At 51.0% G+C, this 72089-nt stretch overlaps 1 long non-coding RNA gene across 1 annotated transcript; it reads right to left on the bottom strand.

The window, feature by feature from the left end:
• Positions 1–36224: 36224 nt before the first annotated feature.
• On the bottom strand, positions 36225–71047 carry LOC138552142 (uncharacterized). Its single transcript, XR_011295838.1, has 2 exons — positions 70636–71047; positions 36225–40116 (listed from the first exon to the last, which is right to left on the bottom strand). It is a non-coding gene; the product is annotated as an uncharacterized lncRNA (long non-coding RNA).
• Positions 71048–72089: the final 1042 nt, after the last annotated feature.

The raw sequence follows: 72089 nt of genomic DNA, 5'->3' as shown, positions 1-72089 counted from the left end.
TGTCCTCCGGTAGCGGCCCCACGGCGCCGGCTGGGAGGTGCCTCCTAGGCTTGTCCTCCGGTGCCAGATCTGGAGCTGGGGTGCGATTCTCATGCGCGGCACCGCCGGGCCGCAATCCATTGGTGGGCGGCCTGCTGTGTTGTCCTCCCTCGCTGCTGGTGCTGCCCTGGCGTCCCGGAGCTGGATAAGGGTCCTCCGAGCCGGTAGTGTGGGCGGCGCCGCAGTTGAGACCAGTGTCTCGCAGTTTCTCGGCGGCGGGACGACCGCAGTCCCACTCTCTGGCACCCTGGTTGTGCTGTTTGTGCCCTTTTCACAGTGGGCCAGTACCTGGGGTGTAGTTGTCTGGCGTTCAGTGATCTATTTCTCCGTCCCTGTTTCTCTGATCGGCCTCAAACTTTCTGCGCTTGCAGTCGAGTGGTTGATTGTGGTATTCCCTTCTTTACGACACTGACATGTGCAATTTTAGAGGCAGAGAGCAGTGCATTGGTCTCCGCCCGTGGGAGCTCTCTCAGGCAGCTGCCATCTTGTCCGGGCTCTCTAGCGCACCCCCCCCCCCCCGCCCAAAAGGGCCTTTTGAATGATATTCTACACTACGGGGCAACATCAAAGAATTTCTTCAGATTTACTCTGCATTGCGCGTGGCCACCAGATACAATGACCTGACTTTACTAGGCCTAGTAAGTTCAGCCTTGCCCCCCTTTGTAACCCCTCCCTAATCTGGTTCGCCTGTTACACTTCATGCACTTGTAGGTGAAATGCCATCAGGCCTAGTACGCTATTTACTTTTTGTTAGATTATTCAGAAACTTCAAGGCCTAAGAATGACTACTGTTTTTCCCTTGCTCCCTTCCCTCCTTGAAGTGCTTTGAACCACTTCACTTGTGTATAAGCGATGTATAAATAAACAATTACAATTTACCTGCTCTGTGTGCTACATCTATACTACAGCCCCTACACCAGTCTTGTACCTGCTCTTATTAGACTGGGTCCGGTGTGTATGCTGTGGTCGATGTACCTGTTCTGTGTTCTATATCCATGTAGGATAGGAGGGGGTGAGGGGGGGCGGGGGGTGGGGGGGTTCAGGGGACTCGCAGGGAGATGGTTCTGATTTGATGTTACCAAGTAACAAGCTATGGGTTGTGAGAGAAGTGCAGGGGTGGGGGGATAGGAACAAAGATCATTGGGGTCAGCATATCAAGCTATGGGTTGTGATGGGAGAAAGGGGCGAGGAGCACAGATCCATGTGGCCAGCATATCTAGCTACGGGTGGTTATGGGTAAGGGGGGGGGGGCAGAGATTCTTGAGGTCAACATATCAAGGTACGGTTAGTGATGAGAAAGGGCGAAGGGGAACAGAGATTCTTGGGGCCAGCAGATCAAGCAATGGCATGTCACAGGGGCGGCGGAGGGATACGTAGATTCTAGGCTCTCTACCTTTCTTTTGTTGGGTGGATAGAAATGTGCCTGCAGGGCTACTTTTGATTCCTAATCCACCCACAGGGCATGATGGTTGGGTGGGGAGGTTAAGGGGGTGGTGAGGTGTGGTTACTGTACAGAAAGGGGAGAGGAGATGGGGGGGGGGCGGGCGCACGAGTACGCAGGCCAGGAGACAGGCCACACAGCCACAAAGCACACCCTGTGCAGAGGCACACACACCTCACAGCAGGTACTTACCCTGGAGGCTGGGGGGCATACACACCTCACAGCAGGTACTTACCCTGGAGGCTGGGGGGCATACACACCTCACAGCAGGTACTTACCCTGGAGGCTGGGGGGCATACACACCTCACAGCAGGTACTTACCCTGGAGGCTGGGGGGCATACGCACCTCACAGCAGGTACTTACCCTGGAGGCTGGGGGGCATACGCACCTCACAGCAGGTACTTATCCTGGAGGCTGGTGGGGAGGGCAGACACACCTCACAGCAAGTACTTACCCTGGAGGCCGGGGGGGGGTGGGGCGGGCAGACACACCTCACAGCAGGTACTTACCCTGGAGGCTGGGGGGCATACACACCTCACAGCAGGTACTTATCCTGGAGGCTGGTGGGGAGGGCAGACACACCTCACAGCAGGTACTTACCCTGGAGGCTGGGGGGCAGACACACCTCACAGCAGGTACTTACCCTGGAGGCTGGGGGGCAGACACACCTCACAGCAGGTACTTATCCTGGAGGCTGGTGGGGAGTGCAGACACACCTCACAGCAAGTACTTACCCTGGAGGCTGGGGGGGGTGGGGCGGGCAGACGCACCTCACAGCAGGTACTTACCCTGGAGGCTTGGGGGCATACACACCTCACAGCAGGTACTTATCCTGGAGGCTGGTGGGGAGGGCAGACACACCTCACAGCAAGTACTTACCCTGGAGGCTGGGAGGGGCGGGGGGGGTGGGGCGGGCAGACACACCTCACAGCAGGTACTTACCCTGGAGGCTAGGGGGCATACACACCTCACAGCAGGTACTTATCCTGGAGGCTGGTGGGGAGGGCAGACACACCTCACAGCAAGTACTTACCCTGGAGGCTGGGGGGGTGGGGGGGTGGGTGGGGCGGGCAGACACACCTCACAGCAGGTACTTACCCTGGAGGCTGGGGGGCATACACACCTCACAGCAGGTACTTACCCTGGAGGCTGGGGGGCATACACACCTCACAGCAAGTACTTACCCTGGAGGCTGGGGAGCAGACACACCTCACAGCAGGTACTTACCCTGGAGGCTGGGGGGCATACACACCTCACAGCAGGTACTTATCCTGGAGGCTGGTGGGGAGAGCAGACACACCTCACAGCAGGTACTTACCCTGGAGGCTGGGGGGCATACACACCTCACAGCAGGTACTTACCCTGGAGGCTGGGGGGCATACACACCTCACAGCAGGTACTTATCCTGGAGGCTGGGGGGCATACACACCTCACAGCAGGTACTTACCCTGGAGGCTGGGGGGCATACACACCTCACAGCAGGTACTTACCCTGGAGGCTGGGGGGCATACACACCTCACAGCAGGTACTTATCCTGGAGGCTGAGGGGCATACACACCTCACAGCAGGTACTTATCCTGGAGGCTGGTGGGGAGGGCAGACACACCTCACAGCAAGTACTTACCCTGGAGGCTGGGGGGCATACACACCTCACAGCAGGTACTTATCCTGGAGGCTGGTGGGGAGTGCAGACACACCTCACAGCAAGTACTTACCCTGGAGGCTGGGGGGGGGGGCGGGCAGACACCTCACAGCAGGTACTTACCCTGGAGGCTGGGGGGCATACACACCTCACAGCAGGTACTTACCCTGGAGGCTGGTGGGGAGGGCAGACACACCTCACAGCAAGTACTTACCCTGGAGGCTGGGGGGGGGGGCAGACACACCTCACAGCAGGTACTTACCCTGGAGGCTGGGGGGCATACACACCTCACAGCAGGTACTTATCCTGGAGGCTGGTGGGGAGGGCAGACACACCTCACAGCAAGTACTTACCCTGGAGGCTGGGGGGCATACACACCTCACAGCAGGTACTTACCCTGGAGGCTGGGGATGGCGCCTCTGATCCTGATTTTCTGATGATCACGAGGACACGCCAATAAAGTATCCGGGTCTGGAGAAAGCAAAGGTTATCATGTGATTAATTAATGCAAAATAAGAAGGTTCTAAATTAAACACTCCAAGCACTGACATGATATCCAGAGGAAATATATGCTGGCAATGTGCATTGAAAGACCCCCCCCCCATCACATGATGCACAGGGGAAAGGCCTGGCACTCCCTCCCCCATCACATGATGCACAGGGGAAAGGCCTGGCACCCCCTCCCCATCACATGATGCACAGGGGAATGGCCTGGCACCCCCTCACATGATGCACAGGGGAAAGGCTTGGCACCCCCCCCCAATCACATGATGCACAGGGGAAAGGCCTGGCACCCCCTCCCATGATGCACAGGGGAATGGCCTGGCACCCCACCCCCATCACATGATGCACAGGGGAATGGCCTGGCACCCCCTCACATGATGCACAGGGGAAAGGCTTGGCACCCCCCCCCCCAATCACATGATGCACAGGGGAAAGGCCCCCCATCTCTTGATGCACAGGGGAAAGCCCCCCCAATCACATGCACAGGGGAAAGGCCTCCTCATCACATGATGCACTGGGGAAGGCCCCGTCCCCCATCACATGATGCACAGGGGAAAGTCCTGGCACCCCCATTCCCCCATCACATGATGCACAGGGGAAAGGCCTGGCACCCCCTCCCCCCATCACATGATGCACAGGGGAAAGGCCGGACACCCCCCTCCCACCATCACGATGCACAGGGGAAAGGTCCCCCCATCACATGCACAGGGGAAAGGCCCCCCCCCATCACATGATGCACAGGGGAAAGGCCTGACACCCCCTCCCATCACATGATGCACAGGGGAAAGGCCTGACACCCCCCTCCCCCCATCACAAGATGCACAGGGGAAAGGCCTGACACCCCCCTCCCTCCATCACGATGCACAGGGGAAAGCCCCCCCCCAATCACGATGCACAGGGGAAAGGCCTGACACCCCCTCCCCCCCCATCACATGATGCACAGGGGAAAGGCCTGACACCCCCCTCCCCCCATCACGATGCACAGGGGAAAGCCTCCCCCCATCACATGCACAGGGGAAAGCCCCCCCCCATCACATGATGCACAGGGGAAAGGCCTAACACCCCCTCCCCCCATCACGATGCACTGGGGAAAGGGCCCGCCCCCATCACATGATGCACAGGGGAAAGGCCTGGCAACCCCCCTCCCCATCACAAGATGCACAGGGGAAAGCCCCCCCCTCATCACATGATGCACAGGGGAAAGGCCTGACACCCCCTCCCCCCCATCACATGATGCACAGGGGAAAGGCCTGACACCCCCCTCCCACCATCACGATGCACAGGGGAAAGCCCCCCCCCCATCACATGCACAGGGGAAAGCCCCCCCCCCATCACATGATGCACAGGGGAAAGGCCTGACACCCCCTCCCCCCATCACATGATGCGCAGGGGAATGGCCTGGCACCCCCCCCAATCACATGATGCACAGGGGAAAGGCCCCCCATCTCTTGAAGCACAGGGGAAAGCCCCCCCAATCACATGCACAGGGGAAAGGCCTCCTCATCACATGATGCACTGGGGAAAGGCCCCGCCCCCATCACATGATGCACTGGGGAAAGGGCCCGCCCCCCATCACATGATGCACTGGGGAAAGGGCCCGCCCCCCATCACATGATGCACAGGGGAAAGGCCTGGCACCCTCCCTCCCCATCACATGATGCACAGGGGAAAGCCCCCCCACCCCCCATCACATGATGTACAGGGGAAAGGCCTGGCAGGTGTTTGTGAAGGAAAATCAGAGAGGGGGCCACATTTCACGGGTAACGCCTCCTTTCTCACCACAGGAGCGGGGAAGGGCAGTGACTCACGCCACCATCACTGTGCCCAGTCACTGCCCACCCAACCCCGCAGCGCCCCCCGCTGAGAAGCTGCCAGAGCGGCTGCAGACTCCCGGGCACCGCCCACCATGCACGAGCCCGGCCGAGGAGAGGGCTGAACAGACATGCGCAGTGCGAACAGACGGGTCAACTGAGCATGCGCAGAAGGGGGGTTCCGCATATAGCTGGCCATCATCCACCATAGACAAGGAGACGGCTGAACAAACATGCGCAGTGCCAACAGACGGGTCAACTGAGCATGCGCAGAAGGGGGGTTCCGCATATAGCTGGCCATCATCCACCATAGACAAGGAGACGGCTGAACAGACATGCGCAGTGCCAACAGACGGGTCAACTGAGCATGCGCAGAAGGGGGGGGTTCTGCGGAGACCTGGCCATCATCCACCATAGACAAGGAGACGGGTGAACAGACATGCGCAGTGCGTGCGATCGCTCATGCGAGCATGCGCAGAAGGAGCATAAGGGGAATACCCACTGATGCTCTGTTTACAAGAGAAGAGACACGAATACAATAGCTCATAATTATCATTTTAATTGTGTTCATTCGAGTAAAGGTTCCTATATGGATTTTGAGGTTTTAGATTGTGACAAATACTAGATATTGCACCACTTTGACAGATTGAATCATTCCCCCTTTATTCGTTTGGACTATTAGGTGTCGCTTGTGACACCTATGAGCCCAAACTATTGTATTCCAGCCCAGATTTTAAGTGCACATAGGGACCGGTCTCACTGAATGGGGACTTACTGGGTCATTCCAACCTTGGAGGACCCGGTAAGTCCCCATTCAGTAAACCATTCCCATTTGACCCCTGGGGAAGGCGCTAAAAAACGGGCCCGTTATTTGCTCCAAGGTCCCTTAACAGGTCCCGCTAAGAACGGCTGGTCAGACCAGCCATCCCTGCTGGGACCCGCTAAGGGACCTCAGAATAGGGCGGTAAGGGTTTACCGGCACCAGCATCCTTAACGGTGCCGGTAAACCCTTACAGCCCAACACGGAATGCCTCCCATAGTATATTAGGTGTGTTTGGCTATGAGCCCACCCATTCCCTCCCCACGGCAAAGATAATCCCTATGGCCAATCCCACCCATTCCTGCCTTTTCCCGGTCAAAACTCCTCATGGGAACCCTTTGAGCTCTGACCTCGCTTCAATCAAGCCTTTTGATTTGTTGATAGTTGTTCATACAGCGTGCAGACGTAAGACGCAGGCTGATGAACTTGTTTCTTTATTCGTCACCGCCCCATGCAAGATGGTCATGCAGCCACCATGTTATGGGATTTGCCTAATTAAGCAGCCGCCTCAGTGCTCTGTTTCGCCGGTCTCATGTTCATATCCAGGCTTTGTTGCAGGCAGCACTGAAAAAACAAGCGCTTAACAGGCATTTAATGGGTAAATCAGCGAGTGGTGTAACTGCAAGGTTTAGCACGATGCATGCCCTCTCGCTTTTTCGTCTCGTTTGGTGCCATGAAGCGAGGTTGGTGCGTTAATAAGCACTAGTTTGAAACAGTCCTTGGCCCTGATTCATGGAAAACAGGGATGCGTGCCATTCCGCCAGCAAATCCAGGCGAATCCCTGTTTCACATGTACATAATTCCATGATTCAGGGCCCTTGTATTGCTTCCCGCACCCGTCTCCACGGAACACGGCATCTTCAGCATTCCACCCCACACATATACAATACCTGACTAAAGGCAGGTGCACTCTGATATGGTGCATGCACACAGCAAGGTTAATCAGTTGACCTCATTTCATATTAATTGCCATCCAACCTCACTGCCCCCGCCCCATCCTTGCCACTAGTGCACACCATCTCCGCCTGACCTACGTAGTTCTCCCATAGTGCTTTGAAGCAGCTTCAGGGAACTACAATATTTGGTTTCATCCAGGCAGTGTCAGTTTTTTTAGAGGAAACTTGAAGCCATCCTATTTAGACCAGACACATCAAATCTATTCTGTCCTTCCCACATCAGCTCAAATGGAATTTCAAAAGGACTTGTTGAAAGCCAAAATACCTAGATATGAAGTGATGTGCACACTAGGGGTTAGGCCCCAATATTGCATCCAACCCTGATTGCCGTTATGATATAGTATTTGTAACGCGCCTTTACACAAGTGTTTCAAGGCACGACGAGGCAGGGAGGGGGAACAAAGGGAAGACAAACAAACGATCCTACTAGGCCTGGTGTCATTCAGATCACGCAAGTGCATGGGTAGAGGGGAAGGGAAAAGTGCAAGGGGAAAGGGAAGAGGGGAAAGTGCAGTACAGGGGTAGTAGAATAACAAGATGAATAAGGGCCAGCTGGTGGCAAGTGCAAGGTAAGTGCAGACAGGTGCTGGGAAGGGGGGCTGTAGGGATACAGAGACAGTCCCGCAGTGCAGGGGTTGTCAGGGAGGCAGTGCAAGGGGAGAGTGGCAGGGCCAGGGACCGAGAACGGTGAGTGTGGCCCAGTTGCAGATTCAGTCCAATTTCAGTCAGGAATTTAGCAGGGGAGAGGGGGAGAGAAAGCAGAAGCAAAGAGAAAGGTTTTGAGGTGCTTCCGGAACCGGAGATGGTTCTCCTCAAGTTTCAGGGAGGCAGGAAGGCTGTTCCAGAGGGAGGCTCCTGCCGCGGAGAGAGATCTACCCCCAACTTGTTGCTTGGAGAAGCGGCTGACCCTGAGGGAGTTGGAGGCGGATGAGCGAAGAGCTCGAGAAGGAAGATATCTAGGAAGAGAGAGTTGAAGGTATTTTGGCCCCAGGCCCCAGAAGGCCTTGTGTACAATGCAGAGGGTTTTGAACTTAATCCTCACAGCCACTGGGAGCCAGTGTAGAGATTTCAGTCCTGGAGAGATACGGTCACTGGGCTTGAGGCCAAGGACAAGTCTCGCAGTCCTGTTCTGGATGAGTTGCAGAGGGCGGAGAGTAGAGGCAGGAAGATTTAGATAAAGGCTGTTCCAGTAGTCCAGCTTAGAGAGAACCAGGGCTCTGGAGACAGTGAGCTTCTTGGGGGAGGAGAGGAAAGGAAAAATACCTCTGAGGAGGTGCAGCTGGTAGTGTGACTTCTTAGAGACGTCAGAAATGTGAGGAGAGAAGGAGAGTGTGGAGTTGAAGATGACCCCGAGGTTTTTTGCCTTGCAGGTAGGAGCAGGAAGAGGGCCAAGAGCGGCCGGCTAGAGAGCTGCAGGGAAGGAGGGAATGGGTGTGCCGATGAGTAGAATCTCAGTCTTGCTGGCATGAAGGCAGAGGTCATTGGCGGCACACCATTCCTGGATAGCAGACAGACAGTCAGAGATGAGGGAGGGAGAGGAGGAGGCCGAGGGTAGCCTGAAAATGAGCTGGGTATCATCCGCATAGCACTGAAAGTTGGGGCAGAGAGCGGCGATGCGGTGGGCAAGGAGTGCCAGATACTGGTTGAACAGCCAGGGAGAGAGGTTAGATCCCTGGTGGACACCACAGGTGGAGAAAAAGATGTCAGAGAGGAAGGACCCCGGTTGGACCTGGGAGGGTTGATTGGAGAGGAAAGAGGTCAGCCACGCCAGGGCCTGACCAGTGTAACCCAGGTTATCACGGAGACGGTTGAGCAGGATGGCATGGTTGACAGTATCAAAGGCAGAAGAGAGATCGAGCAAAATGAGAACACACAGAGTGTTGGAGTCAAGGTTGGAGAGCAAGTCTTCACGGATGTTCAGGAGAGCAGTTTCGTGCTTCTGGCAGCTCTGAAGCCAGACTGATGGTCATGAAGACTACCAACAGATTCAGCATGGAGATTAAGCTGGGAGATGGCCAGTTTCTCCAGGAGCTTGCCCAGGAAGGGAGTGATGGAGATTGGGTGATAGTTAGCCGGGCAGGAGGGGTCAGAAGAGGGTTTCTTAAGAAGAGGGTGCACAAGGGAGTGCTTAAGGGGGGAGGGGAAGACTCCAGAGGCGAAGGAGTGATTGCAGAAGTCGGCCAGGGCAGGAGCCAGGGAGTCGATGCGGTCCTTGATAGTTTTGGAGGAACAGTGGTGAACCTGTTTTGACAAGACTTTCATAGATCGGACTTGTCTGGAAACCTCGTCAGCAGAAAAAAGGGGAAAGGCAGAGAAGGAGGGAGGAGTGGCTGCAGAAGGGCCAGAGGAAGAACAGGGAATAGAGGGAGGGAGGTGATAGGAGGAGAGAGAGGACAGGATGTCCTGAGTTTTTTTAAATGAAGTGAGAGGCCAGTGCCGTGCAGAGGGCCTGGGAGGGGACAGGCGAGGTAGAGACTGCAGCAGGGTTGGCCAGTTCCTTGCAGATTTTAAAGAGTTCAGTTGTTAGATGCCGCAGAGATGCGGGCTTGGGTAAGGGCTCTCTTCTTGGTGAGAACGGAGAGCCGGTATTGCCTATGGAGCAGGCGGTAGGCCAGTTTGTCAGAGGATGAACATGAAGCACACCATTTCCTCTCAGCCACCCTGCACTTGCGTTTTAGGGTGACAAGATCCGAGCCATACCATGAGTTACATTTGGCTTTGGGCTTCAGGCGGATTCTCATGACAGGGGCAAGGATATCAAGAGTATCAGATATAGCAGAGTGGAGAGGGCAGTGTCAGGGTGGGAGTCAGCCAAAGGGGGGGGGGGTGAGAAGGTAGCGGCGAAAGTCTCAACTGACACACGCTTCATAGGTCGGATGACCGAGAAGGAGGGTGGCAGTGATGAAGGTGGCTTTGCCTGAGGGGTAGGGAAGGTGAGGTGGGAGGAGAGAAGAAAGTGATCACTCCAGGAGAGAGGAGTGGAGAGAGGGGAAGGTCTGAATAGATCAGAACATCGTGAGTGTGCCCTGCAGAATGAGTCGGGCCAGAGGGGTGAATGGTGAGTGAGAGAGAGTCGCAGAGGTCACGAAAGAGTTCAGAGGGGGGACAGGAGGCATCCAGGTGGATGTTGAAGTCTCCAAGAAGGAGTAGTTGAGTGGTTGAGGCCAGGAGTGAGAAGGAATGAATAAGAGTGGAGGCTATAGGGCAGGACAGGGATGTCGCCAAGCATGAATAAGAGTGGAGTCTATAGGGCAGGACAGGGATGCAGCAAAACATGAATAAGTGTGGGGCCTATAGGATGGCTCATGGATGTAGCAAAGCATAAATAAGAGTGTGGTCTATGGGACAGAACAGGGACGGTATTCGTTGATCCTAGTGATTAACTTTTTTAAAGCCAAAGTAACTCCGAGCATGACATATGGGACGGACGCAATGCCTCTGCTACCAGCAACTCTCTGCTTAAAAATTGAGAGCTATTTTTGGAGAAAAGTTCTAGGTCTGTCTCAAGCGACGTCCATGACTCTGATCAGAAGAGAAACCTGCCTACCATTGTTGGCAGCAACGGCCACAAGAAATGCATTGATGCTTTATAGGAAAGTTATTACAGAACCTAGACCGAAGACTCTGAATATCATCAATACAGAAATTGAAAGCGGTAAGAACAACTTAATGACTAAATGGGCTTCAACTAACGAAAAAACTTTGGCCGAATTGGATATCAATGCATCAGAGCTTTCAGCTAACCCCACCAAAGTCATTAAGCGACTAATAGAGACAGATTGGATTACAACCCTTACTTTGGCCAATAAGTATAAAATAACAAAGGACATCTCAACAATGCCAATGAAAGTAAACACAGTGTGAGGTTATCTGGAAAAATTCCCAGACAAAACCTTGGCCAGATTATGTCTGAGATTCAGATTGAACCAGATTAAGACCAACAAAGTGAAGGCTGCAAGGAAGCAATCATCTTCTAACAAACGTCAATACTGCGAGGACAACGAGAAGATGGAAACAGTCGACATTTGTTACTGTCCTGTCCAGGAACTCAACTTGTTAGAACACGGAACCTGACTAAAATACTAGCAAGTTGGGGAAACCTTAGATGAAGAAACTTGGTGGAATGCTCCGGCAAGCGGGCAAAATACAAGCTGGGCGGCGGGGTAGCTTTATTCTTTAGAGCTCTAGACATAGAGCAGTGCAAGGAACATTTGGAGTGACAGAATCTAGGAGCAACGTCATTTGGACTTTCCTCCTTTCTTCCTGCCGGATTACATGGAATTCTTTTGTAAAAATTGTAATACAATTAACACAAAAAGAAAAAAACAAAAAAGAAAAAAAAATACTGTTTAAAATAGAGTTGCTCTCTATACCCGAGTACACCACACATTCCCTGTCACTAATGATCCACTAGGAGCAACATGCCTTCTACACAGTGTCCTTAGAGAGCCAGTCTGTTATTAAAGGTACTCTAGTGCCTTCTACACGGTGTCCTTAGAGAGCCAGTCTGTTATTAAAGGGACTCTATTGCCTTCTACACAGTGTCCTTATGGAGACACTCTATATTAAAGGTACTCTGGTGCCTTCTATGCAGTGTCCTTAGAGAGCCAGCCTGTTAGTAAAGTTACTCTGGTGCCTTCTACACAGTGTCCTTAGAGAGCCAGTCTGTTATTAAAGGGACTCTAGTGCCTTCTACACAGTGTCCTTATGGAGACACTCTATATTAAAGGTACTCTGGTGCCTTCTATGCAGTGTCCTTAGAGAGTCACAGGCCGATTCATGGAATAATTAGCGCGGCGCAAGTGGCCAAAAACGTGCGAATCGCAGTGGAATAGCGAAAATCGCAGTGCAAGTGCGAAAATCGCACGAAAAGCAGCGCACATCGATTCATGGAAGGCCGTGCGCGAGAAAACCATCGGATGTGCGATAAAAAAGTGCGCGGCGCACGTTGGCGCACAGGCCATCTAACGGCGTGCGCCAGGTTACAGCGAAAATCGCACAGGCCACAGCGAAAATCGCACATAGCGTGGCGCACGCAACAAAAGTAGGCGGAACACGGGGCGTAACACTCGGAATGGGGAACAACTTTCCAAAATGTGGGCATCACGGGGGAAGCACAGGGTACAAGTGCGCGGAACGCCCACACGCTCGCCTACAACACGTATTCATGGAATAGAATAGGGCAAAAAAGCGCACGCTCAAACCAGCGCACAGGCACAAACACGACCGCCACAAGAAAGCAGGCCGTAGCGTCTCTGCGCCTGTAAGAAATGTGCCCCAAAAGGTGCGCCAACAAATAGCACCTATATACAGCCATGATGAATGCCCAATACTGTGGCCCTCCAGGACAAATGACGTGCAAAGGGGTACCCACAAACACAGACACCCGCTGACAGAAAAAAAACGTGTGCGTGTATACCGGGGTGCGCGGGAAGTCTCACACGCGAATTGGCCGGGTACGTGGATTACAGGGGTGCGCGGAAAGTACCACACGCGATTTGTCAGGGTACGTGGATTTCAGGGGTGCGCGGGAAGTTCCACACGCGATTTGGCCGGGTACGTGGATTTCAGGGGTGCGCGGAAATTTCCACACGCGATTAGGCAGGGTACGTGGATTGCAGGGGTGCGCGGGAAGTTCCACACGCGATTTGGCCGGGTACGTGGATTTCAGGGGTGCGCGGGAAGTACCACACACGATTTGTCAGGGTACGTGGATTTCAGGGGTGCGCGGGAAGTTCCACACGCGATTTGGCCGGGTACGTGGATTTCAGGGGTGCGCGGGAAGTTCCACACGCGATTTGGCCGGGTACGTGGATTTCAGGGGTGCGCGGGAAGTTCCACACGCGATTAGTCAGGGTACGTGGATTGCAGGGGTGCGCGGGAAGTTCCACACGCGATTTGGCTGGGTACGTGGATTGCAGGGGTGCGCGGGAAGTTCCACACGCGATTAGTCAGGGTACGTGGATTGCAGGGGTGCGCGGGAAGTTCCACACGCGATTTGGCCGGGTATGTGGATTGCAGGGGTGCGCGGTAAGTTCCACACGCGATTAGTCAGGGTACGTAGATTTCAGGGGTGCGCGGGAAGTTCCACACGCGATTAGTCAGGGTACATGGATTTCAGGGGTGCGCGGGAAGTTCCACACGCGATTTGGCTGTGTGCTCCCAGGTATTACCTGTACACCCTCCACGGCCCCTGCAGGCAGCACACACCACAGGGGACTACCCTGCACACCTGTTCATGTCACCCACCACCCCCACCCCACAGCCACCAGGGACACCCTCCACCAGGCCCCCACCCATGTCTCCCACCACCCCCACCCCCCAGCAGTGCAGGGGCAGCCTCCACCAGGCCCCCACCCATGTCTCCCACCACCCCCACCCCCTAGCAGTGCAGGGGCAGCCTCCACCAGGCCCCCACCCATGTCTCCCACCACCCCCCCCCCAGCACTGTGGGGCACCCTCCACCAGGCCCCCACCCATGTCTCCCACCCCCCCCACCCCCCAGCACTGTGGGGCACCTGCCAGCAGGCCCCCACCCATGTCCAACCCATGTCTCCCACCACCCCCACCCCCCAGCAGTGCAGGGGCACCCTCCACCAGGCCCCCACCCATGTCTCCCACCACCCCCACCCCCCAGCACTGTGGGGCACCTGCCAGCAGGCCCCCACCCATGTCCAACCCATGTCTCCCACCACCCCCACCCCCCAGCAGTGCAGGGGCACCCTCCACCAGGCCCCCACCCATGTCTCCCACCACCCCCAGCCACCAGGGGCACCCTCCACCAGGCCCCCACCCATGTCTCCCACCACCCCCACCCCCCAGCACTGTGGGGCACCTGCCAGCAGGCCCCCACCCATGTCTCCCACCACCCCCACCCCCCAGCAGTGCAGGGGCACCCTCCACCAGGCCCCCACCCATGTCTCCCACCACCCCCACCCCCCAGCACTGTGGGGCACCTGCCAACAGGCCCCCACCCATGTCTCCCACCACCCCCACCCCCCAGCAGTGCAGGGGCACCCTCCACCAGGCCCCCACCCATGTCTACCACCACCCCCAGCCACCAGGGGCACCCTCCACCAGGCCCCCACCCATGTCTCCCACCACCCCCACCCCCCAGCAGTGCAGGGGCACCCTCCACCAGGCCCCCACCCATGTCTCCCACCACCCCCACCCCCCAGCCACCAGGGGCACCCTCCACCAGGCCCCCACCCATGTCTCCCACCACCCCCACCCCCCAGCACTGTGGGGCACCTGCCAGCAGGCCCCCACCCATGTCCAACCCATGTCTCCCACCACCCCCACCCCCCAGCAGTGCAGGGGCACCCTCCACCAGGCCCCCACACATGTCCCCCTGCCCCCAGGTCCTGACGATACTCAATCATGGCAGTAATGGGCAGCATACCCAGCACAAACACCCAGCCAAGGATTGCATCCACCCACATAGTAAATGCAATCACATGATACAACCCCAATGGCAAGTATGTAAATGAACACATGTCCGTCACACACACATACACAATGGGTGCAAGTGAATGTCAAAACCCATATCATGGCATGAATGAAACCAATGAGAAAATACCACAAGTGAAAGTAAAAAAAAAATGTATTAAAGATGAAAAATAAGTAAACAAATCAAACATACAACAATGGGGATAACAAAATAAATGGTCCATGTCCGAGAACAAATGTAAAAATCAAAAAAACAAAGGAATCCAAAAATAAATGTTGTCCAAAGCAATATCATGTGGAAGGAAAATAATGAAAAACCATTGCCTCATGGTGAACACAAATATTAATCAAAAAAATCTTTCTTCAAAAAGCCAACTATATACAAGAATGTTCCAGGGTCCATGAGCCCAACACCATAAATGAAACCTACTACTACCTAATGAAATAAATATATACAGAAAAGTGGCCATTGTCCGAGCGGTCCAAAAAAATCTCAATAAATAAAGGAAACCTAACACTAACTAACTAAAGAACTATATACAATGGCAGCGGGCAAGTCCTGCGGCTCACTCTGTGATGTTGCTGGCCAGGGCATCATCGAACTCCATGTCGATGTCCTGGAGGCGGGACTCTGTCCTGGCCCCGAGGTCTCGCAGGGATAACCCCATGTTCAGCTCAAACTCCCTGCGAGCTTCCTCGAGGCACTCAGCCCGCCTCAACGCCCGACGCATGGAGAACTCCGCCCTGACCATGGTGAGCCGCTCCTCTTCCGCCCGCTGCCGCTCTGCACCTATCCGCTGGACCAACTGCTCCCACACGGAAGACACTACCATCCCAGGGTTGCCCTGCCCTCCGGCCGATGCCTGCCCCTCTGATCTTGATGGCCCCGAGCCATGATGCCTCCCACATCGAGCCCGCTGCTGCCTCCGACGCCACTGCCTCTGCCAGCACAACGGCATCCAGGCTGATGGAAACCACCGACGCCGTCGTGCACGTGCCCTGCCCGATGATGCTGACACATCTTCCATCTGCTGGGGTCCAGTTGCTGTGTTGTCCACCCCTGCTGGACCTCCGACTCCCGACTGTGGCAGGGATGGGATCCCCACCGAGCTGGCTGCATTGGTCAGGGCAGGTCCACAGGGGGCCCTGGTGGCATCTGGGCCGGAAGACGGCAAGGAGAACGACTGGTGTATAGCCTGCACAGAGGAGGAGAGGGCCGCCAGATTGGCCAACACATGCAGGAAACCCCCGAACATGGCCGATCCCAATTGGGCCACGTCGGCACGGTGCACTTCGTGATGACGTGCGTGCTCCTCCCGGGAAGCACGCACGGCATCACGAATCACAGCCGTGCGCATCGCGACCCCAATCAGGACCTTCTCCACACGGCCAGGGGTCCCCTCGTCCGCAGGTGGAGGGGAGTCAGGTGACATGGACATCCCCTCTACCTGCGGACGGGCCTGGGACGGGGCATCCCTGCTGGTGCATGGTGGTGCACTCACAGGGTCAGGGACAGCGACATGCACAGGCCCCTCCACGGTGACCTGTGCTGCCTCCTGCCCCTGGCCCTGGACTGCACCACTTGCACCAGCAGGGATGCCCCCACCAGGCCCCATGTGTGCCCCAATGGCGGCCTCCTCCTCCTCTGTGCAAACCACCAACCTGGATGGCTCCTCACCGTCTCCCACCGTAGCAGGCCCCTGTGGGGGCTCACCCACCCCTTCCGCTGCAGCCGTGGGGGCATCCCCGCCGCCTTGCTCCACAGCGCCGTCTCCGCCCTCTTCTTCACTAGCCGCTGCATAGAGGGAGACAAAGAACACAAGCATCAGGGTACTGTACATTGGTCCCCTAGACAGGAAGCAATAGCAGATGAGCACCACTGTCAAAGTACACTTCCATCATGTCCCTCCACAACACATGGGTCAGTCCAGGCAAAACACACACAGTAACAGGCATGGTGCATGCCATGGACATTTCCATGCATGTCCAATGGACTCTTGAAACATACAATGATATGTAACTCACATGCATCATGGGTCATGCCTATCACATGCACACACTTCACCTCAGTCACATCCATCTGGCCCCATACACCCCAAACACAGCGGATACAAGGGTGATTTGGCTGCTTCACTGAATCTGTGCATTGTCACACACATGTGTCATGCATCCATGGCATGCACAAGTCACAGACACGCAGGTCAGGCACACAGACATGGCTACCATATATGTACCTGGCATCAGCACCCATCCCTCACCCCCACCCATGTCCAGGTACAGAGACTGGCATGCTCTCATGTTTAAAATCTGCATAGGGCTCCCCATGTGGCATTTAAACACATGCAACAACCATGTGGTTCACACATCACTGGTCGCACATGCATTACCATGATGTCCCTGCACACATACATGCATACATGGCCTATGGCACACATACAGGCAAGTATCATAGAACCAGCACACCGCAACATGCCCTGTCTCACACAGTAATGCTTGGACACTTACCGCTCAACTCCAGACGGGTCTCCCTCTCAAGGATCTGGGCGTGGAGCGCTGGGCGTACGCGTTCCAGGACCCTCATCTGGATGGAACTGATGCGGCCCCGGCCCCCCTCCACGAGGCGCCGGGCCTTCACAAGGGTCCTGGACCTCAAGTCCTCCCAGCGCTTCTTGATCTTCTGGATGTTGCGGGTTGCCACCCCCTCCGCGTTGATGGCAACCACACAGTCAGCCCAGATCCTCTCCCGTCCTTCCTTGCTGGCGCGGGACGATCCAAAGAGGGCATCATACTGCCCCAGGACATGCTCCACCAGGACACCAACTTCGGTGGCAGTGAAGCTGGTGCCCCTCTGCCCCTCTGGCCTGGGGTTGCCACTGGTGCCAGATGTGGAAGTGCCCGACATGGCAACCCCAGAGGCAGGTGTGGGTGGGCAACTGGGTCCTGGGGCTGGGCTGTGGAGCGATGTAATCCCAGTCGGGAGTCTTCAGTTCCAGCAGGGGTGGACACAGCAACTGGACCCCTGCAGATGGCTGATGTGCAGGCACCAAATGGCAGGGCACGGTGGCAGCAGGCAGGCAGGCAGGCAGCAGCAGATGGCACGTGGGAGGCTGCTCGGGGCACTGGGGGGCAGTAACTCGGCCTTCTGGGCAGGAGCGTGGTCTTCCGTGTGTTTTCACGTGGCCAGCTTGATACGGAGTGATTTGGCACGTGAAAATCCTGCACGTCAGCGTGAAATTCGAGGAAAGGCCCTTAGCGCGTAAGCGCGTCAGCACGCATACGCGATTCTATTGGACCAGAGTCCCTCAGCGCGTAAGCGCGTCTGTGACGTGACCCGCACGGGTGTTCCCCACTCAGCACGTGATGACGGAGCACACGTGAAAATACTGCACGTCAGAGTGTCATCGCGTGTAATTGGACAAAAGTGCGCGTACACGCGATTGGCCTATGTATGTGTATTTCAGGGGTGCGCGGGCACTTACACACGCAAGTACGTCAGCGCACCTGTATCCCGTGGTGCATGGGAATTTCCACACGCTATTGGACTGGGAACTGGATTCCAGGGGTGCGCGGGTCACACGCTCGCCTACAACACGCGCAAAGCATAAATTTGCGCACTTTAACAATAACAAGCTCAGACGCCAGGATGAACATACCGTTCCTAGCAGCAGTGGCCGTGGCCTACCAAAGGAGGAGGAGGAGGATAGTCAGGGCCAGAATATTCACACCCAGAACCAGCCTTTTCGGGATGCCTGATGACCAGGTGTATGGGAGGTACAGGTTTCCACCACACATAATACTGGACCTGGTGAGTGAGTGGGAGGATGACCTCACATCACCCACCCTGTGCTCCCAAGCACTCAGCCCCCTGGAGAAGGTCCTCAATGTACTGCACTTCTTAGCCACTGGATCATTTCAGCGGACAAGTGCCATAGTGGGTGGGGTGTCACAGGCCACCCAGTCACGCTGCCTACACCAGGTCTTGAACATCATCACTGCACGCCCATCAGTCCGCAGGCACATATACCTGCTCAGAACACCTGCAGAAAGGCATGCTGCCGCCCTGGATTTTTACGGTGTGGCACGATTCCCCAAAGTGCTAGGTGCCATCGACTGCACCCATGTGGCTCTACGTCCCCCCAGGGCATCTGAGCACATCTATAGGAACCGCAAGCACTGGCATTCCATCAACGTGCAGGTAGTATGTAATGCCAAGGGAATCATCACCTCAGTATATGCCAACTATCCCGGGTCCACCCACGACAGCTTCATTTACCGAATGTCCACCCTAAGCCGGGACCTAGAAGCTGGGCGGCATGGCGATACATGGCTGCTTGGTGAGTATGTATGCCACTGCACATGCATGCATGTTGGATACTGAGCAAGGTCACAACCCCACCAATGATACCAATCACCACCTCCACAGGGGACAGTGCCTACCCTCTCAGCCCGCACATGATGACGCCAATTCGGAACCCCACCACGCCACCCGAGGTAAGATATAACACAGCCCACATTACGACCTGGGGCATAGTGGAGCGCACATTCGGAGTGCTAAAGTCACGCTTTCGCTCCCTTGACCGTTCTGGCGGGCAGCTGTTATACGCTCCCCCAGTAGTGTGCAGGATCATAGTGGCAGCATGTGTCCTGCACAACGTTGCAACACGCCGGGGCCTGGCCGTGGACATGGTGGTGGCCCCACATCCCCAACCACATGCACAGCCGCTGCGCATGGGAGGGGAAAGGGCACGGGAGGAGGCAGCCCGTACACAGCTAGTGGCTAATTACTTCACATAGTAATCACACCCCTGTGGAGTGCACACTGGCCTGGCACATTCCATCTGACAATCAATGATGACTCAACCTGACACTGATCCTGAATGTCTGGAGAATCAACCGTGAAAAGCATATCAGCCTGAGATTGTTCACCTGGAAGTGTTACAATGTGTGCATCCCTACCCACACATACACCACCAATGCAGTTTTGTGAAGAAACACATTCAAGCAGCTAAAATGAATACCCACTTGCTAAATGCAACAAGAGGCAGTGCCATGTCACCCAACCCATCCCCAGCACCGTCACACAACACACCGTGCCATGTCATGCTATGTGCAGGTAAACAAAGTAATCCCCACAACATGACAAGTGTCACGATGTACAGTGTCCCCAATTGAAACTTGCTACACCTGAAATGCTCACTGTAATGCAGGACCAACAACAAACTTGAGCAGGTACTACCATTAACATGACTTCACTAATGTAATAAATCAGTAGTCTCACCACCTGGAAATGCCTGCACTCCCACCACTTCCAACTGTACAGTGTTGGCGCCATGTAGAGTTGTAGGTGCACTGCTGCCAACAAGGACCCCATCTCCAGACTAGAGGGCCTTGTGTAGACATGAGGAAGGGACCTGCAAATTGGGAGGCAGACACAGATGATGAGTTACACATCAATGCAACATGCAGTGTACAACACAACAGCAATATGCACTAGGAATGTATAAACAGTATTGACTAGACTACCCACACATGTAGTGGGAGTCCAATGTCACCATGTACGTCAATGTCACTTGGGCACACCCTTTGAAAGCCCATGGAAACAGGAAGCAGGAGGGGTGTGTGTGACTCAAACCCAGGCATCTGAACCAAATACATGACAAGCCTGCATGTGCCCAGCCACAATGCAGCGTATGCCCACAGGAACCACGGAAGCCAACAAATTGTCCCAAAAAAATTGGGAAAAAAATAAAAATAAAAATGAAAAAAATGAAAAATGGCCATTGATGGGCCTGGGGGGGTTGGGGAGGCCACCCAGGAGGTCCGAGGACAGGGTGCACACCAAAACCCACCTGTTTGGATTCTGGGAAAAAAAAAACACCTCCATGGGCTCATGGCCCACACGGCTACCCTATTGTGGGAGTATCACTGCTGTCGCTATTATCACCCTGTGCAGCTGCATCCGGAGGTGGTTGCACTATGGGAGGCAGCCCACGCAAGGCCCTACTCTGTTCCTCCATGGCTGCAAGCATGCGGGTGTGGTAGGTCTCGTTCTGGAGGATGAGTGTGCGGAGGTCCCCATGCAACAACTCACGGGATGCCCGGACCTCCGCCCTCGTTGCCTGCATCTCAGCTGAGAGCGTACGGGTGAGACGCTCCAGCTGCTGTTCTGTCCTTTTGTGTGTCAAAGCCTCAAGCTCAACAAGAGTCGTCCTGAGGTGATGGAGCTCCTGCCTCAGGGCTTCCCTGTGGCCCTGGGACTCTATGGAGATGGCCTCCTGCAGAGTCGCCAGTGCCGCCCGCCTGTCCCTGTTGGACGCCAACATGTCCTCCCTGTGTGACTGGCAGATGGAGTCGGTTGCCTGCTCTAGTCGCTCCATCAGCCTTTCAGTGGGGACAATGGAAGTGGCCACCCTATCCATGGCCTGAGCCATCATCTCGGATGATGCTGCCTGTTGGGTAGCCATACCGTAAATGGATTGCTCCCATGTGGTATTGCCAGGTGGCGTACGGCCACCACGTCGGCGGGCACCACACCTGTCTGGGTGTGCCTTGCTGTGCCGGCACTGCCTGAGGCTGCAGGACTGCATTCCCCCTCTGATCTGCTGGCCCAGGAACAGGATCAGATGTCGCGGAGTGTGACCCTGCATCCGTAACCACCAAAGGCGTAGCTGCCAACACTGACATCCCCATTGAGGGTACTGACCCTGGTGCAGGTGGGTGGGACAGAACAGAATCCCTCCCTGGAACACTCACCTGCGACGGCACGTAGGTCTCATCATCCGAATCAACAGCTGAGTACAGCTCGGGGGAGGTGCAGCCAGAGACACCCCTTGAGAGCACGAACTGCAGCACTTGTGGGTTCTCACCCACCAGCACACCACGTCCCTCACTGGTGGTTGGTCGGCCCTCGGACCCCTCCTGGCTCTGCACCATCTCCACAACCCCAGCAGTATCAGGTGCGTCTTCCCCTGCAAAGACATAATAACAAAGAAATGGAAACAGGCATTAGCACCATGGCACACAATGAGGGCTGAGAAGCAAGAGAACCAGTACTTGATTGACACATGTCCCACATGACTAAGACCCTCCCATGCATGCACCCTCACTGCGTATGAAGGGCAGGCAAATGGCACACACTGATGACACAAAGATGGAAGATGAACACATTTTCTGCATGCTGACTGGCAGTGGCATCACACATTGGCCTGTGATTGCCAGGTGACACACACATGCCAAAACACAGATGGCATGTACCATTGCTATTGAGGCAAGATGGAGAGGAGGGCAGCACTTATTCATTCAGTCCAGTTCCCGCATGTAATAGCTTTTCTAATTCAAACAGGTCTGATTTTTCACCTGGAGCTGCCAGTCCTAAATGGTCCAATTGCACAGGGACATGTGTGAACATATGATATCCAGGTAACAAAGTCACTCCACTTTACCATAGCCATGCCAGACATGTGACTAGAGGACTGAGAAATGCCTAGTATAAGTGGTGGAATGCAAACAATCTGTCTGAATGAACAGAGAAAAATAAGCAACAATGTTGTGGCAAGGTGACACTTCAAGGGCAACTGGCGTGCTGTTGGGCTAGATGTCTACTGTTGGCAGAAGGGATACTGCAATGGCCAAATGCAGCTGCGCAGGATGTATTGCATGAAGCACATGGCTGACCCATACGACTCAGGCGCACACACTCTCACCTGGCACACAAACAGAAGCCCTCACACACACACCATGCACATGGATGACACACACATGCATGTGCACTCACCGGACAATGCCTCGTAATCAGGCAGATCTCCCACGCCTTGGATCTGTTCCTCCGTGACGTAGGTCCCAGCGACTGACTCATGTGGAGTGAGTTCCATGTCTACTACTGGAGACCCACCTCCAGTCACTAGAGTTGCGGCATGACTTGAGGCCAGCTTCTTCTTTGCCCTGCGCTTTAGGTCATTCCAGCGCTTATAGCAATCATTGGCTGTGCGCCTCACGATTCCAAGGGCACTTACGATGTCCGCAACGGTCTGCCAGTGTGCCTGGCGTTATGCAGGTGTGGTCTTGGATCCTGCAACAATGACCATCTCGTTATCATGTCCGGACACATACTCGACAAGTGCATTCAGTTCGTCATCCGTGAAGCTGGGCTTCCTCGACGGGCCGGACTGTGTAGCCATGTCTGGGGCATCAGCCTGTGCCGGACGAGCACTCTTCCACTTCCGCTTGGAAGGTGGTGGTGATCCTGAGTGTCCTGCGCCGCTCTGGACACTAGGGGCAGGAGCCCTGGTGGGCTCTGTATCAGGTGTGTGGGATTGCACACTCAGCATGGGAGTTGGTGCAGGCATTGGCTCAAGCGTAATGGTGTCAGGGGGAATGTCAGCAGGATGGACTAGGACCGACACTGTCCTGGCTGGGTGTGTGAGAGCTGGGGTGGATGGAGCCGCAGCTGCCCCTGCAGCCTCTCCGCCCTGCCTACTTGGGGCAGCAGATGACCTTGCTGCCCCAGATCCACGTGGCATGATGGCATCAACGTGCACCAGCGCACGTGTCGTAGCCCTGCTGACCTGGAAGTCAGCCATGGAGTCAGCCAGGTCTGGTGCCACAATGGGCTGGTCCAACAAGGGCTGAGCATGGATGGTGTCAGCCACATCAGCCTCAACGGGAGGGGGGGAGGAGGGGGGATTATGGGTGCCCTTGACTGGTCCTCCACACATGGGGGGACAGGCTCACCCTGCAAGTTACGACCACGTCCCCTACCGGATCCACCACGGCCACCACTTGTGGCTCTTCCACCTTTGCCACCCTTACGGAATCCTCGCCTCCCAGCCATGGCACTGATATTAATGTGCGTATGGGAGTGGCTGTAGACTATTGTCCTGGGCAATTGGGGGTCAAAGGGGTTGGGTACCAGATGGTAATTGTACCCTAGTGCTCTAGCAAGGCTGAATGTAACCCCTGGGGAAAGATGACGGGTCACGCAACGCACATGAGGCCCAAAAAAGGGAGGTGACGTCCACGCAACCCCTCCTAGACCATGTGTGCAGAAAGAAAAACCTTCACTACGCTGTGGCACCCAGTAACACAAGAATGAACGTATGCGTGTCACACGCAGCCTAGAATGACCTCTGAAGGGGTAGGCTACACACGGGGCAAGCACAGATGTTAGATACTTGCGTGACTCACCGTCTGCCAGGTAAAAGAGCGTGAAAAATGAGCGTGTTTGGTTGGCAACACCCCCGCCAAAAGAAGATATGTACGCTGTCTGAGGAGACAGGACAACAGTAGAAGGGAACACTGTTTGAGGGAACAGGCCCAGGTAAACCAGTACAAGAGAAAAAAGAGAAAAAGCTGTCAGAGGTAACAGGGAGTACGAACTTGAAACGCCGTGAAGTAAATCGCGTGTGAAACGAGTACAGAATTCACCCACTCGCTCTCCACGAAAAGCACGTACAAGGAAATGGTGTTCTACACGTACCTTATATGCAGGCCCACACGTACAGCGTCACTTACGTGGCGTGTACGTGCTAGGCCCATTCCCACCAATTACACGCTTTGTCACTTCTGCGTGTAGGTCCATTTTCACCAATTACACGCTTTGTCACTTCTGCGTGTAGGTCCATTTTCACCAATTACACGCTTTGTCACTTCTGCGTGTAGGTCCATTTTCACCAATTACACGCTTTGACACTTCTGCGTGTAGGTCCATTTTCACCAATTACACGCTTTGACACTTCTGCGTGTAGGTCCATTTTCACCAATTACACGCTTTGACACTTCTGCGTGTAGGGCTATTTCCACCAATAACACGCTTTGACACTCGGACGTGTCACGCAACATTTTCCTACGCGTGCACGTGACTTCATAGACGCGCATACGCTGGTGACGCGTTTACGCGCTAAGGGCCTTTCATCGATTTACACGCAGACGTGTTGGATTTTCACGTGCAAAATCACTCCGTATCAAGCTGTCCACGCGTTCACACACGAAAGACCACGCTCCTGCCCAGGAGGCCAAATTACTGCCCCCCAGAGCCCTGAGCACGCACCCACCTGCCATCTGCTGCTGCCTGACTGCCTGCTGCCCACGTGCCCTGCCATTTGCTGCCTGCACATCAGCCAGGGGTGCTGTTGCTGTGACCACCCCTGCTGGAACCAAAGGCTCCCAACTGCTTTTCCGTCGCCCCACAGCCCAGCCCCAGGACCCAGTTGCCCACCCACTCCTGCCTCTGGGGTTGCCATGTCGGGCACTACAACATCTGGCACCAGTGGCAACCCCCGGCCAAGGAGGCAGAGGGGCACCAGCTTCAGTGCCAGGGAAGTTGGTGTCCTGGTGGAGCATGTCCTGGGGCAGTATGATGCCCTCTTCGGAAGGTTGCGCGCCGACAAGGAAGGACGGACTCGGATCTGGATGGACATCGTGACTGCCATCAATGCGGAGGAGGTGGCAGTCCGCGACTACGAACGTGTCAGGAAGCGCTGGGAGGACTTCAGGTCCAGGACCCTCAACAAGGCCCGGCGCCTCCTGAAGGCAGCGGATGCTAAGGGGCGCCGGGGCCACTTGTCGGAAGATCAGATGAGGGTCCTGGAACGCATATCCCCAGCGCTCCACATCCAGGTCCTTGAGAAGCAGACCCGTCTGGAGTCGAGCGGTAAGTGTACATGCATACTGATTGTAAACTGTGCGTGTGGTGGTGTGTCAGGAGTGTGCAGGTTGAACATGTATGTTTATGTGGCCAAGTAGGGGGGGTGTATAGGGCTTTGAGGGTGACACATGCGAGGGGTCTCATGTGTGACACATGGATAGTGCTTGTGTGTGTGGGCTTGCATGGCACAGGATGTGGAGGAATGATTGTCAGGTGTGACATGGATGTCGATCGAGACACTGCGACAGTTGGCGGAGGTGTACACATGCATGCAAGTGTGGTGGTGTGTGTGCATGTGTAGTGTACTCCCTGTGTTGCATGTGATGTGTGGATGACCTTTGGCTGCCCATGCTGTTGTATGTGAATGGATGGTGCTGGCTGTTGCATTATGGCTGTGGTATGGCTCATGTGTGCAAGTTGAAATGACATGTGTGTTGGGGATTGTGATGCCATGTGTGAGGTTTACCAATGCCACTCATGTATAACTGTCATGTGTGTATGAGTCCATTTTACAGTGCCCTGATGCCTGTGTTTTCTTTCTCCCTGTCTGCAGCGTCAACTGATGAAGAGGGCGGAGAAGGTGCTGTGGAGCACAGCGGCAGGGGTCGCACCACCAGCCGGAGACGCAAGGCCCGGATCCCCTCCCAAGTTGTGATCTCGTCGGGGAGTGAGGAGTCTGGTGCCGCGTCCCAGGCCGCAGCTGGCGAGGGGAGGTCCAAGAGGCGGAGGTCGGAGTTGGACTCCTCGGCAGCAGAAGGGGCAGCTGGGACCCCACAGGGCCCAACGGGGGAAGATGGCACGGAGTCATCCAGGTTGGTGGGGTGTTTGGTGGAGGGTGCCCCTGCACTGCTGGGGGGTGGGAGACATGGGTGGGGGCCTGGTTGAGGGTGCCCCTGGTGGCTGGGGGGTGGGGGTGGTGGGAGACATGGGTGGGGGCCTGGTGGAGGCTGCCCCTGCACTGCTGGGGGGTGGGGGTGGTGGGAGACATGGGTTGGACATGGGTGGGGGCCTGCTGGCAGGTGCCCCACAGCGCTGGGGGGTGGGGGTGGTAGGAGACATGGGTGGGGGCCTGGTGGTGGGTGCCCCTGGTGGCTGGGGGGTGGGGTGCTGGGAGACATGGGTGGGGGCCTGGTGGAGGGTGCCCCTGGTGGCTGGGGGGTGGGGGTGGTGGGAGACATGGGTGGGGGCCTGGTGGAGGCTGCCCCTGCACTGCTGGGGGGTGGGGGTGCAGGGGGACATGAGTTGGGCATGAGTGGGGGCCTGGTGGAGGGTGCCCCTGGTGGCTGGGGGGTGGGGGTGGTGGGAGAACATGGGTGGGGGCCTGGTGGAGGCTGCCCCTGCACTGCTGGGGGGTGGGGATGGTGGGAGACATGGGTTGGACATGGGTGGGGGCCTGCTGGCAGGTGCCCCACAGTGCTGGGGGGTGGGGGTGGTGGGAGACATGGGTGGGGGCCTGGTGGAGGCTGCCCCTGCACTGCTGGGGGGTGGGGGTGGTGGGAGACATGGGTGTGGGCCTGGTGGAGGGTGCCCCTGGTGGCTGGGGGGTGGGAGACATGGGTTGGACATGGGTGGGGGCCTGCTGGCAGGTGCCCCACAGCGCTGGGGGGTGGGGGTGGTGGGAGACATGGGTGGGGGCCTGGTGGAGGCTGCCCCTGCACTGCTGGGGGGTGGGGCGGGTGGGAGACATGGGTGGGGGCCTGGTGGAGGGTGCCCCTGGTGGCTGGGGGTGGTGGGAGACATGGGTGGGGGCCTGGTGGAGGGTGCCCCTGGTGGCTGGGGGGTGGGGGTGGTGGGAGACATGGGTGGGGGCCTGGTGGAGGCTGCCCCTGCACTGCTGGGGGGTGGTGGGAGACATGGGTGTGGGCCTGGTGGAGGGTGCCCCTGGTGGCTGGGGGGTGGGGGGAGACATGGGTTGAACATGGGTGGGCGCCTGCTGGCAGGTGCCCCACAGCGCTGGGGGGTGGGGGTGGTGGGAGACATGGTTGGGGGCCTGGTGGAGGCTGCCCCTGCACTGCTGGGGGTGGGGGGGTGGGAGACATGGGTGGGGGCCTGGTGGAGGGTGCCCCTGGTGGCTGGGGGTGGTGGGAGACATGGGTGGGGGCCTGGTGGAGGGTGCCCCTGCACTGCTGGGGGGTGAGGGGGGTGGGAGACATGGGTGTGGGCCTGGTGGAGGGTGCCCCTGGTGGCTGGGGGGTGGTGGGAGACATGGGTGGGGGCCTGGTGGAGGGTGCCCCTGCACTGCTGGGGGGTGGGGGGGTGGGAGACATGGGTGGGGGCCTGGTGGAGGGTGCCCCTGGTGGCTGGGGGGTGGGGGGAGACATGGGTGGGGGCCTGGTGGAGGCTGCCCCTGCACTGCTGGGGGGTGGGGGTGGTGGGAGACATGGGTGGGGGCCTGGTGGAGGGTGCCCCTGGTGGCTGGGGGGTGGGAGTGGTGGGAGACATGGGTGGGGGCCTGGTGGAGGGTGCCCCTGGTGGCTGGGGGGTGGGGGCCTGGTGGAGTGTGCCCCTGCACTGCTGGGGGGTGGGAGACATGGGTGGGGGCCTGGTGGAGGGTGCCCCTGGTGGCTGGGGGTGGTGGGAAACATGGGTGGGGGCCTGGTGGAGGCTGCCCCTGCACTGCTGGGGGGTGGGGGGGGTGGGAGACATGGGTGGGGGCCTGGTGGAGGGTGCCCCTGGTGGCTGGGGGTGGTGGGAGACATGGGTGGGGGCCTGGTGGAGGGTGCCCCTGCACTGCTGGGGGGTGGGGGGTGGGAGACATGGGTGGGGGCCTGGTGGAGGCTGCCCCTGCACTGCTGGGGGGTGGGGGTGCAGGGGGACATGAGTTGGGCATGATTGGGGGCCTGGTGGAGGGTGCCCCACAGCGCTGGGGGGTGGGGGTGGTGGGAGACATGGGTGGGGGCCTGGTGGAGGCTGCCCCTGGTGGCTGGGGGGGTGGGAGACATGGGTGGGGGCCTGGTGGAGGCTGCCCCTGGTGGCTGGGGGGTGGGGGTGGTGGGAGACATGGGTGGGGGCCTGGTGGAGGGTGCCCCTGGTGGCTGGGGGGTGGGGGTGGTGGGAGACATGGGTGGGGGCCTGGTGGAGGGTGCCCCTGCACTGCTGGGGGGTGGGGGGTGGTGGGAGCCATCATCCACCATAGACAAGGAGACGGGTGGACAGACATGCGCAGTGCGAACAGACGGGTCAACTGAGCATGCGCAGAAGGGGGGGGTTCTGCGGAGACCTGGCCATCATCCACCATAGACAAGGAGACGGGTGAACAGACATGCGCAGTGCGTGCGATCGATCATGCGAGCATGCGCATAAGGGGCATAAGGGAAATACCCACTGATGCTCTGTTTACAAGAGAAGAGACACGAATACAATAGCTCATAATTATCATTGCAATTGTGTTCATTCGAGTAAAGGTTCCTATATGGATTTTGAGGTTTTAGATTGTGACAAATACTAGATATTGCACCACTTTGACAGATTGAATCATTTCCCCTTTATTCGTTTGGACTATTAGGTGTCGCTTGTGACACCTATGAGCCCAAACTATTGTATTCCAGCCCAGATTTTAAGTGCACATAGGGAGGACTGGCCCCAAATGGGCCTCAGAGAAATGACATATGAGAAGGGGCACAAAGGGTCCGGTCTCACTGAATGGGGACTTACCGGGTCATTCCAACCTTGGAGGACCCGGTAAGTCCCCATTCAGTAAACCATTCCCATTTGACCCCTGGGGAAGGCGCAAATAACAGGCCTGCTAAAAACGGGCCCGTTATTTGCTCCAAGGTCCCTTAACAGGTCCCGCTAAGAACGGCTGGTCAGACCAGCCATCCCTGCTGGGACCCGCTAAGGGACCTCAGAATAGGGCGGTAAGGGTTTACCGGCACCAGCATCCTTAACGGTGCCGGTAAACCCTTACCGCCCAACACGGAATGACCCCCATAGTATATTAGGTGTGTTTGGCTATGAGCCCACCCATTCCCTCCCCACGGCAAAGATAATCCCTATGGCCAATCCCACCCATTCCTGCCTTTTCCCGCTCAAAACTCCTCATGGGAACCCTTTGAGCTCTGACCTCGCTTCAATCAAGCCTTTTGATTTGTTGATAGTTGTTCATGCAGCGTACAGACGTAAGACGCAGGCTGATGAACTTGTTTCTTTATTCGTCACCGCCCCATGCAAGATGGTCATGCAGCCACCATGTTATGGGATTTGCCTAATTAAGCAGCCGCCTCAGTGCTCTGTTTCGCCGGTCTCATGTTCATATCCAGGCTTTGTTGCAGGCAGCACTGAAAAAACAAGCGCTTAACAGGCATTTAATGGGTAAATCAGCGAGTGGTGTAACTGCAAGGTTTAGCACGATGCATGCCCTCTCGCTTTTTCGTCTCGTTTGGCGCCATGAAGCGAGGTTGGTGCGTTAATAAGCACTAGTTTGAAACAGTCCTTGGCCCTGATTCATGGAAAACAGGGATGCGTGCCATTCCGCCAGCAAATCCAGGCGAATCCCTGTTTCACATGTACATAATTCCATGCTTCAGGGCCCTTGTATTGCTTCCCGCACCCGTCTCCACGGAACACGGCATCTTCTGCATTCCACCCCACACATATACAATACCTGACTAAAGGCCGGTGCACTCTGATATGGTGCATGCACACAGCAAGGTTAATCAGTTGACCTCATTTCATATTAATTGCCATCCAACCTCACTGCCCCCGCCCCCTCCTTGCCACTAGTGCACACCATCTCCGCCTGACCTACGTAGTTCTCCCATAGTGCTTTGAAGCAGCTTCAGGGAACTACAATATTTGGTTTCATCCAGGCAGTGTCACTTTTTTTAGAGGAAACTTGAAGCCATCCTATTTAGACCAGACACATCAAATCTATTCTGTCCTTCCAACATCAGCTCAAAGGGAATTTCAAAAGGACTTGTTGAAAGCCAAAATACCTAGATATGAAGTGATGTGCACACTAGGGGTTAGGCCCCAATATTGCATCCAACCCTGATTGCCGTTATGATATAGTATTTGTAACGCGCCTTTACACAAGTGTTTCAAGGCGCGACGAGGCAGGGAGGGGGAACAAAGGGAAGACAAACGATCCTACTAGGCCTGGTGTCATTCAGATCACGCAAGTGCATCGGTAGAGGGGAAGGGAAAAGTGCAAGGGGAAAGTGAAGAGGGGAAAGTGCAGTACAGGGGTAGTAGAATAACAAGATAAATAAGGGCCAGCTGGTGGCAAGTGCAAGGTAAGTGCAGACAGGTGCTGGGAAGGGGGGCTGTAGGGATACAGAGACAGTCCTGCAGTGCAGGGGTTGTCAGGGAGGCAGTGCAAGGGGAGAGTGGCAGGGCCAGGGACCGGGAACGGTGAGTGTGGCCCAGTTGCAGATTCAGTCCAATTTCAGTCAGGAATTTAGCAGGGGAGAGGGGGAGAGAAAGCAGAAGCAAAGAGAAAGGTTTTGAGGTGCTTCCGGAACCGGAGATGGTTCTCCTCAAGTTTCAGGGAGGCAGGAAGGCTGTTCCAGAGGGAGGCCCCTGCCGCGGAGAGAGATCTACCCCCAACTCGTTGCTTGGAGAAGCGGCTGACCCTGAGGGAGTTGGAGGCGGATGAGCGAAGAGCTCGAGAAGGAAGATATCTAGGAAGAGAGAGTTGAAGGTATTTTGGCCCCAGGCCCCAGAAGGCCTTGTGTACAATGCAGAGGGTTTTGAACTTAATCCTCACAGCCACTGGGAGCCAGTGTAGAGATTTCAGTCCTGGAGAGATACGGTCACTGGGCTTGAGGCCAAGGACAAGTCTCGCAGTCCTGTTCTGGATGAGTTGCAGAGGGCGGAGAGTAGAGGCAGGAAGATTTAGATAGAGGCTGTTACAGTAGTCCAGCTAAGAGAGAACCAGGGCTCTGGAGACAGTGAGCTTCTGGAGGAAGGAGAGGAAAGGAAGAATACCTCTGAGGAGGTGCAGCTGGTAGTGTGACTTCTTAGAGACGTCAGAAATGTGAGGAGAGAAGGAGAGTGTGGAGTTGAAGATGACCCCAAGGTTTTTTGCCTTGCAGGTAGGAGCAGGAAGAGGGCCAAGAGCGGCCGGCCAGAGAGCTGCAGGGACGGAGGGAGTGGGTGTGCCGATGAGTAGAATCTCAGTCTTGCTGGCATGAAGGCAGAGGTCATTGGCGGCACACCATTCCTGGATAGCAGACAGTCAGAGATGAGGGAAGGAGAGGAGGAGGCTGAGGGTAGCCTGAAAATGAGCTGGTTATCATCCGCATAGCACTGAAAGTTGGGGCAGAGAGCGGCGATGCAGTGGGCAAGGAGTGCAAGATACTGGTTGAACAGCCAGGGAGAGAGGTTAGATCCCTGGGGGACACCACAGGTGGAGAAAAAGATGTCAGAGAGGAAGGACCCCAGTTGGACCTGGGAGGGTTGATTGGAAAGGAAAGAGGTCAGCCACGCCAGGGCCTGACCAGTGTAACCCAGGTTATCACGGAGACGGTTGAGCAGGATGGCATGGTTGACAGTATCAAAGGCAGAAGAGAGATCGAGCAAAATGAGAACACACAGAGTGTTGGAGTCAAGGTTGGAGAGCAAGTCTTCACGGATGTTCAGGAGAGCAGTTTCGTGCTTCTGGCAGCTCTGAAGCCAGACTTATGGTCATGAAGACTACCAACAGATTCAGCATGGAGATTAAACTGGGAGATGGCCAGTTTCTCCAGGAGCTTGCCCAGGAAGGGAGTGATGGAGATTGGGTGATAGTTAGCCGGGCAGGAGGGGTCAGAAGAGGGTTTCTTAAGAAGAGGGTGCACAAGGGAGTGCTTAAGGGGGGAGGGGAAGACTCCAGAGGCGAAGGAGTGATTGCAGAAGTCGGCCAGGGCAGGAGCCAGGGAGTCGATGCGGTCCTTGATAGTTTTGGAGGAACAGGGGTGAACCTGTTTTGACAAGACTTTCATAGATCGGACTTGTCTGGAAACCTCGTCAGCAGAAAAAAGGGGAAAGTCAGAGAAGGAGGGAGGGGTGGCTGCAGAAGGGCCAGAGGAAGAACAGGGAATAGAGGGAGGGAGGTGATAGGAGGAGAGTGAGGACAGGATGTCCTGAGTTTTAGAGATGAAGTGGGAGGCCAGTGCAGTGCAGAGGGCCTGGGAGGGGACAGGAGAGGTAGTTACTGCAGCAGGGTTGGCCAGCTCCTTGCAGATTTTAAAGAGTTCGGCCGAATTGTTAGGATGCCGTAGAGATGCGGGCTTGGATAAGGGCTCTCTTCTTGGTGAGAACGGAGAGCCGGTATTGCCTATGGAGCAGGCGGTAGGCCAGTTTGTCAGAGGATGAACATGGAGCACACCATTTCCTCTCAGCCACCCTGCACTTGCGTTTTAGGGTGACGAGATCCGAGTCATACCAGGAGTTACATTTGGCTTTGGGCTTCAGGCGGATTCTCATGACAGGGGCAAGGATATCAAGAGTATCAGATATAGCAGAGTGGAGAGTGGAGAGGGCTGTGTCACGGTGGGAGTCAGCCAAAGGGGGGGGGGTGAGAAGGTAGCGGCGAAAGTCTCAACTGACACATGCTTCATAGGTCGGATGACCGAGAAGGAGGGTGGCAGTGATGAAGTTGGCTTTGCCTGAGGGGTAGGGAAGGTGAGGTGGGAGGAGAGGAGAAAGTGATCACTCCAGGAGAGAGGAGTGGAGAGAGGGACAGAGAGGGGAAGGTCTGAAGAGATCAGAACATCGAGAGCGTGCCCTGCAGAATGAGTCGGGCCAGAGGGGTGAATGGTGAGTGAGAAAGAGTCGCAGAGGTCACGAAAGAGTTCAGAGGGGGGACAGGAGGCATCCAGGTGGATGTTGAAGTCTCCAAGAAGGAGTAGTTGAGTGGTTGAGGCCAGGAGTGAGAAGGAATGAATAAGATGGAGTCTATAGGACAGGACAGGGATGTAGCCAATTATGACTAAGAGTGGGATTTATAGGGCAGAACAGGGATGTAAGCAAGCAGGAATACGAGTGGTGTCTATAGGACAGTACAGGGATGTAGCCCAGCATGAAAAAGAGTGGGGTCTATAGGACAGGACAGGGATGCAGCCAAGCATGAACAAGAGTGGAGTCTATAGGACAGGACAGGGATGCAGCCAAGCATGAACAAGAGTGGGGTCTATAGGACAGGACAGGGATGTAGCCAAGCATGAATAAGAGTGGGGTCTATAGGACTGGACAGGGATGTAAGCAAGCATGAATAAGAGTCAGGTCTATAGGACGGCTCATGGATGTAGTAAAGCATGAAGAAGGATGGGGTCTATGGGACAGAACAGGGATGTCGCCAAGCATGAATAAGAGTGGAGTCTATAGGGCAGGACAGGGATGTAAGCAAGCATGAATAAGAGTGGAGTCTATAGGGCAGGACAGGGATGTAAGCAAGCATGAATAAGAGTGGAGTCTATAGGGCAGGACAGGGATGTCGCCAAGCATGAATAAGAGTGGAGTCTATAGGGTATATCAGATAGAACAGGGACGGTATTCGTTGATCCTAGTGATTACCTTTTTTAAAGCCAAAGTAACTCCGAGCATGACATATGGGACGGACGCAATGCCTCTGCTACCAGCAACTCTCTGGTTAAAAATTGAGAGCTATTTTTGGAGAAAAGTTCTAGGTCCGTCTGATCAGAAGAGAAACATGCCTACCATTGTTGGCAGCAACGGCCACAAGAAATGCATTTATAGGAAAGTTATTACAGAACCTAGACCGAAGATTCTGAATATCATCAATACAGAAATTGAAAGCGGTAAGAACAACTTAATGACTAAATGGGCTTCAACTAACGAAAAAACTTTGGCCGAATTGGATATCAATGCATCAGAGCTTTCAGCTAACCCCACCAAAGTCATTAAGCGACTAATAGAGACAGATTGGATTACAACCCTTACTTTGGCCAATAAGTATAAAATAACAAAGGACATCTCAACAATGCCAATGAAAGTAAACACAGTGTGAGGTTATCTGGAAAAATTCCCAGACAAAACCTTGGCCAGATTATGTCTGAGATTCAGATTGAACCAGATTAAGACCAACAAAGTGAAGGCTGCAAGGAAGCAATCATCTTCTAACAAACGTCAATACTGCGAGGACAACGAGAAGATGGAAACAGTCGACATTGTTACTGTCCTGTCCAGGAACTCAACTTGTTAGAACACGGAACCTGACTAAAATACTAGCAAGTCGGGAAACCTTCGATGAAGAAACTTGGTGGAATGCTCCGGCAAGCGGGCAAAATACAAGCTGGGCGACGGGGTAGCTTTATTCTTTAGAGCTCTAGACATAGAGCAGTGCAAGGAACATTTGGAGTGACAGAATCTAGGAGCAACGTCATTTGGACTTTCCTCCTTTCTTCCTGCCGGATTACATGGAATTCTTTTGTAAAAATTGTAATACAATTAACACAAAAAGAAAAAAACAAAAAAGAAAAAAAAATACTGTTTAAAATAGAGTTGCTCTCTATACCCGAGTACACCACACATTCCCTGTCACTAATGATCCACTAGGAGCAACATGCCTTCTACACAGTGTCCTTAGAGAGCCAGTCTGTTATTAAAGGTACTCTAGTGCCTTCTACACGGTGTCCTTATGGAGACACTCTATATTAAAGGTACTCTGGTGCCTTCTACACAGTGTCCTTAGAGAGCCAGTCTGTTATTAAAGGTACTCTAGTGCCTTCTACACAGTGTCCTTAGAGAGCCAGCCTGTTAGTAAAGTTACTCTGGTGCCTTCTACACAGTGTCCTTAGAGAGCCAGTCTGTTATTAAAGGGACTCTAGTGCCTTCTACACAGTGGGCCTCATTACGACCCAGGCGGTAAGTTACCGCCTGGGCCGTGACTTTACCACCATGGCGTAAACTACGTTTACGCCATGGTGGTTGGCGGACTTACCGCCCCATTCCGACCTTGGCGGGGCGGTAAGTCCTCAATCCCCATTTACCCTTCCCCATTCCCATTTTTGCCCCATAGGGCATAATGGGAGTGGGGAAGGCGTTAATTACGCCACCGTAAATTACGGTGGCGTAATTAACTCCATGGTCCCTTAGCGCCATGGATTTTAACACCTGCTAAAAGCAGGTGTTAAAAGCACCATGGCGCTAGGGGACCTCGTAATCAGGCGGTAAGGGTCGGCGCTGTTAACGCTGCTGTAAACCCCTTACCGCCTGGGTCGTAATGAGGCCCAGTGTCTTTAGAGAGCCAGTCTGTTAGTAAAGTTACTCTGGTGCCTTCTACGCAGTGTCCTTAGAGAGCCAGTCTGTTATTAAAGGGACACTAGTGCCTGCTACACAGTGTCCTTATGGAGACACTCTATATTAAAGGTATTCTGGTGCCTTCTATGCAGTGTCCTTAGAGAGCCAGTCTGTTAAGTACTCTGGTGCCTTCTACGCAGTGTCCTTAGAGAGCCAGTCTGTTAGTAAAGTTACTCTGGTGCCTTCTACGCAGTGTCCTTAGAGAGCCAGTCTGTTATTAAAGGGACACTAGTGCCTGCTACACAGTGTCCTTATGGAGACACTCTATATTAAAGGTATTCTGGTGCCTTCTATGCAGTGTCCTTAGAGAGCCAGTCTGTTAAGTACTCTGGTGCCTTCTACGCAGTGTCCTTAGAGAGCCAGTCTGTTATTAAAGGTACTCTAGTGCCTTCTACACAGTGTCCTTATGGAGACACTCTATATTAAAGGTATTCTGGGGCCTTCTATGCAGTGTCCTTAGAGAGCCAGTCTGTTAAGTACTCTGGTGCCTTCTACACAGTGTCCTTAGAGAGCCAGTCGGTTATTAAAGGTACTCCGATACTTTTCCTGGAGTGAGTCATTGCCTTTATGGATAAGTGGGCGCAGACCTGGAGATGGCAAATGTTACCTCCAACTTAATTTCTTCTACTTATAAAGCCTCATCAAAGTGCAAAAGTAATTTGAACCAGGACACAGTGCAATGTATACATTTTTTTATTTGTTGGGCACCGGAATCCTGCAGGTATCAGGGCGCAATGACAAACACAAGACAACAAAACAGGACACAACATGAGCTATTAGTTTTGTTTAGATAGGGATTGAAGTTCAAGAAATAGAAATCTGATCAAAAACCAATTTTTCCCAAAGCATCAGATCTAAAGTCAGAGATGAGAAATTTGCCCCCCCCCCTTGCTCTGAAATCTTTTTCTTTCCAGAAGATTTACAAGGGAGGGAGCAGAGGTTTAGTATTCAATGGGCCTTACTGTACAGCACAATTTTGCTCAGAAGTGGTTCAATCATACGGGTTGACAACATGTTACAAAAAGAAAATGAAACATGTATTCCTGGCAATCTAGGCATGTGACTTCCTGTCCCAAAAGTGCATCTTCCTGGTCCATCCCACCAGCTCCACCTCCAGCATAGTGACACCTTTCTCTCTCGCTCTCATATATGGCCATCTATGGGATATGCACAGTACCACATTATTTCAGACTATCAGATGCACTCTTCTATGAAATGTCAGACTACCTTGAAATTGCTTCTCTGATTCAAGACATTTCAGACTCTGGTGGGCTGTCTTAGAAGGTGCACCTTTAACATGCGACATTCAAGGCCTTGCTATGGAGATCGTAGCAGGTGCATCTCTGATGTGAGGCATTGCAGCCTCTGGTGGGCTGTCTTAGAAGGTGCACCTTTAACATGCGACATTCAAGGCCTTGCTATGGAGATCGTAGCAGGTGCATCTCTGACGTGAGGCATTGCAGCCTCTGGTGTGCTGTCTTAGAAGGTGCACCTTTAACATGCGACATTCAAGGCCTTGCTATGGAGATCGTAGCAGGTGCATCTCTGACAGGAGGCACTGTCAATCCAGAAAACCTAGACAGCCCTGGGTCAAAGGGAATACATGATAATTGGTTGGCCGAGGACCAACCGCCTCATAGAAAGGTATAAAAATATTTGCTCATTGTCTGATCACAAGTCATTACCCAATTATGAGCTCAACTAGAGTATGACCATTCTAATATAACCAGAATTCTTGAAGACAGGGTGCTCGGCATCTAATCAGTGTGTGAATGCCAGCGAGTCTCCTGAAAGAGTAAGCAGTGCATAAAGCGAGCATTTAAAGAAGTCGAATTATGTCATTCTTCACGGCCCCCCTTCCTGAGCCCAGTAAACCCAGTCAGGCCCCGGTGAGCGGGATGACCTCCAAAGCGAGAATCGAGACTAAGCCTGGTATGTGCCAGTCTCCTACGCACAGCTTGCAAGAAACGCTGTGTTCCCGCAAACAAAGAACGATGTCTGTATAATTAGAGATTGCAACCTGTTATTAAGTATGGTGGTCGAGAGTGTCATATTTGTCGTGATGGTCAATCACTGTCACTAATTCAAAGGGAAATGAATTGGGGGCGGCATCAAATGTGTCATATTGTGCCATTACTGATTGTAAGGTGCCATTTGGGTATAAATGTAATTGACGTATGATTCTTTTGTGCTTGCGTCCCCTGAGGTCTGCTTAGACACACGTCGCGGGGTGTGAGACCACTTGGCCAATTGGGACTATTTGTATTTTGCAATAAATCCTATATTATGGGAAAGAATCTCGAGTCTGGCATATCTATTCGTGTGTGGTGACTTTGCCTTGTTTCCACATTCGAGGGTCCCTCAGGGGCCCCTTCAAGATGGCGCCCGAATAGGGACCCTCCCCCACTTGTTCCATCGTGTACGTTGCAATATACGAAAGGCGAAAAGAACGGCGAGGACGGGAGCGATCGAGCCGGGATCAAGAGGTGTACGGGGCGCCCTGTGTAAGAGATGAGAGACTCCTTCGCAGATCTGCACACCGCTGATCCCTGATTGACATCCCTGGCCAGCGAACAAGAGGAGCGAAGGTCCCGAAACGTGGCAGAAGCCGAGATACTGTCACCAGTATTGGTGATATCCTCGTCAGAGAACGTATAATCCGATTCGCCACCCTCCCCTAACTCCTCACCTTCGTCTCTTCTTCCAGTACCCTTCTTCCCTTTACTTCTTGGTCGCTCCTTTTTTTTATGTAGGTAGGGGCGCCCACGGAAGGAAGCCACCGTGTACCCAAAAAGGGTTTCCGGTGCTTCCTCCCGGGAACGCCGGTAAGGGGAAAAAGCCGAAAGGCACAAAAAACCCCGAAGCGACCTGCGTGACTCTCCTTCGGAATGAGCTGGAATGTGCTGGAATGCAGTCAGCTGAAGCAGATACTCCGTGGTATTAGGATGAAGCTCCGAAGGAAGGTAGGCAGTCCTTAAACAGGCCGGGATCTGGTACACGGGGAATCACAGAGGAAGGTATCCGAATCAGAAGAAATCAGCAATCCAAGAAAACAGGCCTAGGTCTGGTACACAAAGAGGCTGGCAGGAGGAGAAAAAACAGGAAGGGCAGAAGGCAAGACAAGGGGAATAGGAAAAAGGACCCGATAGAATTCGGGTATCCAGCAGTGAGTGAGAGCAGGCGAAAAGGCAGACAGCACTAACGGAGGAAACCGGAAGCGTTGCAGCGCGTACACAACCCGGAAGGAGCTGTATTTATACTCCGGGCCGCGTAAGCGCGCATACGCACGGGCGGAACTGAAAGTGGGCGTGACAGGCTACCAGCGTGCACGGCCGGATAATGTCCGCGCCGCCAGCGGTTCCACAGGCGCCAAGTACCGCGTGGCATGACAGATACGCAGACACAACGTCATTGGTTGCGTCAGTAGATGGACGAATTGTGTCTTGGAGAAGACAAAATTGATTGATCAGGTGAGTCGTGCCCCGACTTATAAGTGATCCTGATATTGGTTGAGAGTTCATTTTGCAAAATCAAACACCCAGGGTAAGTTTGATTAGCCAAGGGGAAGGTTAAAACATGCCTGGGGTATTGCCCACCTTAGCGAGGCTTTTCCGCTGCGGTGAACAATCTTTGAAAACTGGCCAGGAAGCACCCCCGGGAGGAACGCTGGCATATGAGATGCATGTGAAATATGGTATGGGAGCGATAATGTTATGTGAGACTTGGCATAAGCAAACCAGAAAGCAGATAGACCATCAGTGGCCGAGCCATGGAAGTTTTGAGATGACACGTATAGATAACCTGGAAAAGGTGTTGATAAGTAAGAAAGCACGCCCTGGGGTATTAGACATCCTGAGGGACTGGAGGAGGGAGGCAATGCTCAGATATAGGAAAAGTTAAAAACATGCGCTTAGGCATAAGTCGAGTTGTAGGGTTTCTCGCCAATATGTATCCTCCGAAGGCGTATCAGAGCTGAGAGGTCACTGAACCTTTTCTTGCACTCTGTGCACTTGTATGGCTTCTCTCCAGTGTGGATACTGTGATGTCTTTTCAGGGATGAGGATTTACTGAAGCTTTTCTTGCACTCTGTGCACTTGAAGGGCTTCCCACCAGTATGGATCCTCTGATGGCTTCTAAGAATTGAGGAACGACTGAAGCTTTCCTTGCACTCTTTGCACTTGTAGGGATTATCCCCAGCATGGATCCTCTGATGCTTGTGCAGATGTGGGATGTGTGTGAAATATTTCTTACACTCTGTACACTTGTAGGGTTTCTCGGCCATGTGAGAATAATTCATTAATATTTTATTACAAGCTTAATACCAGAGACCAGTCTCAAAGTGCGGGCCCAGGATTCAAACCTGTGTTGCTCAGCATTTCCCTGCTTCCAAGACATACATGTTGCCCATGAGCTATGGAGTGTTTATGTTTATGTTCATTGAATTTATATAGCGCTTTAAGACAAAGCGTTGGCACTGCCCATCTTTTGTATCGCGCCTCCTATTCCTCGGCATATCTCATCGTCTCATGTTCATTTCCAGACCCTCTGATTCGGTGATGGCTCTACTTTCTGTTGAAAGACACAAAGGGTTCAGATATTATTTCATGTCAATGCACACTCAGAAGGAAGCACACAGATTTGTTACCAGTAAGTGCCACTTCTCCTAATCCTACTCTTCCACATCACAGGACTTAACATATAAGGTGACCATCGTCCCCTAGGAGTCAATTCTCCCAAAAACATTTTTTTCATAGTATTCCCCTGCCCAGTCACCCGGAATGTAATCTAACTCCCATGAAAGACACTGTAAGAAAGCAAGGACAATCATTTCTTGGGGGTAGGAGAGGTGGGAGGCATGGTATCATAAGTATTGACACTGACACAATGGATATAATTTGTAAACCATTATTGAAAATGTTGGGGTTGGAGAAACTCCTATATAACGTTAAGGGTCCCCAGTAGGTTTGTTTAAGAGCACAATGGCGTGCATTCAAATTTTCTATTGTTTTTTACACAATACATTTTTTCAAACATACCAGCATAATTGGCAATAGGAAAACACAATCACCATTTAATTGTGATTCAAATCGTTTTATATTTAGGTGCAGAGTGATGGAACATTTATTCCCATCCTCTTATTTTTTCATTCTTCGAAGTAATTTCGCCCAAATGTACTTTCTCTTTTCAGTGCAAAACATTAACAAAGTATTTGGCCCTCATTCCGAGGTTGGTGCTAGTCATGGCGCTATTAGCGCCATGACTAGCACCAATACTGGTACCGTGTCCGCCCTCGTTCAATGGGGACTTACCGGTCTAGTCTGACCTTTGCGGGACCGGTTAGTCCCCATTGCAAAAGCCATTCCCCATTCCCATTTCAGCCCCCATAGGGCTCAATGGGAAGGCGCTAATAACAGTACCGCAAATTGCGGTACCGTTATTAGTTCCGAAGTCCCTTTGCGGGTCCCGTCCATAAGGCCTGGTAAAACCAGGCGTTAAGGATGGGGCCGCATAGGGACCTTGAAATATGGCGCAAAGGGATTACCGGCACCAGTGTCATTACCGTTGCCCGGTATCTCTCTGTGCCCAGGTCGTAATAACCCCCTATGTCATTTAACCTTTCATGTTTCTGCACAGGTTCATATATTCCAAAATGTCATATCTGGTGACGTACATTAATTTCTCAATGTTCCTTAAATCCATTGCGCTCCGAAAACAAACCTACTGGGACACCTTAACGTTATATAGTATTCTGACACCAGATACTAGTATTGGGGGTTTCCCCTCTAATTAAACTTGGAGAAATTCCTATTCTGCCTTAGAACTAAGATGGCAGTAGTCTCGACCATCAAATGATAAACAAAACAGTCCTAGTGGAGTCTGTCAAATCAAAATGGCCTACACTAAAAAAAACGAATGTCTGTCCTATCTCTTGTACAAAAAGTCTAAAAAGGAGAATATGTATGCAAAGGGAAAGAGTGTTCAAATGATAATGTGGCTGAACCAGCTATCCTCCCCACGTAAGGCCTCGCGAGGTAAGGCAATCTTTGTAGGCAGGATGACACACTCTGGCTTAGCTTCCAAAACAGTACACAGTTAAAAAACGTGGCACGAGGCCCACATGGCCTTCCACATTTAAAGTTCCTTTCTCTGACTTTTAAAATAATGTTTCATCCAAAACGTTCACAAAGGGCCCCTCTCCTGAGCTCAGACCTTTCGCCACACAGTTTTCGTAGGTCCCCCTCTGCCAGGCTCAGACCTCTCACGATACAGTTCACACAAAGTTGCAAGGGGGGCTCCCTTCCCCAAGCTTAATACATTTCGGGTCTCCCTCAATCAGGCTCGGACCATTTTCGGATGTCAAAGTCTATCGAATGTTTGTGGCTTTCTTTAGAGACAACAGCAGGATCACTTCGACTCAACATTCACTATTCTTTCACTCTTGTTTTCCCTTTAGCTTCAAGCAATGCATATGGATTTTCAAATGGGCTACTTCCTTTCAACGGACCACTCCGTTACTTAGTATCACTGATCTTACAGCTGTATTTCGCTTTAAAGTTACTTCACAGGTCTGTCTTTCTTCACGTCTCATCCACACGCGTGCAGCCTTCACTTGTGATATCATGTTGCTACTTCATTCACTTCATCACACACCGGTTTCTCAGGTCGCTTGCCAACTCATCAGCTGTGTGTGCTTCTTTCTTGTTTTGCATTTTCCAAGTTGCGAGTCAAGGTTAGTACCACAGGCTTGGACTCGCCTCCCCAACTATGCCCTTCACCCAGGAGGGTCGCTGGCGTCCTTGAAACACAATGCAATCTTAACTTGTGGGATCTGGCCTTCTCCATGTGTCTTTTGCGGTCTGTCGGTGGCAATGAGCTCCAGTAAGGAAGCCTTGGGGTTTTTCAGCCCATTGCTCCTGTCTCTGTTGCTCTGCTCCAGCAGGTGTGCATTTGTCCCTGAAGTTCTGCTTGTTCTCGTGTTCCACCTTGCTCAGACTAGGTCTTTAGGCGTTTCCTTTTATTTGTGTGAGGAGAGCGAATTGGTATCAGATGCATGCACTTAGGTTACAGTGCCTGAATTTGCCTTACCGGATTAAAGTGACATGCCCAGTACGATGCAAGAGAGTTAGTCTGGTTACTCTCAGTGACCCTCTTCCTTGGCCTAGTGTTTGAGGAAAAAGGGGGGGGGTTAGGACTTCAGAAAATCCCCCAAAAAATAGGATGGGGTAGATAAAAAAAAGGGGGGGAATACCGCATCTCACCCCCACTCCCTGAAGATCCCTCACCCAGGTGATCCTCCAGCACTGGTCCACCCCCAGGAACTGGATCCAAAAGCGATGCCCGTGTCTTGGCCACCTGGTTGCCAAATTCCAGAGGACTAGCTGGTGAGATAATATTTGGTTTCTCACAATGCTTTGAAGAGGAAGATTGGATCTGGGAGTAGTGAAAAATATGTTAATCTGGCCATTAACACCACAACCATCATCTTCATTCCTGTTCTTGACAATGAAGTGTACCCCTGTGTCATACCCGACTCACCATGTCCCCGCTGTCCCCATTGCCCCGCCATAGAATTAGTAATTACTGCCCATTCCAAACAAACATTCGCCATATTTGTTCTCAATAAGCTTGGCCTCTGCCTTTTGTGCCTGTTCTATACCCTCCATTTCCTTTTACAAAATTGCACAATATGTGGTTGAATTTCCGAGCAACTCTTGGCCTCTATCCCTACTACTTTATCTAGATTGTGCTGGACTTCCTTGGGGAGTCCCTTCTTTTAGCATGTGGTAAAAAATTCACCACATTCTTGTCCCATGCTTCTCCCTTCTCTTCCTTTCACATTTCCTGAATTAACTGGATGTGTGCAGCAGGTTCAGAATCTAATTTAATTGTTTTTGTTCAAATATAATTTATATCCAGCGTATCGGGATACATAATATGCAGGGCACCCCATACTTGTGCCCAGTAATTATTAAAAGCTGTTCCATCATGGGTATTTGTATCCAATTTAACACCTGAATACTCCGCACAAAGCCCTGAGACATCAAGACGCTAGTTACAATGGATATGGTGTTACAGGATGCAATAGGTAGGCTACAGGTACGTTACATTCGCAGCACAAAGCTGCACATGTCATAATCGGTAGGTAGCAGGTTACAATAGCAGCTTGCGGCTGAGAAGTCACGATCAGTGGGTTGCAGGTAAATTGCAGAAGCAGCATGGGCAGCTTAAGTCATAGGATCAAAGTTGACAAATCGATGAGACGAACAAACACCCACCTGCCAGGGATGCATTGATGCACAGTTGGGATTACGTGACACCTCCAACAGGCATAGGGAGTAATGAGCGGTGTCAGGTGCTCTCGTCGTTAAGGAGTGATAATATGAGTTCACATTCAGGCATGTCAAGAAAGCAGTGATTGCTAGGAGAGCCACCCCCAGAATGACTGGGGGCTACAACAACTGTGCGGGTAAATGCACCAAGGTTTGGAGTATAAAGCTTTTTTTTTCTTGTAGCTGCATTGTGGCGGCTCGGAAAGTTTGTGGATAGCATTGCTAGGCTCGGCAGGGGCAGAGGGGGAGCTGTGAAATATAGATTGTTCTCCAGGTGGGTGGGGACGAGCATAAATAGAGAGCTTTTACAATTAGGGTGGTGCCACGAAACAAAGGTTAGCCGGGTTGCAACCAAAACAGAGGTGGCCAGGCTAACCTTGCGAGTATATTGAAGCTTTGTGTATGTCTCAAGCAGGGGATCCGGCTTGCCCGCCGGAGACCGGCCGAGATTGGGACTTGCAGCCTTTAGCACAGGTCGGCTCCGCCTGTCGGCAGAATGCTGGCTTCTTAGGTGTAGGGATGATTGCCCAATCACGTTGTCAGATGGAGGAAGCAAGTGCAGGGCCATCTATTATGCTTAAAGATGCCCTGGACACTAAGCTTTTACAAATCTTTATTCAGTTCTTAAGTCCAGCCGCCACGAGCCTTTCTGATCACCCCCAACAGTCCACACTACAAGACTAAACATTCTCCCCGGAACCGACGCGGTGCATGAGCCCAGTTCTATCATGGAACACAACCTTGCAAGCTAGATACATAACTATAGACACCTACATAAGCATTCTGACATGAAGTGCATTTACCTTCATAACACCATCAAAGATAGTGAAGCTACTGATATAGAGAAACATGAATTTATGTCACTTGCTGGTATTAGAAATGTGGGGGTATTTCAAAGAGTAAGTTAAGCCGGTGAGTATTTTTGCAAACCAGAATAAGTGGCTAGAGCCAGGTAAGTAGGAGTGGCTTGACCCTTACAAGGCCCGGAACCAACGTCCTCATGCACTCACTGTATTTCATGATTCAAGAACTTATCTCTGCTGGAACTGACCAGTCATTTCTTGCTAAGTTTGGATTCAACCATAAGTGATGTGATCAAATATCTTTTGAGGTGCTCTTCGGCCATTTAGTTTCTTCATTTTCAACAGCATTAGCTCAGACCCTGGCATCATTGCTTGGCTGCGCCATTTATTTCACCTACGCTTGCACCTTGTAATGCTTGTTTTGAAAGAACCTTTTAGTAGTTCTACATTCTGAGATCCCTTTTGGGTGTTTATGTCATGCAAGAGCCCAAGGTACAGGTGGCTTTATTCAGACATTGTCTGAAAGTCCGGGCTTTGGAAATCTTGCACAAACTGAGTGACCCCTGTGCTAGTTGCATGGAAAGCTTGCACAAACTGAGCATCCCCCGTGCTTATTGCATACTGGCTATCTACTGCAGGGCTCTCTCGAGACCCGGTGGTTTCCCCCTCCACACCTATCCTTGTGTTGTAGGACTCCTGAGGTATAAGGTGTGTGCGCTGTCAACTCATCTAATTATGGTATCAGGGCATGGGATGCATCTTCTGAGGTAGGTACACAATCATAGAGAGCAGGAAGGCGTTCCCTCAATACCAGTCTGTAAGGCAAGACCTAAGGAATGAGACCCACCGCAGTACCCATGCCCATTCCCATCCTGACACCTACAACACATGCCCTTACACCTTGGTCCACCACCTTGTCGGTATCCCACTTACTACAGATGCCCCCACCCATTGCCTCCTATCGTGGCACCCATGGGGAGAGCAGGACCGAGGCACCAAAGGTGCATTATGTGCAAGGGGGCGTGGTCTGCATAAGTTATTCCATTGCTTACTTTTACTTTGCCTGACATGGTCCAATCACTGTAATGAGAGTAAGGCTTTCCCGGGAAGCTGTTGGAAGGGGGGGCACGTGTATTTTATCTTGTGCCGTGCCCCATTTAGTTTATCCGCCATCATACATACATTGTTCAAATATAATGCCCTGTGTAGCTTATTATATAATTAAGACACGGTCTCATTTTATAAAATAATAAAATAATTATGCAAGTAAATATGTATTACAATACTAATAGTTATTTAATTGCAGTTAACACACATAACTTGTGACACATAACTTGTGACACGTGTGGGGAGAGGACACAGGACACACAAGCGACACACCTATCTGGATCGGTTTCATAGATATCTTGCCACCGTTTCAGCTTCACCGTCAGGCTGGACTTAATATCTTTTCAAGTGTCCGTGAAGCTTTATCATCACCTGCTCTGTCATCATTGACTTGTTGAGTAGCTTTCACTTGTCAAACCAACATAAGCTTCCACATATACTTTCCTATTAGGAAGCGCAATTACTACTATATGTCTTTTGCACAATCCGATCTACGATTCCCAGTACACTCCTCTCCTAGGCAGCATATTCTCGGCTTCAGGTTCCCAGTACAGCCCTCTGCTAGGAAGCCTATTCTCGGCTTCAGGTTCCCAGTACACTCCCCTGCTAGGAAGCCTATTCTCGCTTCTTGTTCCCAGTACACTCCTCTGCTAGGAAGCTTATTCTCGGCTTTAGGTTTCCAGTGCACTCCTCTGCTAGGAAGCCTATTCTCGGCTTCAGCTTCCCAGTACACTCTCCTGCTAGGAAGCTTATTCTCTGTTTCAGCATCCCAGTACACTCCCCTGCTAGGAAGCTTATTCTCAGTTTCAGCTTCCCAGTACACTCCCCTGCTAGGAAGCTTATTTTCGGTTTCCGGTTTCTTGTAACACACCTGGCCCACTTTTCCTAGGTTTATTTTGCAAATATGCTTTGTTATATGTCTCTTGCACAATTATTCTTGGCTCTTGGCAATGCTTGCTTATTTTACTTTTGGCAATGTTTGCTTTCACGGCTTCTCATTATATTCATTACTTCTCACATTAGCTTCCTCATATTCAATTCAGGTATTCAAAACAATAATGTCTTTTGCACTAAGTCGCCATCCACTGTGCTCAGGGCCCCTTTTTCACCCAGGCGGACTCACCGGTCTTTGCACAGTCTGCTTTCCACTTTCTGCGGCTTTCCAGAGTATCGTCTCTGCTCACGGTCAGCTCACGCTGGTTCCATCTGGTGCACGGCATCTTCCACTGCTTCCCTGCTTACGATGGAGCTCTGGTAAACTGCAGTCAGTGGTTCTGCACCTGTGAGCGTTCGGGAGCCTCTCCAACGCACCCGGCACCTTTGCTCCGTGCCACACTGCTTCCTCAGCTCCGCCTCAGACTGCCAACGAGCCCATCTTGCTCGCTTCACTGGATCACGCTCTGTGTACCTCCAAGCATCTCGGGAAGGTGCCTTCTTGCCACCACGACTTTTGCCCTGGAACTGTCCTTGGCACTCTTCTCTGGGCTTCTCCCAGTGTCTCCGCCGCTGCTTAGCTGAGCCATTTTTAAAGTTCCTGGCTCAAGGATAATGAGTCCAACAACTAGACCACTCATGTTTCTTCTTCCAGTCCGTCTTCTGTGTTCATGGTGCCCTCCTTGTCTGAGTACCTAGGTGGTGTTCATGTGTACAGGAATCGACAAAGGGAGGTTGTAGGAGTCTGGTTTGTTTCTTCTTCGTCCCAGTGCTTGCCGGATGTTCACTGGGAGAGGATTCATGGAAAAGATAGGAAAGGGACTCGGAATAACCTACAAAGGCTGGGGGACATTGGGTTAATTAGAGGAGGGAAATAGGGGATACCATGTCGCACCCAAGGGTGCCTTATCCCCACTCCCAATGTTTGCTCCACCCAGGTGATCCACCCTCGCATATCCACCCCCAGGGTCAGGATCCGAAAGCAACAGCCGTTCCCTGGCACCCTGGTAGGAGGATATATTGGGGAAAGAAGTGAGGACGCCCTCAGATTCCTCACACATATTATTACTGTGTTGTAATGTTCTTAACAGATACTGTTAGATTGTGAATATGCTAAGGCAGTTGTCACGCAACTGGAATAACGTGATGATATTGGTATCCCATATCAACAACTGGAAGGTAATCGGGCTCCCATTTCACCCGTTTATTTCAGGGAACACACACATCAATGATCTAACCATTAGGTGACATCTACATTGTTGGTTAGGCCACCAACTAAACATTTGAATTGCCCTTAGGGACTAACAGCTAACAGTAGGCTTTGAGTTAGGTTCACTTTTACATGTTACCCTTTCTCTTGATTTCTAGTGTGAACACGAGTGGCTTTGTTTCCTTTAACTTAAGACGTCGTCCATTTGGACGTTTCAATCGTTACAGCTACGAAATCCAGGTGAATGACAACTCCTGAACACAGGAGGATATACCCCTTACATATGCCATAATATATTGAGAATCATTTATTGAATTCTGTTTTTGATTTATAGATTTGAATTGAAGATTCTGGAACTATGATGTACAAATGTTGGTCCTGACGAAGGGCATTCACCCGAAACGCATAGAGCTCTGAACTAATTATTGGATGAAATAATAATATTTTGTTTCTGTTTGGATTAAGATTAAAAATGCTGATGCATTGTACACCTTTGGCAGTGGAAACAATGGCTGACAAATGTATATTGACACTATTGTTAAAATGTGACTGTTAGCAGTTTAAATGGTGTGCAGGGGGCGTAGGGGTCCTTAGGTTTAGGACTTTGATTTATGTATTAGGCAGCCTAATGTCTGGGCTGCTATATCCCCCACCCACAGCACTACGAATCTATATAACAATAAATACTGGTTTAACATCTTCTACACAATCTCAACACAAGTGTGCATTACTAGAGAACCCAATACGCATGTGCCCCTTGTGTGCGGGCACAGTAACCACTCTTCGGGTCGATTGGCCACGATTCACTCAGAAAGGAAGTATATTTCCTAACATCGACCTATACCTTCCCATGAGGGAGAATGATCGAGATTGTTGCATACTCCTACCTTGCCATGAGAAAGAGCGCTAAAGATCGTGGCCAAGCGTACCTTCCAATAAGGAGCACTCGAGATCAACGCCTTCCAATATATTATACCCTATCCTTACCTCTCTTTCTATCCGCTTCCTCTACCTCCCCCCTGGGTGCCTGTTGTATCTCGCCCCCCTGTTTGCTTGATGTCTGCTTATTTGTATCCCTCGTCTTGCTATCCCCGCATCCCTCATCTCCCCCTCCCTTCACTGTATCCTAAGCACTTACTCTATCTGAAATAGTATCTTGTTTTGTCTCCTCCCCCCTCTCTTACTTATTTTTCCTCCTTTACCCCCGCCCCCCTCCCCCTCCAGCACTATCTGAAATGTCAGGCCTAGTACGATAGTTGCTTGTTTTGTTCTTCTCCTTCTCCCTGCCCCCCCCCCACCTCTTGTTAAATTCCAGCACTACCTCAATCATCGTCAGGCCTCGTAAGGTAGCCGCTTGTCTGTCTCATTCTCCTTCCCACCCCCCCCCATCCCCTCCTTATCAATGTCCTAAGCTCTTGCACTATCAGAAATGTCGCTGGGCCGAGTATGATAGCTAATTTGCACATTCTTAATGTATCAAGGACCTATAAGAATGTCACTGTGTTCTGCCTTGTTCCTCCCTGCCTTGAAGCGCTTTGACACACATTGTGTATAGGCGCTATATAAATTATAGGCGCTATATAAATAAACAATCAACCCATACCTTCCCACGAGATGGAGTGCTAGAGATCATGGCCTACCTGTACCGTCCCACGAGACAGGGTGCTAGAGATCATGGCCTACCCCTACCGTCCCACGAGACAGGGTGCTAGAGATCGTGGCCTACCTGTACCTTCCCACGACATGGGGTGCTAGAGATGGTGGCCTACCTGTACCTTCTGATGAGAATGGGTGCTAGAGATCATAGCCTACCCGTACCTTCCCATGAGAAGGGGCGCTAGAGATTGTGGCCGTCCTGTACCTTTCCATGAGAAGGGGTGCTAGAGATCGTGGCCTACCAGTACCTTCCCACAAGATGGGGTGCTAGAGATTAAGGCCAGCCCGTACCTTCCCATGAGAAGGGGCGCTAGAGATCATGGCCTACCCGTACCGTCCCACGAGACAGGGTGCTAGAGATCGCGGCCTACCTGTACCTTCCCACAAGGCAGGGTGCTAGAGATAGTGGCATACCCATACCTTCCCATGAGAAGAGGCGCTAGAGATTGTGACCCACCCTTACCTTCCCATGGGTTTTAGTAATAGCATTGAATGTCTTACCATCGAATGCCTTACCAAAAAAGCATCTAATGCATTTTTTTTTGTTCTTATTCTTTCTTAATGAGCGGGCCCCAACCCCCTCTTTTGTAACCTTTAAAAACCCAACACAATTAAAATAAACCCTTTACCCACTGCTTTGGAAATCTCCTGTGGGCCACAAGCTTTGGAAAAGCTGCAAAACGTACATGTGTTTCTTTGCTTTGCTACTTTTCTTCCACCTCACACTTTTATCACATTGGACCCTTCCACAGCTCTTCATCTGACAACGCTCTCTCACTGTGTCATGATGTATATGTGCGTTTTTCTCTTGTTCCTTGTTTATTCTGGTTTCATTTCAGGGTCTTACCTTCTAATCCGGAGAATGGCTTTTAATGTAAACTTATTTATTTTGCTTCATTGTGACGTTGTGGCAGCACTTGTGGTCAAATAAGCTTGAGTTGTGTGCATTTTCTCACCTGAGACTAAGTAGAAGAGAACACATCACACCCGCCCTGGAAAGACGACACTGGCTACCAGTAGAGAAGCCCTCATGGAAGACCTTGCCAACCTCCACCTCACATGGACCAAACATGCGGCTCTCTGCTGGAAGCACTCAACGCCACCATCTCGGCCTCATCGCCCGGGTCACGCCTATGAAACAACGCACCAGCAAACCGAAACCGTTAGCACCCTGGCACATGCAAGAACTTCCACCTTACATGGACCGAAAAAACCCAACCGAACTGTGACTCTCTACTGGAAGCACTCAATGCCACCCTCTCAGCCTCCAACGACTGACATGTGCCTCTCAAACAACCCAGCAGCAACACCTGCAGCACCGGGAGGGCAGGCGCCCACCCCGCACCACCAGCAAAACAACCATTCATCCTTGCTCTCAACACACGAAGCAACGACAAAGACCGCACCATGCACGTATGCACCATATGTAGCCCACCCCACCAGCAAGAAGGCCTGTTCACAAGGAAGTTGAAGAGTGAGTACAGCCTCACGGCAAGAAACCAGCTGATCGCTGTGTTTCCCCATGAGGAGCGCTGCCTAAAATGGCCGCCATCGAAATTTGTTTATAGGTTGCCAAGCAACCGTTCTTCGCCTGCTCCACCGTGCTCAGATTGGCCCAGTGAATCCACATAATCCGGCCAGCCTCACCGAAAGGCGAAGCTGGCCCTCCCACTCCAAGGCCCTCCTTTTTAAGGCCCAAGGCCTGTCTGTGCCCGTCTGGGCCAGTCAGGCAGTGGACCGTGGCCCCTCCACAACTATAAGTACCTACTCCTTCATACCACCCCTCCTGCTTGTGCCGGCCGAGCCATCGCCACATAAGGCTCCCGACCGTACCTCTGCAAACTCCTGACTTGATGTGAGATCGCAACTTGCCCCCTATGCGACCACACATCTTTCTCCATGTTGCCATAATGACTTTGTTCCACGAGTTTGCCCGCAGGATCTCGAGCACCTTGCCAAGACGGGACCTTGCTTCATAACACTCAATATCAAGCCCCTTGCGCCCTGTCTCTGCATGGCCACTATATTGCTGTCTTAGCTAGTACAGACCACTGATCTGTGCACTCAATCTTGCTCCACCATCTTGATGCCCATAGATCGTTGCTTTTTGCTCACGCCAGTTCATTTATTTGAGCATTACAGCGTGATAGTTATACTTAAGGAATGGTTCGGTAAAAATTGTTTATTGTCCCTACGGGTCGGCCATGTGTTTTTAAGCCCAAGTCGCTCGATTTTAGAAAAAGTTCCTATGGACCTTACCCGAGTTTTCGTCCATTAAACGCACGAGAAAACAGGCATCAGGGAGCTGCCATTTTGTGATAATCCTATCACTTGCGCCATCGCCCTGGCTGACCTGCTTTTGCGGCACTAAATCAATTCCCCCGCCCCTGAGCCGGTCATCAGCAGACACGTACTGCCCATTTCCCAACGCCAAAGCACGTCTCGTGTCAACATTCGCTGCGCTTCAGCTAATGACGTGTCGCCATGGAAATGGCAGGATGCCTCTTTCCTCAATAAGTATAAACAGACTGTTTCACAACACACAGCAGCAGATTTTCGATTCCATTCCTCTCTCTGTGTTACTTTGAGTATTCTGTGAATCGTTTCTGTGCTCTGGTCAGCTACCTTCGCCGCTTGTAGCCCGTGTGAACAGATAACAGTACCACCGCTATAAATTATTTTAGTTTGTTTAACACACTATAGCTACAATAATGCCCTACATGTACGAGCCCGAGTATACCGAGGAGGAACTACTGGAAAGTGAAACACGTGAAAACGATGGGGCTTCGGATGGCAGTTGGGAGGACGATTCAACAGCTGAAGAGCCTGGACCTAGTCGCATGGACGGTGTTTCCACCTGGTGCACATGCAATCGGTGCGAGCTAATGCCAACCGAGGATGAGAACTGCTGCTGCTGTGAAATCTCGGGATGCGTGGCCTACATTTCGGAAGGCGAGCCACGGCCGCAATGCATCACCGAGCTGCCAGACTTCAGGGCAGCCTGCCTCACACGGTCCGTGTTGAGGATAATGATGGTGCTTATGCACGAACTTCGCGCAATTGTTCGTCCTCGTATTCCGAGTAACGAGTAAATATACTCTGCTTGTCATGCCACTCCTATTTCATGGTCTTCTACTATATCCAAAATTACATATGCATATCATTGTAACGCATGAAAGTCATTCAATAGTGTGCAGTGTCTAGATAGCATTTGTCCGAGCAGAATGCCATTAGTTACAAGAATTGTCATTGACAACAAACGTTTATTAAACTTATCTTGGTCATTTAAAAACAGTTTGTTTCATTCCTTTTCACAGGTGGTACAGGCTGGTGGCCTATCGTTCCTTTACATGGTGGCTTCACGGGAGGCTTGGACACTGCGTTCGAAGAGTAATACCCGCCTGTGCCATTCGTGCCATAAGAGAAACTTTCCCAAGTGACAGCGGTCAGTACAGGGGATTTTCCCTCGTGTCAAAGGTTTCCCCCCGGCTCACCCGAGTTCTCTTCTTGTGGTGTTCCGCGGAGGACTCCTTCTCCCGGCCGGACCGGGACTTGTATAAGTGCGCGCGTGTCGAGTCTGACTCCAGCGCGAGCGTTCAAAGTTCCAGGAAGTCGCGTATTCCAGGACGTCCAGGAAGAGGATCGAAGAAAGGTAAGAGATTCTGGAAATAGGGGAAAAGGGAAGAAATAATAAGGGAGTTGGCCAGGAACTCGGAAGGGTAACGCCGAGCAGCACACACACGTCAAGACACTACCTAGAGATAGCGTTGAGACGTGCGGGGGCGTGGCCCATTTATAGAACGTGCCGTGTCCGACGTACAGGCTAATACGGAACACGGCACTGGGCACGGCCATGTTGGAAGTATCAAGGAGCACACTCTCCGTCTGGACCAGGACCAGGAAGACCAGAAGGGGCTATGTCCATGGTTCATGACAGCATGCCTCCTCCGAAACCCCGTCCAACCAGGCTTGCGAGGGTGTATGAGATGGAATCTTCTCAGCAATCGAGGGGTGTTTAGGTTGGATAGTGGTTCCCATGTTCTCTCGCTAGGAGGATAGCCTTTCCACTCAACCAGGTATTGAAGCCGACCCAGTTTGTACTTGGAGTCACATATTCTGGATACTTCATATTCCAGCTGATTGTCCACAATCACTGGACTGGGTCTGCCGGTTTTCCGGGTGGAGTGGATGTAGGGTTTGAGTAGAGAAGTGTGAAAAACTGGATGTATTCTCTTCCAAGAGTCTGGTAGCTTGAGCCGATAAGAAACAGGATTGATGATTTCTTTTATGGAAAATGGACCATAATATCGGGGGGCTAACTTGTTAGGGCGTAGATGTCGTGGTAATAGTTTCGAGGACAACCAGACCTGGTCACCAATAGAATAGGAGGGTGCTGGTCTTCTTTTGGAATCAACATATCGCTTAGTGCGAATCTGGGCCTTTTCCAATTGTTCCTTGGCTTCCTTGTGGATGTTGAGGAGAGTTTCAATCCAGGAATCAAGTGAAGGTACTGGAGTTGGATGTGGTAGAACTGAAGGTAACACGGAGGGATTAAAACCTTGACTGCAATAGAAGGGGCTAACGTTGATCGCTGAGTGATCTGAATTGTTATAGGCAAATTCGGCCAAGGGTATAAGGAGGGACCAATCATCCTGTACCTTGGTTGCGAAACAACGAAGATATTGCTCCAGGGTTTGATTAACACGTTCTGTGGCCCCGTTGGTCTCTGGGTGATATCCAGATGAAAGAGCGCGTTGAATCCCTAGAACACGACAGAGATGTTTCCAGAATTGTGAAATATATTGCGGTCCTCGGTCCGATATGATCTTGGAAGGGAGTCCATGAAGACGGAAAATGTGTTCTAGGAAACTTCCTGCGAGCTCTGAAGAGGAAGGAAGTTTATAGAGGGGCGTGAAACGTGCCATATGAGTAAACAAGTCTATGGTTACCATGATGGTCGTGTAACCCCGGGAAGGCGGTAATTCCACGATGAAGTCTGTAGCTATACATTCCCATGGTCTTGTTGGCAGTGTAGGTTGCAATAGAAGGCCCGCCGGTCTATTATTGTCATGCTTATTCTGACTGCAGACAGTACAGGTCTTGATGTACTCTTGTACCTTGCATTTCATTTCCGGCCACCAAAACTGTCTTTGTATAAGACGGAGCGTGTTGGTTACACCACGATGTCCAGAATGAAAAGTATCATGGCAGAGAGTTATTATTTTATGTTGAGGTTTCGGTGTGGGGATGACCAAGGCATTGTCCTTGAATAAGTATCCTTCCTTGATTCTTAAGTTCCAGGGATTCTTCCTAGAGACGTCCTTCCAGAGGTCAGAGGACTGGGTTTTGGCTCGAATCTCTTCCAAGAGGTTGATCGCTTGAGCTATAAAGATTGTGTTGGGGAACATTGTAGGATAGGTCCTATCTTCAGAGGTTAAATAGTCAGGACGTCGGGACAAGGCGTCCGCAATCACGTTTTGTGATCCAGGAACATGAGTGATTTGGAATTGGTACTGGGTGAAGAAGAAGGCCCAACGCGCCTGACGACTGTTCCTGCACTCCATAGATTGGAGAATTTGTAGATTTCGATGGTCTGTACGGACCTGGACTGGATATCTAGCACCCAGGAGTAAATGTCGCCATTCTGTGAAGGCTTGGCGGATTGCCAACAGCTCCTTTTCCAGAACGGAGTAATGGGTTTCGCTGGTTGTTAGGGTTCTAGAGAGGTAAGCCACTGGGTGGTCCATCTCGTCCTCAAGCACCTGTTTCAAGACTGCTCCTATGGCATGGTTGGAGGCATCCGTTTCCACTATAAAAGGGCGATCTAAGTCAGGCTGAGCCAGGACGGGGGCTTGCGTGAATCTAGTCTTCAAGCGTTGAAAAGCCTTCTCTTGCGAGGAAGACCAGATGAAGGGAACATCCTTCTTCAGCAGAGCAACGATCAGTTGGACGAGCTCAGAAAAGGTAGGAATGAACTTTCGATAAAAGTTAGCAAGTCCCAAGAAAGACTGAACCTGTTTCACAGATGTAGGAGCAGGCCAGGCCAGTATGGCCTTTACCTTTGAAGGGTCCATTCCAACTCCTTCTGGGCTGAGGATGAATCCAAGGTAATGAACTGAAGTCACGTGAAAAAGACATTTCTCAGGTTTGACCAAGAGCTTGTTTTCACAGAGCCGTTGTAGTACCGCCATGACATGTTCTTCATGTTTCAAGGGATCCTTGGAATAAATCAAAATGTCGTCTAGATAGACAATGACAAAGAGAAAAAGCATGTCAGAAAACACCCTATCCATGAAACGTTGAAAAACTGCAGGGGCATTAGCTAATCCAAAGGGCATGACTAGATATTCAAAGTGACCAAAGGGCGTTCTAAAGGCGGTCTTCCATTCGTCCCCTTCCCGGATACGGATTAAGTGATAGGCACCCCGGAGGTCCAACTTCGTGAATATTACGGCGCCTCTGACAGCTTCCAGGATATCTGAAATCAGAGGCAGAGGGTACCGATCTTTGAGGGTGCATTGATTTAGACCACGGTAGTCGAGGCAGGGTCTGAGTTCCTTGGAATCCGTCTTAGGAACGAAGAACAATGAGGCACCCGCTGGAGATTTTGAGGATCTTATGGTGCCATTTTCCAAATTGATGTCCAGGTATTCTCGGAGGGCCTTTTTCTCAGGTTATGAAAGGATAAACATTCTGCCAAAGGGAATTACTGCCGAGGGATCTGTCTCAATGGCACAATCTTCGGGTCTGTGAGGGGGTAAAGCCTGGACTATGGCAGTCGAAAAGACATCAGTATATCCTTGGTAGACCTCTGGGACTTGTACAATGTTGGAAACCATGAGTGAGGTCTTTTGCTCTCCTGAATGTTCAATAGCTGGTGTTAAGGAGAGATCCAGGGATAAACAGTGGGACATACAAAACTCAGAGCCCAGAAACACTGACCCTGCTGTCCAATTAATGTACGGATTATGTCTTTGAAGCCAGGGCATACCCAGAACCATAGGGTAATGGGCTGATCTGATGATGTCGAATGTAATCTGCTCTTGGTGGTGGTTTATGGAGAGACGGACCTCTTTTGTATGTAGGGTTATGGGTCCTGAAGAGAGAGGTCTCCCATCAATTGCTTCTACCGGCTGTTTAATGTTCCGTGACTCATGTGGTATTTTATGTCTGATAACCCAGTCTTGATCAATGAAAATTCCCATAGCTCCACAGTCCACCAGGGCCAGTATGGGATAGGTCTTGTGCTTGGAGGGCGATAGAAAGGCCTGTAGCACCACCAGGTTATTCTGTCCAGGAGAGTTCAAGGATGTGATTGGTGTGGAGCAGACATCTTTCTCCCGAACCCTCGCTCCATCTAGGGCCGGGAGCTGGCGTTTCCCGAACGCTGTGGAGGGGCTAAAGGACATTCTTTAACGAGATGCTTGTTTGAGGCACAATACATACACAGGCCGGTGTGAATTCTTCTCATCCTTTCTTGTGGAGTAATTGGCCCATGAAAGGCGCCTATTTGCATTGGTTCAGAGTCGTTATAAGGGGTTGAGACAGGATCGGATTTCACAGTCGACTCCGGAGGGTTTCGTTGAAAGGCAGTCTTAGCCTTTTTCCTTTCAGCCCTTCTTTCCTGGATACGAAAGTCTATTTGTAAGGCTAGATCAACCAAAGCCTGAAACGAACTGGGGCGAGCCAGTCTGGCTAATTCATCCTTGATATCGTCATTTAGACCCCTGCGAAATAAGGTGAAACTCGCTTCAGGGCCCCAATCAGCCTCCTTTACCAGCTGTTTGAATCTGGTAACGAACGTTAGCATATCCTGGGATCCTTGCCGAAAATCAAGTAGGCGTTCCTAGGCGCTGAACACTTGTTCAGGGCGGTCAAACATAGACTTGAGCGCCTGGATAAATGCATCATAATCGTCCAGGAGGACGTCTCCAGAGTTCACTAGGGGAGTGGCCCAAGATAACGCATTCCCTGTAAGGTGGGAGATTATGAAGCCCACCTTGGCCCTGGAAGTTGAAAAATAATAGGGCTTGAATGTAAAATGCACCAAGCAGGAATACAGAAATCCACGTAAGGATTTTGGCGAGCCATCGTATTTGTCTACCACTCCACCCAGTATCACGCTTTCCTTATTGGCAGAGTCACGTGACAGCACTAATTGTTTCAAGGCTGCGTTCTCTGCCTTTAAGTTCTGTACCTCGGTTGTTAGCTCCTGCATGCCGCGCATGTGGTCCTGGACCGCTTTCTCCATAGCGGTATCAGTGTTGATCGTTTGGCGTCTCAATCTGTCAAAGGTTTCCCCCCGGCTCCCTGAGTTCTCTTCTTGTGGCGTTCCGCGGAGGACTCCTTCTCCCGGCCGGACCGGGACTTGTATAAGTGCGCGCGAGTCGAGTCTGACTCCAGCGCGAGCGTTCAAAGTTCCAGGAAGTCGGGTGTTCCAGGACGTCCAGGAAGAGGATCGAAGAAAGGTAAGAGATTCTGGAAACAGGGGAAAAGGGAAGAAATAATAAGGGAGTTGGCCAGGAACTTGGAAGGGTAACGCCGAGCAGCACACACACACACGTCGAGACACTACCTAGAGATAGCGTTGAGACGCACGGGGCGTGGCCCATTTATAGAACGTGCCGTGTCCGACGTACAGGCTAGTACGGAACACGGCACTGGGCACGGCCATGTTGGAAGTATCAAGGAGCACACTCTCCGTCTGTACCAGGACCAGGAAGACCAGAAGGGGCTATGTCCATGGTTCATGACACCTCGCTGTGCTGCAACCTGACCTGTACAATGTGTAAAGTCTTGTATTTTTGTGTCATCAAAATAAGATACAAAATAAAACACCACATATATTTTAACAATGGTTGTTTCGATTTTTTAAATGAATCAAGTGTATCTCCATTCAAGGATGGACGTCAGACATCTGTGCTCCGAATGGGTGAAGGTCAGGTCGCTGTGAAGCTGGGTGGTCACTATCTATCTTAGCTAACATAAAATATTCTCAATAATGCATGCACTAAATAACACTTGTTCAAAATATTTCAGTCGGTTATGTCTCTATAAAAGTCACACATATATCTATACTATCAATTAACATTGGATTATACAGGCCTTAGGTTAAGGGTCTTGACCACTATAATACACTGGTTGAAGTGTGGGTCTGTGCTCACAAGAATCTCTGTTATGTGGCATTTGTTATTGATAGGCAACGATATACTGCAGTAGGGGTCTAATGTTAATTGGGGATTTGCTAGGTGGGCATCAAGTCGTGGTCAGTGGTCTGGCACATGAAGAGAATACCTTGCAGGGACACAGGGTCACAATGACAGTAAGTTTCCACTGGCGAGGGTGCGTGGGCAAGGACACGTTAATGGAGATGAACAAGCTATGTGCTTAGTTCAGGCTGGTTCACATGCAGGACAGTGATCTCAGAGGAAGAGTGATGTGTTACATTTATTAGCTGTTGCAAATACCTTCGGAGTTTTCCAGTCAGAGTGGGAACGAGGGTGGGGGTCATGTGCTCTGCGCGCTGTACTATTGCAGTGAGGCCTGGTCACCAAGATGGAGTCGAAAGGGGGTACAAAAACGGATGCCCCGTGTCCTGCTCAGTGGTCCCATCTACACGATTGTCAACCAAAGTTATCACATAAGGGCTAAGGGCAAGGGGCGAACGCACTATTGGAGGCACTTGGTCCAAGTTTCTACTGAGAAGTAAAGCATGAGAGGGGCCTGATGGCCCCTCGCTCCCACACACTTATCTGCACGCCCACCGGCCCATCCATCCCCCCCCCTTCCCCATCAAAGGTGTTTCGCGGCAGTGGATGTGCGCTGGCATGGGTGGCTGTCTGGGGCGCAAACGGCCAAGGTGCCAAACAGCATGTACACTTCAAAAGGTATCCCACTCCAAAGGGGCAATCGCTCACATGGCCTCCTCAGACCCAGTGTCTCCAGGCAGGCCTCCCCTGAGGCAGGCCGTCCCCCTGCAATCCACATAAGTGTGTCTCCATTCAGCAGTCTTCCTGTGCCTTATCTGCACGGCCACCGGCCCATCCACCCGCCCCCCCTATCAAAGGCAGTTCGCACCCGTGGATGAGCGCTGGCATGCAGGGCTGTCTGGGGCGCAAACGGCCAGGTGCCAAACAGCATGTACACTTCAAAAGGTATCCCACGCCAAAGGGGCAATCGCTCACATGGCCTCCTCAGACCCCCGTGTCTCCAGGCAGGCCTCCCCTGAGGCAGGCCGCCCCCCTGCAATCCACATAATACCACGAAATACACACATTATTCATTCACAAACACACCCCTGTTTCTAATACTTTATAAACCACTTGATATGTCTCACGAGAACATCTTTGCAAGTCAACTCCTGAACGTTCTACCTGAGAAGCACTGAGATCTATGCTAATCTGCTCATCGTCGTGCCATCTGTGACCGCTTCGAGCAAACTCGTCAGTGTGCAACTTGTGGCCATCTACCTGTTCTCCTGCTACATACTGCTCGGCCTGCTGAATCCAACTGTTTGTTGGTCAAGGTAAGGCCATGTATCCAAGTCATATTTCGATCATTTTTAAATGTCTATCTATTTGCGATTAGAGTACCCAATGGTGCTATGTCCATTTGGCTCATTGCTATTGACTTGAGTTTCAATTGTTATGCTATCAATAGATCTATTTATTTTCGTCTGTGTCAATTGTCATCGAATTGCATCCTTCTGGGGTCCAGTCTATAATGTAAGCATGTTCCCTTCTCGTGTAAGACAGAACATCCAAGGGACGAGTCACATGTTCAGAGTTTAGTCACACTATTTTACAAATTTCTGCAACCTATGCAAATACTAAGCCGCACATGATGAACTGGAATAGTTCCGGCGAGTAAAACAAACTTTGCATTGAACATTGTATGGGTCGTTTACTTTTGTATCACATTTTTATTCATCTAGATTGTTTAATAATGTTGATATTTACTTTTCAGAATTTTCAACAATGCCTGCCTGTTCGATTAGCGGTTGCCCTTCGAAGACCCATGTTAAATCTGAAGGCACTACAATGCATGTATTCCCGAAAACTATTGATCGAATAAGAGAATGGGTCAGACATTGTGGATATCCACTGGATGAGCTTGAAAGTAGAGTCCAAGAAGTATCACAGGACAAGAGGGGTGATCGATTCCGCATCTGCAGCCGGCACTTTTCCTCGAACAAGTACGCCACATCTTGGGTAACAAAGAAGAATAAACGGCGAACGACACGTAAATTTCTCGCAAACGCTATTCCCACTCTATTCGTCCACATTCCGCCACTGGTGAGTCAAGTGTCCGTTTTTAGCTTTAGGCCTTGCGGTAGTGTGTAGGTAGCCGAATGGATTAATTGATATTTTAGGTGTTTCAAATTTGTAATAGTTTCGACATTGATATGAGTATAGTTTTTAGAATAATGACATTTATCAATATATTATTTTTAGATTTCATAACCTACAAACGAAATCTATATATGGACACAGGGAACTGTGCTATATTGCGCATTTTCAATAGCATTACTCAAGTATTCTGTCTCCTTACATGGCAATTTTAAATATTGGCATTTCATTATCAAACAATAATTTACCTTTACAACTGCTTGACTATCCCTTGAATCTGAAGCAAGAACATTCTACTTCCGTGACGTGCTCGCAGTTATCAACCACTTCTAGTGCGTATCAGGTAATCTTACTTGGCTATTCCGCTACAGACTTGTTTTATGCATGTCAAGTAATAGTTTTTATGTATCGTGTGATTATTTTACCAATTGTTTGGTTAGTGCTTTCCAATTGATATACACCTTAGTTGTCGTCCCCTGGTGTTTGTTTTCAGTTATGATTAGTGTTATCCATACTAATGCAAGTAATGTCTTTCAGGGAGATGTTGAAGCGTCCACCACATTGACAAAAGCTCTAGATGTTCTTCAGCAGCACGAGGTATAGATACTGACAGCTTCATCGAGCGTGTTCATATAACGTGATTCCATTTACTATACTTTCTTCCCTATTAACGCAAGTGCTGTGTTTCAGGGAGACAATGGAGCTTCCACTACAATCACAACATCCCATTTAGATGATGCAGATGTAAAGAAATCGGACAAATAAGTCGATTAAATCTGATCATATTTAAATAATCCTTGATTCTTTTAGACAAAGCATCATTTGTGGTTATCTCTTTAGATGTACCTGTGCCGTCGAACGCAAGTGTGTGTATGTTTACAATATTGAAAACCATACTAACGCAAGTACTGTGTTTCAGGGAGTTGCTGATGCATCCTCTCCAATACAATCATTCGTGGCAGTCCATGCAGAGCCAGAGGTATGGATACTGACAGCTCCATCGAACTAGGTCATCAGAGCTCGAATACTTGTCGTTTGATTGTTCCACACAATGTTTAAATCGTGTTTGGCTATTGAGATGTACCTGTGTGTTCGTCCTCACGTGTGTTTTATGCTTACAATATTTTGATACATAGTAATGAAAGTACTGTGTTTCAGGGAGACGATGGAGCCTCATTCCGTGCTGTCTATGCGGATACAGAAAATATAGTCGTTGCAGCGCAAGAGGAAGGGAGGACATGTGGAAACGAATCGGAGCTACAGCATGCAGATGTTGAAGGTCGAGTCAAAAAAGTTGCAAAGAAAAGAAACAAAAATAAGGTTAGTTACAAACAGTTCATAACTTTAGAAAAATTTTTGTGCTGGGGACTATTTTATATTTTTTTCCATCCAATTGTACTATACTTTATCTTGTGTTTAAACTGAACATCCCTTTTCTAAACTATCCTCTAGTTATCCGTGGGTGTCCAAACTATACATACACAGACAGTGAAGCGAATGAGAGATGTTTCTTGCCAGACCATTTACACTATGGAGGAAGTAGTAATTCAGACGTGGCGTGTTGAGACTCGAGATACTCATGTCCAATGGCCAGAACATGAAATGAATGTGTCCGGAGAATCCAGCAAAGTTGTATTGGACCATTGCTACAGTGCGACCGCACCACCACAACAACATGATACTGGATGTATTGAAGAGAGCTCTGAAGTAGTCGCAGATCAATTCACACAATCTACACCCGCCAAAAAATTGCCACCAAAAAAGCTGTCGACATTGTTGTGTTCTCCCATCAATGTTGAAGTGCAGATGTTGAAATGACAGAGAATGAACCAGCAGCAACATTCACTGACGCATCAGAACTTGATAGCAGCGATATTTCTTTCAAATGTGGTGAAATGTCCTCAACGTCACAGGCCGAATCAACTTTGATGCCGGATGACAGTCTAATGAAAGAGGGCAAATACATAGTATTCAACAGTTGTTTGATGAATATTATAACTATGCTGAAATGTGGGCATTCCGTTAGAGGGAAAGTATGTGGAGAGTCATTCATTCATGTCACTCGTCAAAAAAAAGGCAGTAACGTCAAAATAAATGCCGCCTGTAGATTAAATCATACGTTGTCATGATCTGCACAACCGATGCTGGGGAAACTGCCAGCAGGCAATCTACTGTGTGCAACTGCATCACTTTTTAGTGGGTCCAGTTTTATAAAGTTAGAGTCTTTCTTTCAGTTTGTGGGACTTCATTTCATTTCTAAAGCGCTGTACTACATATACCAACGTGATTATCTGTTTCCGGCCATTAGTGATGCTTGGAAAATTGAACAATTGTCTCTAGCAAGTACATTCGAAGGCAAACGATTCAGGCTAGCCGGCGATGGACAGTGCGACAGCCCTGGATTTTCTGCCAAGTACTGCCCCTTCCACTTTCAGGACATGGATAGTAAGAAAATTGTGAGTTCGGTGGTCATGCAGGTAACACAATGTACATCCTCAGTGGCCATGGAGAAACTAGGATTTATAAAATCAGTGGAATATCTACAATCGAGGGGAATGCACATCGACCTCATAGCCACGGACAGACACGTTTCAATTGCCAAGACAATGAGAGAGCAGTTCCCACATATTAAACATCAATTTGACGTATGGCATCTTGCTAAATCAATCAATAAGAAAATCTCGGCTGCAGGGAAAAAAAAAAGGTTTGGAAAGTATTTCAGAGTGGTCCCAGTCTATCACCAACCATCTTTGGTGGAGCTCCAAAACTTGTGAGGGGTCAGTGGAAATACTACTTGAAAAATGGCGGTCACTGATGCACCACTGTACCAACGTGCACCGCTGGTCAGAAAACCACATTTCTACCAATGTGAACATGGCCCTTTGTCCCCAGAGGAGGCACGGAAGAAGAAGTGGTTGATTCCATCTTCACCGACACACAAAGCCATTGAGAAGATTGTTTTCGATAAAACTCTATCAAGAGATTTGAGGGGACTGACAGAATTCTGTCACACAGGAGGTTTGGAGGTGTTCCACAATATGTGCCTAAAGTACAGGCCAAAGCGCTTGCGTTTCAGCATACAGGGCATGAGACATAGGACTCTACTTGCCGTCTTGGCCCATTACGAGAATCTCGGCCGTGAACAATCTAGGACTACGGGTAATCTAAGGATGCCTCGCTACACTAAGGCCTTTTCAAAAAGAAGTAAGAAGTGGGTGATCAAACCAGTCTATGAGGAAATGGAGTTCGACTTTGTCAAAAGCCTTATAGTTGCTGTACTCGAGAAGTACAGATATGGAATTTTGAACGTTTCTGTGGAGAGCACTGATCCATTGCCACCAAACATTGCCACTGTGCCATGTCCACCCAAAGGAGAGCTGGTTGTGAAGTACAAATCCCGGTTTAAATAATTGTAATAAGATTGTCTTTTTGTAAATAAATGTTATTGTACAGTGTACATCCAAAGTATGCTAACCCTAACCCCTACCTTCACCATCCTGGGTGGCGAACAACCTGGGTGTCATCTTTGAATACTCTCTCTATTCACTTCATATTGCTGACCTTCTCTAAATGTGTATGTATATATTTTTGTTGATGTAACTAATTTTCGCAATCTCATGTAAATGCTGCGCACTGTTAACTGAGGGGAGGCTTGCGTATTGCAAATAATAAAACAAACAAACAATAAATCTCACTTTCAACTCAACTCCTCGGGTACTTTAAACTTTCCCTGACCTTCCCCCAAAAATTAAATGTCTCCATAGTTATGGTTCTTTGGGGCTGCAAAGCTCGCAGACAACGAGGCCAAAATTGGGGGCCTTAGAACGCGCCAAGCGAGCCGTTGCAGATGGGAGAGAAGCCAGTTTGCATTTGCACATTTAGGCGCAGTACATAGATGGATTCGAAACTTCAAGTTCTCACAGATGGCTTTACTACGGGATGTTGCAAAGAAAGAATGTATGCTCATTTCTAGTGAAGGTCAGCGGCTTTGATTTTCAGCTCGCGGCCTGAATAGGCCCACAACTCGCACTGGCAGTATAAGGTTCTATTGTTTTTTGACCTTGAAAGATAGGGACCATGCCGAAAGAACTTCATTTGAAGGGGGGGTGGGGGGAGCAAGAACGTAAGACGAGAAGGCAGAAAATTCTGAAACTAGACCGAGTTTCATGTTACTTCAGTATACGAAAAATCGTTGTCAAGAGCACAGTGGGATTTACGGACTGCATTACGCAGACACACAATGGAAATTGCAAATATAATGTAAGTAACTCTTTAGACGCTTTTTTACCGGAATGAAGAATTAATGAATAGATGCATGAATAAATGAATGAATGAAGAGCTAGGAAAACGTTTGTGGGATCATCCTTGTAGCGGGCACATGGGCATGCAGGTCCACATTCCACACGCATGTAGACAAACAGTTGTTTCTCACTGTGTGTTAACCTCGATTTATTTCGTTACTTTTCGCATTGATTTTAGAGCCGAACATACTCCATTGCACTATCCTTGCAAGCAAATAGTTTCTGATCGGCAGTAATAAATAAAATGAATAATATTAATAAAGATCGGCTGGCGAGACTAATTATAATTTTTATGTTTTCAAAACAGGTATATCCTACCCTACTGCTACTGCCACCAGTTTCAGACCCCGGCAGACGGCTTCTTCAACCGCCAGCTGCAGCTTCTTGTCAACAACTGCACCACTTTGACTATCTTATGGGACGATCGCCAAGGGCCCATATGCCCTTACGCGGTACTAGCGGCTAGAAGCAACATATCAACCTTTACGCTGGCCTACTGCCTAGTTGATGGAACAGCGTTGCGGTTCACTGTGTGACCAAAGTGCTTCTTTTAATGAAAACCAACATCCTGTGTACCATAAAGGAACAGCGCGTGACTCACAATAAAATGGAACAGTTTTTGCGGATAGAGATAAAAGAAAATAAATGGCATTCCGAGTTAATATCGCAATTGCTGAATATTCTATAAACATTTAATGTCAAATAAATGTACTTTAACAAATGTACCGTGTTGCTGTTTGATTTTAAAGTACAGTTTCATATTCCGAATTGTGGCGCGCTGTGTTGTGAGTTGATCTGTGTTGGTTTCCGGGTTCTGTGTGAAGTCGATTAGAAGACGACTGGGCGCGTTTGCCTACGCAGCACAGAAACGTCATGGAGAGAGGCGGGGAATATGAATGTTTTGATAATGTCAGGCTCAGGGGCGGGGGATATGATTTAGTGCCTCAAAAGCAGGTCAGCCAGGGCAATGGGGCAAGTGATAGGATTATCACAAAATGACAGCTCCCTGATGCCTGTTTTCGCGTGCGTTTAAAGGAAGAAAACTCGGGTAAGGTCCATAGGAAATTTTTCTAAAATCGAGAGACTTAGGCTTAAAAACACATGGCCGACCCGTAGGGACAATAAAAAAATTATACCGAACCATTCCTTCAGCTTAAACTGTATTTTGACCCCTTTTCTTGTCCACAGACTGCCACATCTAACAGACATAGCCATGCCTATTGACCTACCGGATCGAATGCGGACCTCCCCGTGCATGGAGCTACCTATAGGATGCAGTACGAATTAAACTAGCATAACTCATAACCTACTGAAACGAGCGTCAAGTACCCTACACTAGCCTTTGCCACTTGATCCTGACATTGCGTCTCCCACACCAGCCTATGTAACCGAAACAAACTTGATACTGCCATATCATGTCTCCAAAAAACGTCCCTATCCGGAGAGAAGTGCATTCTGCCCATTATATGATGGATGAATTTGCCCATTCTGTGATAATGGCATTTTGCCTATTGTGTGACATTTGTACTTAGCCCATCATATGATACCTGCCCTTGCCCTTTCTGTGATAATTGCGTTCAGCCCATTAGATAACAGCATTCTGCCCATCATGCGCCACTTGCACTCTGCCTACTCTGTGGCACATGTATCTAGACGAACTCATGATACCTGAAATGAGCCTACGCTGTGAAATGCATATGTAGACTCTTCTGTGACAAGTAGAATTAGACTGCTCCGTGACAATGTAAGCAGCACACTATGTGGCAGCTCTGGCCCTGACTTTCCACTGAATAGGAGTAAAACTCAGAGGTTCCAGCCAATCCTACTAGGACTCTACGCCACTATGGCAACCATGACCACCTCATCATGCCCATCCCAGGAAAGAAACTTGAGACGCAGAGCAAGACTGTCACCGCTCTATGAGCCTAAAACAAAGTTCAAACGCTCCCAAAACAATACGCCCAAATGGAATACCTCCCAAGCCGGCAAACCCCTGACCAGGCCAGGGCAGAAGGGTATGCTTAACAACGCTAATGCAACACATGCCACCACCCAAATAAGTATTAAGAGTACCAACACCCCATTAATTAAACTCCCACCTACCTTAAAACCAAATAATATGACTACCCTATCTGGAGCGCTTATCAATGCCAGATGACTCGTGGCACATCCTACTGAAATAGCAGACATCCTAACTAATGAAGACTTGGACTTGCTTGCTATAACCGAGTCCTGGCTTCACGAGGCAGCAGGACCTGCACTTATGTTAGCCATACCTGATGGCTACCATAGTTGACAGACCCAATGCCAGAGGTGGCGGTCTAGCCATCATCTCCAAAACCAACTTAACCACTAGATTGGCCACCCCACCTTCATGACAATCGTGCGAGATACTTACAGCCAAACTGCCCCTCTCAAGTAACCAAACTTTAACTATCCACCTGGTATACAGGCCCCCGGGGCCACTGGGGACCTTCGAGGAGGACTTAACAAGCCTTCTAGCTAATAGTACAAATGATTCCTCTCAGACCTTCCTGATGGGGGACTTCAATCTGGGCTTCAATGACCTTGATGCCCAATCAGTAGCTACTATACTGACGGACTATGGGCTCACACAAAAAGTCCTTACCTCCACACATAACAAAGGAAGGACTCTGGATGGGGTGGCCGATCTGAACTCGAACACTGCTATCACCACCATTAAACTGCAATCCTGGACAGACCATTACCTTATCTCCTTCTACGCCACCCTAGATCTTCTTAGCCCTCAATCCATTATCATGGCACCACCACTCCCTACCAGAAGTAAAAAGGACATCACAGCAGAAAAATTACTCCCTCACCTCCTTCCCTCCATTAACAACCTTGCCAATAATGCAGACCCCAACATTCTAGTTGAGGATTTCAACAAATCCATGACCAAGGTGCTGGACATTATCGTACCTACCAAACTTCGGAAAGGCTGACACAAATCGCACCTTAATGCATGGTTTACGCCCCAACTCAAGGAATTAAGGCTCCAAAAAAGAAAGCTACAATCCACTTGGCGTCACTCGCCGACTGCGGAGAATAAAATTAAGCTAGCTGACCACTCCAATCTCTATAAAAAAGAAATAGTCAGTATGAAACAAAATACTTTCAATGATAGAATCTCAAAGGCCAAGTCCAACACCAAGGAATTATTCACTATCCTCTGGGAAATGGAAGCTCCGATCTCGCCCTTTGACAACGCCCCAAATATAAGCAATGCAGCACCGACATACAAAATGCTTACCTCCCTTCAATCAAAAATAGCAATTAAAAAGGCCTCCTTGCCCCCCTCGGAGCAGCAACACACTGACCAACCTATACCGGTCAGAACCACCACACCCTTCAGATTCACTAAAATCTCCATCCTCGAGACGGAGAAAATGATCTTTTCCCTAAAACCGTCTAATTGCAAGGGAGATAGCTGTCCGGCCCAAATTATAAAGGATGCGGCTATAGACCTAGCCCCTTTTATCTTGAAGCTTATTAATGCCTCGTTTAAAACCAACACAGTTCCAAATTACCTTAAAGAATCCTGGGTTCTCCCCCTACTAAAAAAACAAACTCTGTACCCTTATATCCCGACTAACTATAAACCCATCACCACAGTCCCCTTCCTACTAAAAATAATTGACAGAGTAGCCTACCTTCAAATTCAGGATTACCTCGAAGTCAACCAACTACTAGGAACACGCCAATCTGGTTTCCGCCCCCTACACGGCACGGAAACAGCCCTAAAAGATCTCAAGACACAAATCAATGAGTTGAAGGACAACGGGAATACAGCTATGCTACTCCTCCTTGACCTATCTGCAGCCTTCGATCTGGTGGATCATGCAGTCTTATGCAATCACCTCAGGTCGGCTGCCCATTTCTCAATTGGTGCCATAACCTGGGTACAGTCCTTCCTAGCAAACCGTACGATGAAAGTTTTCTCCCCCTCAGCCTCCGCTGACCCCATACTAACGTCATGCGGTGTACCACAGGGATCATGTGTCTCACCTACCATGTATAACATATTTACTAAGCCCCTATTCGACAAGTTGGACAGACTGGGCGTCACCTACACTATCTATGCAGATGACACTCAGATCCTTATTCCCCTTACGGGCAAATTTCTCGAGGACACGGCTTTAGTAAACAGGATATACCTCCTCATCCAGGCATGGATGGCATCCCGTGGCCTCTGCCTGAATGACGACAAAACCGAGATACTGATCCTACGCTCAGACGAATCTAAAAAAAAAAACTCAGCCTTAGTTATGCCTCTTTCAATATTGACTGCAACTCCAAGGTAATGTCGGTAGTAAAAACATTAGGCTTCTACCTTGACTCCACATTAACCTTGAAGAAACAAGTCAACTCACTAGCATCTTCAACTGCCTACACATGCAAGCTTATTCGGGCAAGTAGACCTTTCCTTTCCGAAGCCAGCTGTGTCACCCTGGCCAATGCACTTATGTCCAAACTGGACTATTGCAACACTTTGTACTCAGGCGCCAACAAATACATCACTGATAAAATCCAAAGGTTGCAAAATAATGCCCTAAGAGCAGCCCTAAATATCCCCAATAGAGAGCACATTACCAAATTCAGAAGAGATGTCCATTGGTTAAACATAAAGAATAGGATCATTCTCAAAACAGCCTCACTTACATCCAAGTGTCTGAACAACATAGCACCACCTTATCTCTCAGAGACAATAAACAGGAGAACCTGCGCTCGACCACTGAGATCGACCAATGCTCACCTCTTAGAAATTTCAAGATTTAAATGAACCACAGCTGGTGGCTCCAGTTTCCCTGTCAAAGCAGCCTTGGCATGGAATGCACTGCCTCTGCACATCAGAATTGAACAATCGTACACCAAATTCAGATGTAACATGCTGAACTGGTTACACACAAATGGTCGCTAATACGCAGTACGGTACCTCACACTTACCACCCTATAGTTGCTACACGGCCAACTGGCCGCCAGTGCGCCAGCCCTGACTGTCTACCACACTGACTAACCTGTTACCTCCTATACGATTTGACTGTCTTATGTAAGATGCAACCGCTTGCACCACGCCATCACTAACTTGCTAGTGGTTGCAAATTAAACCTTTGTATGCCTGTAACTAAGCTTAAGTATACCTGTACTGCTTTTTTGCGCCCAGCTAACCCAGGGATTGGCGTGCATCACCAAATAAATAAACAAAAATAAACAAACAAACCGTCAGCACCCTGGCACACGCAAGAACACAACCTCAGCAAATGAGTCATCGGGAAACAAGCGAAAACCTGCCGCCACTCTCTGGGGGTCAAGGTGGGGGGAGGGGCACTTCTGCATGCAACGGCGGAGAATGTATAAAGATAACCCGTGGGGTCTCACCGTGGGGTCCGGCAGAGCAGGATCTGTGCAGACAGGAAACCCCCAAATAGTTCACAATCTCGGAGAGGGAATGAGACCGATCCTCCCATCCCCCACATCCTGCCAGAGAGAGAGAAGGAAAACCCGGCCTGGATCACGGACACCGGGGCTCGCACTGGCACATGGCATTTGCATATGAAGAGGGTCGCCCCTTCTCCTCCCCTCCCTGCCTCCAATGCCGACAGCCGCCTCCACCGGACCCCTGCGGTGAGTGCTAATCCCATCTGGGTTATGGGGCGTTAATGAGTAATAATGACCGGAGCGAGCGTGCGGCGCACCTGGGCAGTGCAGACTCCACATCATGGATTGTGTGGCTCTGGGAGTCTAGCAGGAGGGGGGGCGGGGGGTGCTCGCCATGGGGTCCCCATTTCACTTCCACAGATGAAAATGGGGACACTCCGACTGCCAGAGCAGGAACGAAAACCAGGCCTGGAATCCAACCCCAGCCACACACTGCATGGTGTGGAGGGTGGGCTGCATTCACTCGTGTGAGCGTCAACAGCTGCACATGGACCCCCGCAGCTCAGGCCATTAATGCCTCATAACCCAGATAGGATTTAACACTCACCGCAGGGGGCCCGCGAAAGAGGCTGGGGAGGGGAGTAGAGAGGGCGACCCTCTTCTCGCTGATAATGATATTTATGGCATGGAGCAGTGCGGCCCCGGTGTCCGTGATCCAGGCCGGGTTTTCCTTCTCTGTGGCAGGATGTGAGGACGGGAGGTTGGGTCTCATTCCCTCTCCGAGATTGTGAACTTTTTGTGGGTTTCCTGTCTCCACAGACCCTGCTCTGCCGGACCCCACGGTTTATCTTTACACATTCACTGCCGTTACGTGTAGAAGTGACCCCCCCCCCCCGAGAGTGACTGTGTGCTGTGCATCAAGGCGCTCCTTTAATTCTCAGGCTGGTGTGAGTGTGAAGGGACACTCCGGCTGTGGATCTGAAGGGCCACTCCAGCTGTGGGTGTGAAGGGCCACTCCAGCTGTGGGTGTGAAGGGCCTCTCCAGCTGTGGGTGTGAAGGGCCTCTCCAGCTGTGGATCTGAAGGGCCCCTCCAGCTGTGGGTCTGAAGGGCCCCTCCATCTGTGGGTCTGAAGGGCCACTCTCACTGGCACTGTGTGTGCTGCTCTCTCTGTGCAGAATCGCCATCACGGTGGCAGTGCTGGGGGTCAAGGCGCATCTTCACTCCTGATGTGTGCAGGGAAGCCCCCACTCAGCCTGCTTTGCTGTGAAGACCAGGCTCTTGTGCATGTGTGTGTTTACACACCTTCCCGCTGAGGCTGCTGTGGTGCCATGTTCATGGTCTCCAGGCGCTTTCGTGGCTCTGTGAGGTAAAGTGGGATGTGTGGGTTATTGAGGAAGAGAGGGTTAGGATGGATGCTGTGCACATCTGTTGCTGCCTGTAGAACCCAGAGCA

Source organism: Ambystoma mexicanum, chromosome 1q (genome assembly GCF_040938575.1).
Source record: "Ambystoma mexicanum isolate Mex_15411 chromosome 1q, UKY_AmexF1_1, whole genome shotgun sequence".
NCBI lineage: Eukaryota > Metazoa > Chordata > Amphibia > Caudata > Ambystomatidae > Ambystoma > Ambystoma mexicanum.
This window is presented reverse-complemented; position numbering and strand designations above follow the sequence as displayed.